Source organism: Pteropus medius, unplaced genomic scaffold, assembly GCF_902729225.1.
Source record: "Pteropus medius unplaced genomic scaffold, Ma_sr-lr_union100, whole genome shotgun sequence".
Taxonomy (NCBI): Eukaryota; Metazoa; Chordata; class Mammalia; order Chiroptera; family Pteropodidae; genus Pteropus; species Pteropus medius.
Window position 1 is genome coordinate 602,541 of NW_024351730.1, and position 72,089 is coordinate 674,629.

General features: G+C 37.6%; 1 protein-coding gene across 2 annotated transcripts; it reads left to right on the forward strand.

The window, feature by feature from the left end:
- Positions 1-376: 376 nt before the first annotated feature.
- RHOH (ras homolog family member H) lies at positions 377-44,347 on the forward strand. Of its 2 annotated transcripts, XM_039845014.1 has the most exons (3): positions 377-2,303; positions 3,688-7,928; positions 41,422-44,347. In XM_039845014.1, the coding sequence occupies exon 3, from the start codon at positions 41,619-41,621 to the stop codon at positions 42,192-42,194; it is 576 nt and encodes a 191-aa protein (XP_039700948.1). In that variant the 5' UTR covers positions 377-2,303; positions 3,688-7,928; positions 41,422-41,618; the 3' UTR covers positions 42,195-44,347. The 2 variants fall into 2 exon arrangements, with proteins under 2 accessions (XP_039700948.1, XP_039700949.1); XM_039845015.1 differs by lacking the exon at positions 3,688-7,928.
- Positions 44,348-72,089: the final 27,742 nt, after the last annotated feature.

The following is a 72,089-nucleotide window of genomic DNA, read 5'->3' on the forward strand; positions in this document are numbered from 1 at the left end:
ATTCCTCTTGCTTATTTATATAGTGGCAATAGCTAATAAAAACAGCAGTTAGAAATTAATATGTCTAAAATTCATGCCTATACATTAAAGCAGGAAATGGGAGGCATCTTAGGAAAAGATAAAAAAAGGTAAAAAACTATTTTTTAAGAGTGTAAAGGAAAATATTTTGTTCTTTTAGGTGAGGATAACGACAGCTTTTGAAGTTTAAAATCAGTCTTTGTTAATGAGCCATTCAGGATCAGGCAAACAGGCTTGGGATGTTGGGGTATCCACCTGATGTGAGAGACCTAATAAATAATATTTAAATGATATAATTGTATCCTATAGTCAAGGGTACCAAAGATATTGGCAAAATTCAACTGGCTACTATTATAAAGAAATGTAAAGATGGACTATGGAATCAAGCGATACCATTTTTTGCCTGCATGATCTTCAGCAAGATACGTAAACTCTCTCTGTGCCTCACTTTCCTCCTCTGCAAACAGAGATAGTGGTACCTATCTCATAATTGTAAGGAAGTAGGTTAAAAAATGCATATAAAGTGCTTAACTGACACATGTTAAATGCTCAACAAATGGTAGGCCAGCATGATTAAGTTATTATTATGACCTGGTAAGGAAGATCAAGGGAGCAGAGAATAAGTTGAAGGATGAGGCAGCATTGTGACACTGTGTCTTAAAAAGTTCCTACTACCCTAGAATTTTCTACTAGATACCTAGCTCTGGTCGTATTTCTCTCTAGATGTCAGCAGTCATCATAAAAATCACTTACAAAGATTCAAAGAAGAGACTCATAAAGGACCGGAAAAGTGGAGACATGAGCAGTTAAGAGGAGGGCCGGAGCTGGGAGGTGAGTCTGCACAAGATCATCTTCTAGTTGGGAGAGTGCTGCACACCTCTCTCTCCCAGGTACGAGCAGAAGAGGAAATAGCCCTTCTATCAGTGTGGAGTAGTCAAATGATCATTAAATCTAGGGATATATGCTGAGGTTAAGGACCATTAAACATTCAAATGGCTATTGGATGTTTTAAAAAAGACCTACCTCCCTCATCTTCTCATTGACGACTTTCCTGACCACCCTTTTTAGTGAGCATCTCACCCAAGCTTCCTATCCCTTTACCTTGCTTTATTTTCCTTTCAGTAATTAGCATACTGCATATTCTATATTACTAAATTATCATGTTCATTAATTTTCCTTTCCAGTAGATGTGAGATCATGAGAGCAGGTTATTTTATTTTTGTGGTTATTTTCACAGCTGTTTCTGTAGAGCCTACCTAGCACAGTGCTCCATAAATTTTATAGCAAGTGTTCAATAAATATTTATTGAAAGAGAAAGGAAAGGATAAACTCATTTATCTAAAGGTGTTTGTAGTGTGGTGAGCAGATGAGTTCAGAAAGCATTTCTGAAGAGTCTGTTCAGATTTTGCATAAGGAATAAAGTAGCATTAACAACCTGATTTAAAAATTTCTAGACTTTTTTAAACTGTGGAAACAATAAACACATAACATTAGAATCATATGCATGATGCGTAAGCTTGTATGACTTCATTAAAGCAGAATTTGGGCCTGGCAAAGTTTCTCAAATTCTGAAATTCAACAGTTGTTATTCAAAGAGGGGGTTGGGATGAAGGGAAAAAAACTCCAGAGACCGAAGTCCAAAACAAGAGTGGCTAATAATAGCTACCATGTAGTGAGTGTCTACTATATTCCAAGGACAAAACAGCTTTTATACAAAACCCTTTCAAGGTAGATATTATTAAGCCCTTTTTCCAGATGGGAAGATCAGGGCCTCGTTCTTACTAATTTCAGATTGCCTTAGGGTATAAGCTTCAACCTGTTCCCTCTGGAACTGTGTGGGAGATCTGTTATTTTGAAAAGATGCAAGTTAACTCTCAATGAGCCTTGTCTTATAACTGAAACGTTTGCAACCCCCGCTCTAAGCAGGTGTGCTGAGTTGCAGTTACCCTGAGATGTTTGTGCCCAAACCGAAGATCTCTATCAAGGTAACGAGTAAAATATGAATATGAGAAGAAGCAGTGATGGCCTTCTCCTTCTTTTTTAAACAAACCAGAATTTCTACATCAGAGCAAATGTTGTATGTCTTGCAGAAGTCCCCTGGGAGTTCGCGCACTTGACTCAAAGACGCTGCTCTCACTCAAATCATGTTTCAAACTCTCTTCTGGATTTGCCCTCAGAGCATGAGGCACATTCTTTTAAAACTTCTTCAGTGCTAGCAAATATTTGCCTTTTGGGTAGATCTGATTTTGAGAAACAGCCCTTGGGAGCTACATCCAGCAAATAAGGTGGGTGACCAAGCCAGATTATATTTTGGGTCCAAAACAAGTTGTGAATAGAATGCAGTGATACTGGTTTTCTTTTGTAGCTTATTAAACTGTGTCTGAAAGATGTTGTAAAATGGTTCTAGAAGTGCTTTGACTAATGTCTGCAATGTTGAAAAAGTGCACCAACTACCAAGGAGGATGGTCATTTGACTACATTAGCTGTGCTTTGACAGATAAAAAAAAAAATCTATCTTAATTTTAGAATCGCAGCTTGAATGATTACTTTGAGTGCTATCTTCTGTAACAAGACCCTACACGGTTATGAATTATGGCTCTGCAATAAAATGAACAAGTATGTAAATGTTTGCTAGATAAATACAGTTACACAGGGCAAACAAACCAGGATAAAAATGGCAGATGAGAATCCTGAGAACCTAACAGTCACTGAAACAAAAAGCAATATGTTATGTTACATTAAAATAGTTAAAGAGAAAATAGATAATGAGAATAACAGCAGGAGAAATTATGTTTTTATGTTTATGGCTATAAGAAGGAATCTAGAAGATGTTTGAACTGATATTCTTATCTGGTTAGGGAAGCTATTGTTTATAATGAATTAAAATACAAAAGGAGGAAATCATTTACGTGATTTCTGGTCGGTGGCATTTCTAAGATGTTTTAATGTTTAGAATTTAAAAGAGTATTTTATATTAATGTATTTTACACGGATGTATTACACATCGGAATTAAGCTTTCTCTTATCAAATGCTAACATTTTATAATCCCCATCACAAAATGTCTCAATCAGAAGGAATGCATGCTTCGGTTTAATATAGTTGTTCATCACCCAGTGAGGAACTGGGTAATAACTACTGTGTAATTAATGTCCTGAGTTTGAAACTCAAAGCTTTCAACAAGGTTTTAGTACATGTTTTCCATCTTCAGAACCCCTTGAAATATTTTATTAGGTGGCATATCACAAATGAGGGCATGTGTAAACATTGAAAGCTACCCACTAAATCTAAATCATTTCAGTTAATAAGCTAATAGTAAGAACGGAGGAATCTTACTAATACAGGGTAAAAATAATTTAGGAAATGATATGGCAGTGTTTTGGAAACATCGATATGGCAATATTTCCAAGATTTACTATTTATTGCAAGTACCATTGTCTTTACGAGTTCTATCTGGTATAAAGGGCAGAGCATCTTTACAATGAGCAAAAATACCGCTTATGCATGAGTTCAGGGTACACAAGGTTGTCCTGTTATTTTAAAATCCTCAATAAGAGAGGTCATTGTTCTTAGGAGACTGTTAAAGAGAAAATAAATTGTTCTTCTGCAGTATCAGAGGACATTTCAAATGAAGGTGTTTTTGAGACCTTTATGGAATTGTTTTTGCCCAGGAATCTCAGAGGAGGGGCATTCAGGAGAGAGAAGTGGACCCTTGGCCTGTTGTCGGGCTGCCCCTCCCTCCCCACAGTGGCCCAGCTCTCCATAGTCAGAAGACAGTGGTATGAAAAGCCAAGAGAGATGGACGGGGTGAATCTTTGTTTTGCTTTTCTTAGGTTTTAGAATTTTGTTTTACCAGCTGAGGTCTCGCTGGCTGTGAAATATACTTAAAAATGTTTACTACATAGGGCTATTGTGAAGATTAGATGAGAGAAGCAATCTGCTGTTCGGCAAATGATTCTTGAGTGACTGTTTAGTGCCTGAGATGCCCCAGTGAGCAAGGCCAGGCCTTGGGCTTTGAGGGCCTCTCAACTGGATATTACGGGGCTGTTTGGTGAGCGCTCTGGTGGTGTTAGCTTAAGGGTCTGTGGGAGTTCAAGGGAAGGCATATAACACCATTTGTGGTGGAGAAAGGTGGTAGTCATGGAAGGCTCCCCAGAGTATGGCTTCTTACAAGGGTCTGGTTCCTGGTAAGGGTCTAGGACCTCCACACCTGAAGTTTCCTTCCTTCCCACATTCTGAATTCCCCAGGATTTTCCCTCACCTCTGTTCCAAGACTGGACTATGTAGTATCAGAACTGACACACCAGGATGTTTGTGTGTGTATGTGTGTGTGTGTGTGTGTGTCTGTAAGCATGTAGTGTGTACACGTATTTTAAGTCATTTACTTCTTCTCCTTACCACTAATCCTGTCTGTTAAAAGAATGAGGATAAGGGGGAAGACAGGGGAGGAAAGGAAAGAGGGAGAGAGAGAGAGATGAAAAGAAGAAAGTTAGATAACTAGCTGTCCTCAAATCCCTCCTACCCCATCCCAAAAAAATCCCCTCTGAGAATAAATTATATGTAAAAATTAGAGGTGTATAAGAAGCAATAAGAAAAATGGTTTCTCACCTTCAAGAGCAGGAAGAAACACAAAGCCTGACTATATGAGAACATCCAAAACTATACATACAGAGAGAGAGCAAGTCCATCAGAAGACTAATGGTGGTCAGATGAGAAGCCAAGAGAGAAAGGGGAGTCTTGCAGCCAGACCTGGTAATGCTCTTTCCAGAACCATCTTGGATGAGGTGGGAATGCCTGTAGACACACTCATCTGTCCTGACTCTGGAGTATGTAGGCCCCTTTGTGGGGAAACTGTTCAAGGCCTGAGGCCCTGAACTTATTATAAACTGTGCTTGTGGTGTCTCTTGCTTTGTTTCCAAAAGGGGTTGCTGTCCATGCAGGCAGCTGTCCTTACCCAACTCCTCTGCTTTTTCAAGGAACACTGGGACACTGAGAGAACCACTGGATCTCTAGCTGGACATACAACCAATTTTGAAGTCTTTGCCACTCCAAATCTTTTAGAAGCTCTTTCATCCTGAATTTTCTGAAGCATATCTGAAGTCGATCTTCATCTCTGCATTAAATCGTCAATCAAAGCAGTGTCCCAGGATAGCACACGGTGTATTAATTGCTCTCTCACATCCTCCCCTACGTGCTCCCTGGAATTGCTTTAAGTTGATCGTTTCGTGAGATAAAATCGGCCTACATTGAGAGAAAATGTAAGGAACTACCTCACAAGACTTGTTGCTGGCTGTGTTTAGTTTAAGGTTGGCGTTTTACTTCTATTGTAATGTCCTCTCTATGAGAATTCAGGTGCCAAGTTCCTCTTTATTCTTAGCACCTTGGGAAGCCAGGAAGACCTCGCCATCCTGAGCAGTACACTCCCTTTCATCCAGCGGGCACTCAGTTTTCTATGTGGTAGTGTTTGCTGGTTCATACTGGTTGCTGATAAGCTTAGAATCATATCAATCTCATCCCTTGGTTTTAGCTTAATTTTTATTTTTACTTCTTTTGGCCTCATCTTTTTATTTATTTTTTAAAATTTTGTTTTATCTTGCTAAGATGTATGCATTTTTATTAGCTGCCCTAAATCTTTTGATGTCCTGCTTATCTAATAATATCATGATGGTGATCTGGCTTTCCATGGAGAATTTTCTAGAAGACAATAATGTGCTTGTCAGAGGATTCAAGGATTTCCCCTTGGCAGATGGAGTTCTTACTGCACATTAACCAACTGACACTTGGGCTCATGTAAGAGTCTCTTATGAGCTTAGTAATTGTGTGTCCATCTCTGAGAATGTTCATCTTGCACCGTTTTTTTCCTGCTACCACTACACACCAGACACATTAATCCTCTTTCACGCCTTTAAACATGGCATGCTCTCTTCCACATCAGGGTCTTTGCATATACTGTTGCCTCTGCTCGGAATGTCCTTCCTCCTACTCTCCCCAGGCACCTCTTTCTCATTATTAGAGTGGTTGTGACCCATTAGAATGATCAGGAGAGTTCATATTGATGCCCAAATTAAACTAGAATCTCTGGGAGGTGAGGCCTAGGTATTGGTACTTTTAAAAGCTTCTTAGATCATTTTAATTTTTAGCTGGGGCTAAGAGTCACAGCTTTAGGTCATAGCTTAAATGTCAGTTGCTCAAAGAGGTCCTCCTTGACCACCTCTAGGATGTAGAGTTTGTCTTGCTCTCTAGCTCAGCTTCTTCTCTGATTTCTTTGTAATAATTACTACAATTTATAATTATTGTATTATATTTGAATGTTTTTGTTTGTCTCCCCCACACTAGGATGTAGGTGCTGTGAGGTCAGGGTCTGTCTTGGTCTTTGCACTTATCTTCAGTGCACAGTCAGGCACAGCATTTAAGAGTCTGCCAGTGATAAGGATGGCCTGTGAATGATGCATACTGGTCTGATCTCTCGGAAATCATCCAAGGCTCCCTGCAATATTGTGAGAGAATCCATGTCAAGGTTCAGTGGCTATTTTAACTGACAAGATGGTTACATACACTTTCCTTTGACCTGACTCCTGTGTCCCAGGATTCTTCATGTGAGAGCTTAACTCACAGTGTCTCCTCTATGTCCGTGTCTTTCTCCTTCACTTGATTTTGATCGTTATGAGTAAGAGATTTCATCTCGTTCATCTTTGCATCCCCATCCCACCCCAACACCCAGCGCTGGATCTTGCACATAGTAGGGGCTCTATAAGTGTTTATTAACTTGGAATTGACTTTATCCTTATGGCACATAGGTATTTTGACCAAGATTTCACCCTGGACAGTAGGATTTATGATTATTCAGGGATTTGAGATGTAGGGTAATGTGACCACATCATGAAAGTTTAATTTGTTGGTTTAGGCAATTTAGCCATAAACTACATGCAGATGGTCTCTCCACCTGAATAGCACTGGAGGAGAAAACAAATAAATTTGTGTTTAGAGGCAAATAATGAAACTTTGAAGAGTTTGAAAACAACTCAGTCACATCCCTCACAACACAGGTGCTGGTCCATAAAAGGGTGAATGCACGGCAGAGCTGCTTGAGCTCTCACGATGGCTGGGTCTGTTTTTTCCAAATTATTATTTGGTAGTTGTTAATAAAACAAAGCAAAACAAACTACTCACCTGCTTGTTTCTCTCTACAGTTAGTATGTTCATTGAGCTGACTTGTAACTTCTAGGGTGCTTTTTTCGAAGTTTAAATTAACCAAATGGATGGACTTTCCTACCTCCCTTTTTCTGCTTTATTTCACTTCCTTAAGGAGTCATTTTGGTTTTTCTCTCTTCCTTTCCTCAGATTTATGTAGGTGATTTGCTGATGGGAAATGAAGGATGGGGAGGAGAAGTTGTCCCAGGAGGGTTGATATATTAAACACAAATCCAGCCATGCAGCAAAGACCTTATCTGCCTCTTATCTGGGGAAGTTTTCAAATTGTCAGAGAAACGCACGTGCACGTGTGTGCGTGTGTGTGTGTGTGCGCGCGCGCACACACACACACACACACAGCCCTAAACGCACACAAATGAAACCCCTACTTCAGAGAAGCCAGCGACAGGAAATTGACTTATGCACAGGAACTTGCTAACCTCTTTTGTCACATTTGAATGGTTCCTGCTGCCTCAGTCACCACGTACACTCACCCCAACCATCTTGGGTTGGAATCTCCACCAGAACAACTCTTATATATTTTTAATCCTTCCTATGTGAATCAGTTATATTCTTGGGGAGGAAGGAAAGGTTGATCTTAGAAGGAAATTATAACAGAGAAAGGGCTTGGCTGCTTTTGTTTGTACTCACCTACATTGAACAGCTCTGACTTCCGGAGTCAGTCATTTTGTCAAGAAATGTCTTCAGCATTCTACAACAGGTAAGACTTTTGCTTCTTTAAAAATATTCCTTCAGTGTCAAAAGAAATCTTTCCAATTTTATTTAGCTTTTACTCTAGGCTAAACATAATAATTACCCTGTTCTACCTGTCATAAAGTATGGAACCAAATTATGAGAGAAAGGGGAGTTGTTCTGATATCCAACTACCCCCCGCCCAAGTCCTAACAAGATGCATATAGTTTTTGAAACATTAAATGTTATAATAGTTGGCTTTTGGTTTTCCAGATATTCTCCTAGAGAATTCATAGACTTGTGATTGACTATCACTGAGCTCAAATATTTGGATAGTTTAGTATGGTGTCAGCTGGGTACTAGACTTATTAAAATGATCACTTTGTAAATTATATATAAATGTCTAATCACTATGTCATACATCTGAAACAAATATAATATCGTATGTCAACTGTAATTGAAAAAAATTGGGTAGTTTAAATATCACCCTACATTTGATTAAATAAATCTAAAGATCCCCTAAGTTGTGCAAATGTGAGTTATCTTTTTTTTAATTCAGAAAAGAAACAACCAAAATCCAAATGATGTAGATTTAGACCTGAAATTCTTAGCTTGTTTTACCTATTGCCAATTAAGTCCTCCTTCTAAAAGTGGTATATGATAAGTATATATTTTTTAATTAAATTTAGTTTTTGAGGTGGTTTGATTTGGAGACATGCTATGAGAATACCAGTCAGTAGCCCGGGTTGTAACTAAATACAGTTTAAGAAATCACTAGTTTTCGGTGCTTTACTAAATCAAAGCTGTCATTGAAATATTGAAGTAAGCAACAAGTAGTTGATAATCAGTTATTAATTCTGAGCTGGTGCTGTGGATGGTAAAAAAGAAATATAAAGAATTCTCTATATTCTTTATATTCGAAGGACCTTATTATCTAGTAGTCGTGGTAAGAAGTAAAATTTAGGAAGCAGTGCAAGACGAGAATTAAGTGATGAATGGGACAGCATAGGCTGTAAGGGTAATAGGAGGTCCAAGCAGGGGATATGAGGGTAAGCTGGAATAGTCTGGAAGACATGGGCCTTGGAAAGATATGACATTCGAGTAGAAGAAGAAGGTTAATTCACACTGGGAGAACTGTGTGGGCAAAGGCACAAAGGTGAGACTGACTAGCAGTTGACCAGCTCACCTGAGGAGACTGTCCCAAGAAAAGAAAGTCTGTTTTACACACTGACAGGAAAATTAGAGTGTAGACAGGTTATAGAGGACCTCGAGGGGCTGCTGAAGAGAATAGACTCCATTCAATAGTTTTCTAGTCTTCTCATGCCATTAGGTTCCTCTTTCTCAGCTTTCGCAGTCTGACAAAATTCAGTGTGAGAGGGAGCCTGGAGATGCTTGTCTCTCATCCTTGGGGTTGCTTTATGCATCTCCACAGCTTTATCCTTCACTTATCTTGTATTGTTTTCCCTTAGTATACCATTTATGTAGAGAAAAGGTCATATGGCTTGAGATACCTGTAAGACTTCTATTTCTGGTTACTACATTTTAAGGAGTCCCTTCAATCATCCAATATTAAAGTGGGAGATGAGCTGGTTGACCAATTACAAGCAAGTCTCTATTCTTCAAATGCCAGTGCAGAAGTTCCATGAAATATGTGTTACTTCCTTTGCATGTCTGAATGAGATGTTATCGATATGCTGCTGCTCTTTTCCTAATGATTGAGAGCACTTTTGTTTCCTGGACTACGAGATATCAATGTCCACATAATAACGAAATTACAGTATGATAGATAAAAACTCAGACTTTGGCACCAGATTGCCTTGTGTTGAAGCCTGGTGTTATTGCTTCTCAGCTCCAAGAATTTGAACACATTACTTGACTTCTTCAATTTTCAGATTAAAAAAAATTGTAAAATAGTTCTAATAATAACTGAAAATACCTATTTCAGAGGGATAAAATGAAATTAAGATATAGTGCCTGGCATAAAATAAACTCTCCTTTTATGATTCTTATTAAGGACTTGGCTAGGGATACTAGAATGATATGGTCCCTGGCCTGCGAATGAGATATCTGTAAAGAAAATGGGGCTGATGGGAAGAGGCTTGGAATTAATATTTTTTGAGCACTAAGTATAGAATAGGTACATGGTTGAATGTTTTATAGCAATAACGCATATGAAAAGAAAAAACAGATTAGAAATTGGTATTTTAAGCCTTTCCATATCAGATTCTCAGACAGGTCTCTGAATGACTGCCAGGTTATTTTGGGCATCTGTGGCTGATATTGCTTTCTGAATGCTTTGGATGGAATTACAGTAGTGCTTGGAAATAGAGTCAGAGAGGGTGACTCTTCTTCCTTGGCCAGCTTAAATCAAATATTTAATTTGATTATATTTGAATTTTAGTATTAGTAAGGCATAGCTAAAATTTATTTCTATTCAGAAGTTGGGACCATTTTGATAATGAGTGCCTAAAGTGCTTATTTGGGTTGGTTCTAGATGTTTGGATCTGGGTGAAAGCCAAGATTAAAAAGCATCCTTCTTTCCTGTTCCATTCTTCAGATTAGAGATTCTTTTGGGTTAGTAACCCCCCCTTAAAAAAATGCAAACATGGCTTATATGTTCATTATACAAGGAGTTCTCAATTATACATGCAGATTACTTTGGTCAAATTGTAATATGGTTTTCCTTCTAGAGCCCTACTGTTAATATAAGAGAGGAAAGTTTGGGGTTTTGTGTATGGAAAAGTGTGGACACAAGTCAGGATGGGTGCCCAAATGGAGCATGTTGGGAGGCACCATGGCAGTACTGGGCCCTAGGGTGGGCAGTGAAAGATGGAAAGGGTGAATAGAGGGAGGTAGAAGGGTGCCAGAAACAAAGGCTCCCCCTAGTTCTTTAGTCATTTGACTCTAGCAGCTGCTTGAATGTCCTGAGGAACTTCTTGACACCTTGCATAAGAAAATGTCATTCTGTTCTTCGGATGTGGAAAGATGTACATAGATGGGTTGATTTGTCTGGTAGTGGCCCAGAATCATTGTTCTTAAAGCTGGCTGGACTTGAGAACTTTTAAAGACTAGCAATATGTATCACAGCTCAACCCTAGAGTAAGGTCCATGTGATAATAAATATAAATATAAATAAAAACCCTTCCCCCCCAGGTGACTTGGAGACAGTTGTTCTCCAGGTGAGCATTTGGGGGTCATTAATCCAGAACTCTCCTACCAGGGCCCCAAGCACTGAGATGGCAAGTTGAGTTAGTGCGTAGACAAGGCAAAATGATTTTCCTTCTTTTGTGATTAATATGGTCACGCAAATGTATTTTCCTATTGTTTTGAATTTATTTCTTTGGAGAATTACTGGGAGTGAGATGACTGAGTCAAAGGTTTGAGCATATTTAGTTTGTGTCAACCATATTTACATTTGAACACGTATGTATGATGAACAGGTTAAAAATTCTATAATGTTATCTATCTATCTATCTATCTATCTATCTACCTAGGCTTTTCATTATTACTCAGGGAGAGCCCAAAGAAAGGAATTTGATTTCAGTGAAGTAAGTGCCAAGTCACTCTCCTATTTCTCTTTTTTAGTAAAATAGAATACTAATGAATTGCTTTGAGAAGAAAATTTCAAAGCATTACGGAATGCTCAATTTCTTCTTAGACCATTAGTGGAAGCCTTCTTATCTCTACATTTAGTTTCTTGTAAAACCGAAGTCAGCAGTGACCTCTTCCCCATTTCGTAGAAAAGAAAACCCAGGAAGAGAGTGGTTAAGTAACATTCAATACATTTCTCATCACATTTGCCATGAGAACTATGTACAGTCATCTATTCAGTCATTGTTTGAGTAAATAAATAATCAAGTTTTTATAGGTGACCCCATGGAAAAAAGCTAGTAAAATGAATGCATGAAGAGAGTATTGCCTAAATTGGGGGAGGGTGGACAGAATTAACTGACCCAGATAAACCTTCTGCTCTTTTATTTGCATTGCTTTATTCATTATATATTTGCAAAATCTGCTAGCATAAAAGCATAGTTTGTGACACAGATGGGAATAAAGTGAATTTTTCAATGGCTTCAATGAAAAAAAAAGATGTGCTCTGCAAAATATCAAGTGAGATATCTGTAGTGGTGTGTAGGAGCCTCCCTGTACTTGCTTGCAAAGCTGATTAAACATTTACAGAAATTTTGCAAGCCGGTTCTTAAACACATCCACCATTAAAATTGAATTATAGAAGTCACAGTTAAATAAGTTATATTGAAAATAAAGGTAATAAGTCACTCAAAACTAATTACTTCCTAATTATTTACTACATTTCACTATTATCTATGCTCTTGAAGTTATTTACTCCAATTTATCCATAGGATAAAAGTATTATGTAATGGTGTGCTACTGAGCATATCTTTCCAACTTTGCATTCAGTGAGTGATGTAATGTTGGTAGCTTGAAACTAGCCATGATGGGTGTGTTTACACCATGGACATTGGCGAACACTATAAATCAGTCTCCTCACATTTTTTTTTTTTGAGAAGAGTGTATTAAACATTACCAGCATACCACCAGGGAATTCTGTAAAATACAACTATGTGTTAACAGCCATTAAAATACTCATACACTGTGATCCATTAATTCATCTCCAGGAATTTATTCTAAATAATAATAATTATTTATTCTAAATAATCCAAAATAGGAGAAAATAACATGCACTGTATTATCATTTATAACAGCAAAATATGAGAATTACCTACATAAGCAATAGTGATTCTGGCAGCATTAATTCCATGGAATATTTTATAGTGATTAAAGATCATATTTATGATAATTATGAAAATATATTTAATATGGTGTTAAGTAAGAAAATCAGGGTTAAAAATTTCACTTACATTCTAGTTTCATTATGAATGAGGACTAAATGTAAAGATAAAAAATGGTGTATTAGAATGGTAAAATTGTAGAATTTTGTTAAATCTATAGAAACAAACTAAAAACAGGAGGCTGTACTTATGATATTCCTTAAAAGAATATCATTTGTTCCACAAAATTCCTTTCTACGGTTAAACAGGCATTTGGACCAAGTGAAGGTAGTTGCGAAAGGGGAACTACAAGTGGGTAGCACAGAGAGAAATGGTCACAGGGAGAGTCTAGGGCCCACCAACATTTTATTTCAAACCACTGGGAGGTAGAAATTAAGAATAAACTTGAGTAGAATATGCTGTGCTTTGTCCAGAAAACATTTAAGGCCTTATTGTATGATAACATTACATTAGAGTAGGAAAGAAGATCTAATTTTTGATGAAATATAGTACTTAAATATAGATCTTCAGCATTCAAAATAATAATAACAATTAGACATATGCCATGACAACAGTATGTCACAAACTAAACTTATTGAAAGTAAATGACATTGCAGTAGTGGAAGCCATGGTACTGACATTATATACTTCACCTGGCTTTGGAAGAATTTTAGTGATAGTAACAAGCTCTCAAATAGACTTTAATATCTTGGATTCTTCCAGTTTTACACTGAAGATGATCTTTTTACTTTAAAAAGGTTTTCACATTCCCTGTCATCAGCATCACTAGTATCTTGACACATGGCCAAGAATAAATCAATAACCTTTTTTAGCATTGGAGTGCAATTGTGAGTCTGTTAGATGTGCAAAGATCTGACACCTGAAGTAAAATCTCCTTCCACAAGCACTTGTGATTATCCTATTCCCCATTTTAACAGGATTTTTCATGGACTGATTAGCTTATACCCAGAGCAGTGTTTCCTAATCACTTTTTTGGTCACAAACTCCTTTGAGAATCTGATGAGAACCTAAAACCTCCTTTTTGAGAAAAAGCACATATACAGGAACATGCACATTTGCCATATAATTTTAGGGGATTTAGGGATCCTCTAAAACCTATCCATAGACTCCCAGTAGTCCAGAACTCTCATAGTAATAACTCCTGCTGCAGAGGCTGAGGAGGCCTTGCAGAGGTTGAGAAAGTTTTGCTGGTATTGAATTTAGCAAGTTATTGCTGGTATTGAATTTAGCTGCTAAAGAGAAATGCTGACTCTTCAATTGATGGCTAAAATGAGGACAAAATGGCAGATGTGTGTGTAGTTTTATAGCATTGGATCCTTAAGTTGAGTAAACATGTGGGGATAAAGTTTGTTTTTTGTTTTTTGTTTTTTTTTTTTTCAGAGAATATGTGACTAATATTTTAAGTTCTTGATTCTGAATTCTCTTATATGATGCCAAGGTCTGTTCCCCTTTGGGAAAGCCATCTCTCGAGATCCTACTTCAGTGTCTTATTTACTATTATGTGGTACCTGGATAGCACAAGAAATGCAGGCTGTAAATACTGATCTGGCCACCTCCAGAGGGTCATGAGTGGTGTAGGGCCAATTGATGCTCCTAATTGAGTACGATACCCAGCCAGGCTGCTTTTAGAGGCAAACGGCTTTAGCCGTTTAGAGGCAAACGGCTTTAGCCGGTGTGTCATATGCTTGCTCCTGATTGTAAAATGTATGTTTTCCTATGTGAAGCTGAACATCGTTTGGGCCTCGAAGACTTCGGAAATGATCGTTTTCTTGTGCAACCTTTAGACCGTGGAAGGCCAGTTAGCCATTTTCCGTTAGTAGATACTTGACTTGCAATTTGGGGAACTGGGTGTTTTCGGTGAAAGCTCATGCCTTGTTAATTTCCTGTCCACTTGGACAATGATAGGGGCTCAGGCGGGCTATGATTTACCCCAAACCCATCTGTTTAAATTAGCCAGCTCTGTTGAAATTGATAAGACCATGTTATGTCATTGTGATAGAGTAGAGAGATACAGGTTGGGGAGGGGAAATGTATCCCATCTTCGACCATCCAGAGAAAAAGTATGTGCAATTGCTTAAATAAATTGTGAAATATAATTCAGGCTTCTCTTGGTCTGGCATAATAAGAATTATAAATCTTTTTTTTGAGGCAGAAAAGCAAAATCTATAACAAATATATGCAATAATTAGTGCACTTCAACTTCCACAACCATTTTAGTTGTTGTATACCCATGACCCAGGTCTCCTGACAATTTCAATTCAATGTATCCAATGCATTTTTCAATGTATTCAATGTGTTTTAATCTAATACATTCAATGCATTTTAATAATAATAATACTGTATCATAGAATCCTCAGTTACAGCCTACAAAACAGAAATGTACACCAAAGGCTGGTAGCAAATTCTCTACCGCTCTTGTCTCCTGGACATGGGTTCTCCTGCTTTGTCGTTACACTGAGTGACCTAGTTGCTGATGCAGAGAACTGACTGGCAGATCTCTTTCTTGATGCTCTTTATTTCTTTCACAGGATCCTTTCTTCTGGGCAGGATCCCTACTTTTACTCTGCTTTCCCCATTGTTGTTTCGGTTGTTAACCTTCCTGAGCACTTCTAAATACACATATCTCATCGTGAACCTTTTTCTCATTTGCTACAAAAAATTCTGCCTGTTTTTGTTCCAATTGTGAGCTAAAAATGATCTCAGCCATGATTTAGAAATGTAAGAATGCCTGTGATTATTCTTTTTTAACAAGGAAAAGGAAAGCCATGCATTTTGATTAAAAGTTAAATGATGTAAAACTACTGCTATCAACTACAAAAGCCCTTAAAGGGTCTAGAAATCCATTTGGTGTTTATGTATATATTTTTTTGTATAAAACCTGATTTTCTTCAAGCCCCAATATGTTTGGGTAGTAACTTGCTGAAATTTGTGTTGATAGTCACTGTCTCTTTCTTCCTGGGGTTGTGATAAGGGAGTAACAAGGGGGGTTTTGGACATATATACAGGAAATAGGAGGAGAAAAGGCAGAGAAACCTTATGAATTGCTAGTACCACAATTTCTTACATCTGCTAAAATAATATTGTCACTACATTTCTACAGACAGAATACCTGGTAATATCTGCAATAATCTTGACTATAAAAATATAATAATAAAACATATACAGTGTAGCAAATGTGTCATATGCCATTTAACTTAAATGTACATGTACATATTTTATTTACAATTAAGTTTGTATGTATTAAAAATGCCAACATCCTAATGATTTCCCTCCAAAATGTGTGAAATCTGTAGAAAGAAACTTAAAGTAGGCATTGCTTCCTAATATAATAGAAATACAGCGGATGCTTAAAAGGATCTCTTCGTTAATGAAGGACAACTATGGTATCTTTTCTGAGCCCTATAGCTGTCTTTTCTTTCTTTTCACCCTCTACATCTCAGGAAAAGCAATTTCAAAATGTAGATTGTGACAATGTTTCTATTAAATTCTAGAGCCATGAAAATACATGGACAATTTTTGCATGGCAGCAGAGAAGTTCTACGTAAAACTTGGATCAAAAGTTCAAAACCCAAACCAATAATTTTGGATTTCCCCAAGGGCTACCCATTTGACATGTCATCCAGGAAAGACCCAAACACATATACAGAAGGAAAAATAATAGGGGCTAGACTCTTGTGATTTTCAGCTTTAAAAACTAGATTGTGCAATTGGATTCATGAAAAAAAAAAAGATCACCAGCATTTTCAGCCCAAGTTCTTGTTTGCTTTTTGTTTTTCAACCTGTGACTAATTAATCTTATAAAGTTACATTATCTTAAAGCGTCTTCTAATTTACCAGCCCTTTCTTTAAGGGCTGAAATGATCAGACTTTTTAAAGTTTCCTACATTCATTCACACTATTTGGAATTTAAATGTTAATGCTTCTTCCTTTATATATTTGGTTATGACTGGTTTTATTTTGCAACAAATACGTAGCTCATTATTTTATCTACCAATTATACTTTTTGTTTCTTTGCCAGTTTTGAGAGTGCTTAACAATTTTTAAATACTGCGTCTTTAACAAAGTAATCACTAGGGTAACGTGAAGGGTAAATAACAAAACAAATTTAGTTACCTTTACAGTCTTTAGTCTTATCAGAATCTTTAAATTTATTATCAAGTTCTTTCTTTTCCTATAGAATACTAGCCAAAATACAATTTATAAACAGTACCACAAGCCAGTCAGAAAAAAAGAGTTGAATGATCCTTTGTTCTCATCATTTAATAGGTTCTGTTCTAAATTATTATTTTGAATTGTTTTAGACAGTTTTAAGAAATCTCTTTTCAGAAAAACAGCAAGTAACTGAGCAGTATGAATAAATAGCCTTATAACGTTCATAGTCTTTGACCCCTTCTAATAATTATCCTTTGTGTGTGTGTTTTCTTACCTTTGTATCTTCAGCGCCAAATACAGTATCTGCATAATGTAACGATTCAATATTTTTTCGATTACCTACATTGGGAAAAGATTTCACTCAATCTAAATATCTAGAATTATGGCATTGAGTAAAAGTAATTATGATATAGTTTTACAATAGAATATTATACATCTTTAAAAAATAACATGTCAATATTTATTGACATGAAATGACATTTATAACAAATTAAGATCAAGTTACAAAATATGATATAATTTTATAAAAATAAATTTTAAAATGTTTCCAGAATATATCCTACACTGTAATATTGAGAGTGATGTATATGAGTTATGAGATTTGACTGTTTTTTTATCCATTTGTATTTTCAAAACTTTCTTCAAAGGCTGTGTACTAAAATCTTAGGACAAAACGGTGAATTTTTATAAAATTATAAAGTAAGGACAGTTTTTCTAAGAATAACAACAAAAACAAAAAACCATTAAGGAAAAGACTAAAGTTAAATAAAAATGGAAATTTTCTCTATTTTATGCCATAAACTGTAATTTTAGTTTTAAGGCTATGTTGAAAAAGGACAGTCTTTGTCTTTCAGAGATACATATTGAATTGTTTACAGAATGTATGAGATTTTCTTTAACATAATCAAGAGTTGGAAAGAAGTAAGATAGAGAATTGAGTGGAGAGAGGAAAAGCAAGATTAGGCATGAGCTGATAATTGTTGAAGCTGGGTGATGAACAAATGGATTATATGTATGTATGTATTATCTCTACTTTTCATGTATGTTTTAAAGTTTACATCATGTAAATTTTTTTAAATTAAATTTATTGGGGTGTAACATCAGTTAATAATATTATATAAATTTCAGGTATACGACTTTAATAATACGACATTCGTATACTCTGTTGTGTGCTCACCACCCAAAGCCTAGTTTGCGTCTGTCACCATATATTTGATCCCCTTTACCCTCTTTGTCTTTCCTTCACCCCCCTCCTCCTCTAGTAACCACCATTCTGTTGTCTGTATCTATGAGTTTGTTTGGTTATTTTTGCTTGTTCATTTGTTGCTTTTTGTTTTATATCTCACATATGAGTGAATAAGAATTATTCTTAAGAAAACAATAAGAGGAGTTTTATTATAAAAATGAAGTTTTTCAACACAATGATTTTCTTTTATAATAGAGAAACCTAAAAACTACCTACAATGTCCAACAGAAAGGTATAATTAAATAAATTATATTTCGTCTTATTGAATATTTATTAAAATGTTTTTAAAGAATGTTTAATGACAAATGAAAAAAGTCAGAATGTAAAATTATATATTTTTCTTTAAAAGGTCTATACATTTTTTATACATGAATTTAGAATATAAAGGTAGATAAACCAATATGTTAAAAGTTATCATTTAAAAAACTAGATTGTGCAATTATACTCATGAAAAAAATCACATATTGTGAAAAGATTACATATGATTTAAAAATGATTTTCATATTTTCTGTAATTAGCATACATTATTTTTATAATAAAAAGTTCAGTTTATAGTGTGAAGTTAATAATCAAACTAGTAAAATGATTTGATATTTTGACCCAATGAAGGAAACCTAATGCTTTGAAAGCCCTACACCTATAATTAAAATTTATCCTTTAAGATTTAGAGGATCTTTTAGATTTAGAGGGACCTCAGGTTTTTTTTTTTATCTTGAAACTTGATAAGGCATAGAAAATCACTTTTAATGAGAGATGTTGGAGTTATTAAATAGGTATGTGAGTGGTTTATGTTTTTAAAATAAAAAGAATTAGCTTTAGCTACTAACAGAATTTCAGTAAAATATAAAATATTTAAGTGATGAATGTAGATGATTATTTTTTAAATTTTAATATGTTAAAAGTGTATTCATTTTGATATAAAGAAGAAAATTTATCTTCTAGCCTTTCATGGCCATTTTTCTACACAGTAATATCAATTACCTAAAAGTTTATTAGTTTCAAATGCCAAATATTCACTGGAGTATTTTTTAATTAGTCAAAATTTGATTAGTGTAATGAAGGAGGCAGTTTTCCTTTTAAACATAAATGAAATCTTGCATTGGATTTCTTTAATATTCTCAATTACATTTTTTGTTTGTTTTTGTGCGTGCTTCTCTCAATAATTCATGATCATGTCAGACAGCTATTGCTCGTGAGAGAGGCATCATATCAGTTAGCAATACCTGACTAACAGTAACTTAAAAAATCCAGATTCATTTTTCCCACATAAGAAGAAATCTGGAGGTCTGCATTTCTGTCACTGTTTCAGTGGCTCAGACTGTGATTCTCATCTTTCATCATGATTGCGAGATGGTTGCTACAGCTTAGAGCTTTGTGCCTTGTAGAGAGGTATAGAGTTGGGTGGAGGTGGAAGGGAGGCTGTCTTAGCAGTAGCTGTAGCTTTTTCTAGGAAAACAAGAGTTTCCTAGACACCTCCAAAACAGTTATCGGCTTTAGTGTCATTGTTAGAACTGGGTTACATGGCCACCCCAACTGTGAGGAAGGTGAGGACGCAGGAAATAGAATTGTTATAATTGCGTTAGATCCAAGGCATGTAGTAGGAGTGGGGTAGAGGTGGGTGATGGGGTGAGGGTAGATCTGGTGGTGCTGATATCATCCCTGAGGGGAAGAATATTATTGGTGGGGAGGCGGGGGGAGGCAGATGAAAAGCTTACTCTTTTTATGTATAAAGCACCAATATACATATAATACATAGATATTTAGTATATCTATCGTATTAAAATTTCATGGGTAGATGTTTAGGAAAAAAGTGTCTAAAAATGTTCTTAAGGGTGTGATACTGAAGAAAAGGTTGAGAAATAGTGGCCTAGACCAAGCATGATCATTTTCCTGAGGCTTTGCACACTATCTTAACAACAAAATTGGATTTTATTACTAATGACAAAAAGAAGCACAAATATTCAGTAGAAAACTAACAATGTTTGCCTCAGATAATGTCATAAATTAAGTTAATGAACAACTTATACTATATTGTAATTGGTGGTTTTCTCTCATTGGGCTGTGAACTACTTAAGAGTAGGAACAATATCCTATTCATTTTTGTATATTAGTACACTAGGCTCTCAATATATATATTTTGTAAATTGAATGGAACAAACATTATACCTAACACATGTTTACAGCTGGGCCAATTACCCTCAAATATCAAGTAGAATATATTACCCTACTCAAAACCCTCCAGTAACTTCCAATTCCTTATAGACACGAGGTCCAGCTTCTCATTCTCATTTCCTACCATTTTCTCAACTATAGTCTGGGATCCAGGCACACTGATCTACTCTGTCCCTAAACACATCTTTGATGTCAGTCATCTGTGCTTTTGCATATGCAGTTCCCTCTAGTGTCCTGTTACCGTGTTATGGTTCAAATTCCTTACCCCTCAAGGCTCTATTCGAGGTCACTTCCTTTGGGAGTTCTTAAGTGGTTACACTTGCCTAGAAGACCTTTTCCTTCCTCTCCAACCTTTTCAAATCCTTCCCTTCACAGCCCAATTTAAGTCCTGCTTTCTCTACAAGTTCTTTATAAGGCCCCCAGCCCATGTGCATCTCTATCCTTTTTAAATTTTATTGTGCTCTGGTCTGTTTCATTCTTTAGTGTATCTAATTAAGTAATTAGATGTACTTAATGTCTTTACTTGTTAATTGTCTGACTCAAGCATTTTTATCTTGTCTCTACAACAGGCTAAATTCCAAGAGAGCAGGGAATCTTTCACAATGTCCAGTGTAAGCTCTGTGCATCTAGGAAGCAATTAATAAAAGCTGGTTTAATAATAGTTAAAATCGATAAATATCAATAGATAAAATAAAAGCCAATAAGTAGTTGGAAGTTCCATTTTCTTTGTAGTTCTAAAACCCAGTGTGTTTTGTTATTGTATATTTTAACAGAGATATATCCTGCATCATAGGGATTCGCTCATAAGAAAAAAATCAATAGGCTTAACTTAAGAGCTGAAAGCTGTCAACTAGCTTTGTTCTCCCTTCCAGTTCCTGATCCTCTCTGCATGAGGGAGTTGAAGGCTAGGAGGTTTAGCGTAAAGCTCAGGGCTTTGAAGTCAACCAAGGACAAGTTATTTAATTTCTTGGGCCTCAGTCATCACTTTTGTAAAATGGGAATTCTATTCTCTATCATGTCGGATTGCTGTGAGAATAAAATGTGGTCATATAAGAAAACTCCTACTTCAAGATCTGGCAACCCATAGGCACTCAATAAATGGTGCTGTGGGCGGCTTGACTTATCAGCCTGATGTTTTGGGAGCAATATGCCTTTGCTTTACTGAATGTCCCTCCCTTGAAGAGAGGAGGTCATTTATGTGTACTTGTTTAAAAGGTATTTCTATCTGAGGAGTTGAAATAAGAGTAGTATCTACATTTCATAGCATTTCAAGAGCTGGAATGAAACCCTCTTGTTTTATGGACAATGAAAGCCATGCCCAGAGAAGGTGACTAGTTTGCTCCTGGTTCCAAGGCCAGTAGCAGAAATGAAATTGAGCCAAGATACCCTGACTCCTGATTAGGGCTTTTTTTGCCCCCTTGTCTAGGGTTGCCAGATCTAGCAAATAAAACCAGAATACCAGTTAAATTTTGAATTTCAGATAAGTAAATAAGTTTCTAGCATAAATATATTCCATGGTCATTAGTTAAAAAAACAAAAAACAAACAGCTGTTTGAAGAACAAATTAGAAAAAGATGTGCAGAGACTATCTGATACACAGTTATGCTTATTGGCAAGCTATTTTTATAAACATTGAGAACTTGCCTATACAAGGGAAAAATGGCACTTTAGGAAAGTGAAGCTATTGATTTTTTAAAAATTGTTTTGTTATTAAAATTTTGAACACATCTAAAAGTCCCCATATGCCTATCACTGAAATTCAGCAATTGTCAAGATATTACCATATTTGCTTTGTCTATTTTTTCCCCTTACTGAAGTGCTTTCAAGTAAATCCCAGACATCATGTTACTTTACCCATATATGCTATGTATCTCTAAAATCGAGAATATCTTCTTACCCTGCGATGCTGCCATTATCCCACCTAATAAAATTAGTAGTAATCCTTTGAAATCTTCTGATACCCAATCCATACTCACATTTCTCTGATTATCTCAAAAATATCTTTTTTACAATTGGTTTATTTAAATCAGTATCTGAAGTCCATTTGTAAATATGGTTTTTATGTCTCAAGTATCTTTAATGTTATTTTTAATGGCAAAAATGAAGTAATGAAGAAAGACATTGGTTGATATCTTAGGATAGTTTTATTAGGTTCATAGCAAGCTGTTTGATTGTTCTTATATAGACGATACAAAAACCAAAAGAGATTTTGAAAACAGTGATGTCATAAATGATTGTTTATGAGACAGTCAATTATAGTAGTTCTATTGTTTTGTTTAAACTAGATGAAAAAGAAAGAAAATGGAGAGAGATGTCATTTTGTTTTTTTGAGTTGTTTTTTTTATGCTGAAGCTGCTTCACATATAAAATAAGGATAATAATATAATAATCATTACTCCCCAGATTGTGAAGTTCAAATGAAAAGCTGTCTGAGAAAGCTGTGCTTAGCTGGATAACAGTGTTTCTCCAATCTGGCTGTGCTTCTGAGTCATCCAGTGCTTTAAAAATAGTTTCTCTGATTCTTACCAGACCTACTGAATAAGAATATCCCTATGGAAAACTCAGGAAAACATTTTAAACAACCTCTCAGTGTAATTCTGATGACGATCAAATTGGGGATCACCAACTTCACCCCCCCCTGGACTAATTATACTTCCCAGGGCTAATGATGCTTCACAGCGCTGTGGGGTGGGTAATAAATGCAGTGAATAAACACCAAATGCTTCCTTAATACCTTAGCCATGATCAGTATTATGAACCCAGGTGATCCTCATCCATCTGTTAGACATTTGGCCTTGGGATGAATTAGAATTCCTTAGCTTACTTCGTCTCATGGACACCATGTGGTGTAGTGTCTGGCACATAGAATGCAGTACACATTGGAAGAATGAACACATGAATGATATTACTGAGAATTCAGATCAATGGCACTTCATATTATCAATCTACAGACAATACAGGATACTGGTAGGCCACCAGTGCTATTTTAACTTAGGAGGGGTTCAGACTTAGATGGGAATGGCCCAGAGAATGGGATTAATGCCCAATAGAATATATCTTCCAATGTCTCATCTCTCTTTGAATACAGTTTTGTTTTATGTGAAACTTCCTTTTCCTCCTCCAGTCAAAACTAGCTTTGAGGAAAGAATAAGACTGGAAACACACTCATATGATTGTGGGAATGGTAAAAAGGGCTTTACCTTCCAAGGATATTTGCATTTAAACAAAGCCCTAAGCCTCTGGAGAAAGGGCTATTCCAATGGTGGGAGAGATGTTTAGTAGGGAGGGGATATCCCATCACCCTTGATGTCACCTCATGTAGGCAGGTACCTTCTTGTAAGACTATTGCCTGCCAGGGACATGCTGGGTGCCTGCTGTGTCAGCTAGCTGGAAACCCTGAGGGTCAGATTTTCTTGCATGGATACTTAACAAGGATGGGAGCTACTGCTAATGGATTGGGGAGCTACTTCCTTTGCCGTCTCTCCACAGAGAGGGTTTCCTTGAATTGGGCCTCTTGATTATCCAGATCAAGAATTGTGCTGTGGGGATCTCATTCGATGCTTCTGAACTATAGTCCTTCCTCAAAAGGAGGAGACCAGAACACTCAGTTCTATGCATGAGTAGCAGTCATGGCTCATACTTGAGAAGACTCTGGAAATTCAGCCAGGAATTCAGCCAATATCATTACAGGGAGAAGACTAGATAACAGAATTTCATGTGATAGAGAAAAGAAGCCCTTTATTGTCATTATGTGCTCAGTGATGCAAAAAGGAGGGGACATAGTTTATCCACTGATAGTTGACTCTGGGACAGTGAGGTTTTCTGAGACCTTATTTTAGAAAAATAGCAAGTGTGGATCTCATTCTTCTAGTTCCTGAACTCGCTGCATTCTCTCTCTCTCTCTCTCTCTCTCTCTCTCTCACCCCATGCTTGCACACACACACACGCACACACACACACACACATGCACACACACTCACACACTCACACACACACATCTTGGGCCAGGCTAGTAAAGCCTCATGGGAAATGGGACTGAAGAGTTCACTGAAAGGTTTTCAAATTTAATCTTACTAGGTAAACACTTTAGGGATGATAAAGCAGAAGGAAACTTTCTGATGGAGGTCTGCATGACATATGTGTGTTACAAGATATGGGCATAATGTACAGTGAAGAAGTGGTTAGAAGAAGATGGAATGAGGTTAAAGGATTATCTTCTGCTGCATTTCAGTTCACTTTGGGATTACAGATTTAAGAAGATAGACTAATGCTGATGTCTAGGGTGGTTCCTATTGGAGTCTTACTATTATATCTTGAAAGTAATTTCAGGTGGGCTTGTACCACTAAGGCAAGACTAGGGTAGCCTTGTACATGAAGATGACTAGAGAGTCATTTCTTAAGAAGTTAGATTTATATGAAGAAGTATTAATCATAAAGAAGAGGGTTGATCATCCATGGAAACAAAATAACAAGTCTGAGAATCATACTTTTGCAGGGTCTATTTATGCACTGTCATTGGAGACAGTATCTTGACTAATGAACTTCTTGTATTTTGATCTCATTCATAAGGCCATAGGGAGGAAGTTAACCTTAGGTTAAAGCATGTTCTTGACAATTCTGGAACTCAATGACAAAAGGAAAAAAGTTCCCATAACTCTAATAGTGGCACCCATTTCTATTACACAAGAAACCTCTTTTCTTGGATCTTAGTTCTCCCAGGAATTTTTCTAGCATGCTAAGCAGGGTGGTCTGAACACAGTCCAAATCACTGGAATATTCTCTCTCTTTTTTTTAATTTTTATTTTTACTTAAGTGGTGTCTGAAAAATCCCTGCTGTGAGGAGTTCTAGGGTTCTAGACTGAGTAAGAGAGGGACTTACAGACCCAGTGAGACCTGCTCATCTGACAGATGAGGTGACTGTGGCAGGAGGGAGGTCCTGGACTTGCTCAGGGTGATTTAATTAGTCAGGGACTGATCTGGCCGAGGATCCAGGCCTCCTGTGACAGGTTCTTCTAAGTGACTATCCAGTGATACTAGCAAATGCTACTTCCACCCAGAAGGAGCTGAGGGACACATTTATATTTTCTTTTACAAAAGATCACGAGTTATTTTAACAACTTTTTTGTTATAAAAGCAGTATATTCTATGAGGGAAATTTGAAAAATGTAATAAGCACAAAAAAAGGAAAAAAGTCTGTAATTGCACCAATAAGAGCATTGTTAACATCTTGGTATAGTTCTTTATTCCTCTCTATATTTTTATTGAAAAAATCAAGATCATATTGCACAAACTGTTTTGAATCTACTTTTTCATGTAATTTTGTTGTCATATTTTTTTTTACATTAGCAAATATTTTTTTCTAAGATAATAAGGAATTCATTGATAAAAGAAGTGTGTGGTTTTTTTCTCCTCTGAAAAGTTATCCTGTGTGGCAAGTTTTGTTTAAAAAGTGGAGACAAATGAAGGTAAAAATGAATAGATAGCAAGTCAATTCCAAAGGCAGTGAAGTTTCTGCTGCTAGAAACAACCTTAGGATTAGGCCTTCTGGTTTCAAACATGTTGATAATAGCTGTTTGCAGGTGTGAAGGTTGGCATAGAGGATGAACATCAAACTCCAGGTAGGAGCTATGAATAATCTAGTGAGAGCTGCAAGTCATTTGCCAAGAGCAGATAATCCTACAGCCCTATCTGTTAGGACCTGTACTAGTTGCTCCTCCATGGATATCTGGTCAGCAATTTTTAGTTGTTTTAAGGTTGTAGGAAATGCTTTTACCAGGCCTGAAAACTTCTGTCCCTGCTGTGGACATTTGGGAGGCCAATGACTGTTTTTTTGTTTTTGTTTTGTTTTGTTTTGTTTTAGCCAGGAAAGCCATGAGGATGCCTTAGAGAACTGAGGGGTTTTGTGGGGTTTACATGACAATCACCTTTGTGCTTCTAGGCTACCTTGGCCACTTAGTTGTTCTCTTGCCCAGGTCTGTAAATATACTGGGTGTTTTCCCCATTCAGTCTCTAAAAACTCTCCATATACTCAATATTTGCAAGTTCTCTCTGTCACAAATTATGCCAGTGAAGTCTAAATTGAACTGGGATATTTCCAGGAAAAGAGATCCAAATTCTGTTTCTATCTTCTGTAAATCTAAGCCGGTTACTACTGAACAGTCTTGAAGTCTGACACCTGCTGGGGTGCTCCTTGTGCTTAGCTTGGCTGATGAGCCTATGCTAAGGTATTTTTAGTATGCAGGCCTCTGGGTCAAGATGGGGGAAGGAAAGACAGGAAGGCAAAGCAAGAGGAAAAGCCGGCGAGTTGGGAAAGGTCATCTGTGTCAGGAACTTTGAGCTGTCTGCCCTTCACCCTTTTTTCTGTTAATATGTACTCTCAAAGTAGCTTTTGATATCACTGCTTTCATAGAAATATGAAATATCAGCACAGGAGGGGCCCTTAGAGCTAGTTGAGTTCAATGTCTAATTTTACAGATGTGGAAATTAAAGTCTGGAGAGGCTAAATGGCATGAGTAAGGTCACATAGTTATTGGTAGAGCCAAGATTTGAACCTGACTCACCACAGTCCAGGGCTCTGTTTAGTACATATAATGTATGTAGCTGCCTCTACATACAATATTGACTTTCCATTCACATTTAGTGTTATATTTATATTTTCTGATTTATCTGTAGTGGAGGAGGAATTACTTAGTCCTCTACTAAAGCAATTTATTATCAGACAACTCAAAATCTGCGGCTAAGGAAGAAGTTTCACAATAAATTATTAAGTGAAAAAAGCATATTATGCATAGTACATACAGTATGCTATAGTTTATATATGAAAAAGAGTGTGTGGTATGTATGTACATATGATAATTACACATATGCATTCATATAAATATGCGTATGAATATATGTCATAATGAATAACTTTGGAAAAATTTGTAAGAAACTTAACACAATAGTTCCCTCTGGGAAAATGGCCTGGGGCCCTGGTGGGCAGCAGGCATAGGAAGGAGACATATTTTTCACAATTTTACTGTAGGCATGTATTAACTAGTCAATAAAGTAAACATAAAAACATTTAAAGATGACATGTGAGCTGAAATAAGGAAGAATAATAATGCTTATGGGGAGGCCTCCTGGAAGAGGTGGCATTTGAGCTGGGCTCTGGGACACATAGAAACTTGCCAGGAAGAGTTAGATCAGGGAAGATCATATTTCAGGAGATGAGAACAGCATGCTTAAGGTTACTGAGTCAAAAAATGCAGTGAGTGTTTTGGGGATGTTACATAGTCTGGAGAGACTGCAGTAATGGTTAGGCAAAGTCAAGACAGGAGGGGAGAAAGGAAATGAGAAAAACAGCTCGATGGAGGTTATTTTATACTTAATGTGCAGTAAAGGGGCCCTTTACAAACTAGCCCCTTTCCAAGGTCATCTCCCACCTCTCCCTTTCCAAGGTCATCTCCCACCTGTGCTTCAGCCACAAAAGCCAACTCTCCACCCTCCAAATACTCAGACCTTTCCCACACACACAGCTGGGCACCAGCCACTTCCTCTGAATTCGGTCCACCAATCCCACTTTTTTCCCCTCCTCTAAGACGCATTTCAAATGTCACTCCCCTCCTCCCAGACTGCCCTCAAAGATATAAGCACTCTGTCTGCAGTGTTCTCTTGGCATTTTGCCTTTGCCTTTAATTATAGCACTTGTCTGTTTAAATTTTAATTTTTTGTGGAGTAAAACTGAGTGTGAGGTCATTTGTATGCAGGATGTTGCTTCTTTACTCCCTAATTTAGGATTTTATTTTCTAAATTCCCAGCTATATGGGATCTTATTATGATGAATGAAGTACAGCCATGCCATTCTGCCTTTGCAGGGCCATCGCATTATCTCTTCCCATGAAGCCATTTCTTCTAATAGAGAAAAAAGAGTGAGGATCAGAGATATTATTAACTAAGAAAAAAAATCTTTTAAAAAAACTCTAGGCTTCATCTAAACTATATAACATTTTCTTTATTATCTTCTGTCCCTATTAGGCTCTTTAAAAGTAGATCTAGTCTAAAGCCACTTAAAGACAGATACACTGACATTTTTTTCAGACTTCTATGGAATTTGGAACTTAATAAAATATTATGTATGAGTAAGCAATGAATTAAAAGTTAAAAAAGAACTTCGTTCTGGAGTGTCCTTGTAGTTTCAGTTATTATGAACTTGTTTCTCCCAGTTTCTGTAAGTCTTCAATCAGAAGTTGAGCATCTAGGGAGATGTTTAATCTCACTACTGTGTACTATATCTGAAATACAATTAATATAGAAAGTACATGCATCTGCATTCCAAAAGAGGATTAAAAACCTAAGAAAGGCTGTATGAACTTGTGTTCTTAGGTTATTCCTTTTTGTTTCTCTTCTCCCTTAGGCAATTTAGGGAGTAACTGCTATTCCCTAGTACAGTCCTATCTATAGAGGGACATATATAAGATGAGCTGAGAATTCACAGTGAGCCTGAATTTGCACACCATTGCACAGACTCTTTTCCTCTGCCTGGACCATTGTCTTTCTGGCCATTCCGAGCATTCTGGGCATTCAAGGTCACCAGACGAGGCTTGTACATTTATTATTCTACATAAATGGTATCCTTCACCAAATGGTTCAATTGCTTACTTTTTTCCGTTGCTAATATATCATGGGTACCCTTTCTGCGCAATATATATAGGCTGATCTAATTTTTTTAATGCTGTGTCTGACTCCACTATATGGATATGACATAATTAATTTAACCACAACTTTGATGGACCTTTAAATTATTCCCAGTTCTTTCTATTTATTCACTCATTTATTTATTTATTTTTTTATTTATTTAGCTGTTATGAATAATGCAGCAATGAAAATTCTTGCACATACTTCTCGACTAGGTATGACAGGACAATGTGTTTAAAGAATTGGAATTGCTGGGTTAAAAGGTATAAGTATTTAAAATTTCGATATCTGTTGGTAAGGACATACCAAGGGCAGGGTGGTAGAAGGGGTCCACCATGGTAAAGGCAATAAGGAGTGCATTATTTGTCACAAATTTAAAAACAATAATAAGACCAATGTGAAACTGCTTTTTATTATCGCTATGCACTGGCATTGATAAAGTCAGAGTAAGTTCTTAGTGGCGTGTATGGATTCCATTAGAGCTGACTTCGGAGGTAGATTGCAGTTCCCACACTTATGGCACTACTACATGTTTCTGAGTTTAAACAGTAGATTACAAATAAAGAATAGTAACACAATGATTATACAGACTATGAAACAGAACTTGATTTACTTCAATTCTGTTATTCTATGTGACCTCTTGGAGTTTTTTGTTTAAATTTAAAACAGTGAAGCAGAGCACCAACTACAAAGCGTAATATTTTTGATTAATAATGCAAGTTTTAGTTCATACATGAAATATTTTACTGCATTGGAATAATACTTTTAAAATTAAAATTTAGTATATTTGGTGTCAAATATACTAAGTATGCAGCTAGATTTTGTCAATTGCCTTCTACAAAGATGGCATGTCTCTAGTAAGAAAGAAATCACTCACCAGCTGAAAAATATCTTTCCAACTTTCCCTCCTTACCTCCTGCCTTTATTTTAAGATTGCATCTTATTTTAAGATTGTATCTTAGTCTGTTCGGGCTGCTGTAACAAAATGTCACAGCCAAGGTGGCTTATAAACAACAGAAATTTATTTCTCACAGTTCTGGAGGCCATAATCCAAGATTATGGCTTGTGCAGATTCGATGTCTAGGGAGGGCTCATTTCCTAAATCATAGATGGCACTTTCTCACTGTGTGCTCTTGTCTTTGGAGGGGCAGGGGAGTTCTCTGGAGGCTCTTTTATGAGGATATTAACCTCATTCATGAGGAATCTACTCTTATGACCTAATTAACTCCCTTGGGGTTAAGTATCAACATATGCATTTTAGGGGCATGCAAACATTCAGATCATAGCAGATTGCTTAGTTTCATCAAGGTTTCCCAACTGAGAGACAGTGGGAGAGGAGGTAGAGATGGCATTATAAATGAGCTTAGAGGCCAGATGGCTGGGGTTCAAACTCCAGCAGTTCTCTTCACTAGCTGTCATCTTGGGCAAGTTACTTTAATTCTCTGTGCCTTAGTTTTCCCAGCTGTAAAATGAGGAAACAGTGTTATTGACCACATAGTATTGTTGTAATGATTAATGAACTAGTTTTCATAAAGCACTTCAGTGTCTGGCCAATGGTAAGTACCATGTGAGTGTTTATTGTTATCCGTACCTACTAAGGGTCAGGCACTCTGCTAGGCATGGAAGATAGATTCTTTTTAACTGCCTTACAAAAAATCCTACAAACTATGCATCATTATCCACATTTTGCAGTTCTGGTTATGTGACTTGTCCAAGATTAGACTGCTAATCAGTGATGGCGATGAGACTCTAACTGAGATCCCAAATCCACAACCGAGGCCCTTTCCAAGGAGTGGAATATCCTGGCAATTTTATACATTGAATCCAGAACTAAATCACCCCACTCTATTTAGTGATCTGGGCTAAATATCCAGAACAAAATACCTTGACTTCTTTGACAGTTTGAGCGATTTGTAAATTAAGGGTTTATCCTAATTCTAGAGAATATCGAAAGGCTTAATGATTTCCCCTAAAGAGAGATGATCTATCAAAGGAAGTTAATGAGAAAGGGAACATCTTTTTGAAAGTATTTTTATATTAAAACTGGGAGCTATCTTTTGAGTAAAAAGTCACCAATGTGGAATATCTAAGCTATCTATATGGGTTTGTATTTTTAAAAATTGAGGAAATTAAGTATGGGCTATAAAATGTAGACATTGTATATAGTATTTGAAAAAATGCTGTGTAGATGGAAAGAGTGCTGACTCAGTTGATCCAGTTTCTGGGCCTCAAGTCAGCCTCCAGTAGCAAAACCACTTCTTCATGGGGGAAGTGAGTGGGTTGAACTGGATGACCTTTAAGGCATCTAATCATGCTAAGTTTCTTTCCATATCAAGAGATGTGCTATTTTACGTTCTGTTGCTCAATGATGGGGGAGGGGGGATGGTGTACCAGGAATTTGAGGAAATTCAAGAATATAAAATACATATCTAAAAAGTTATAACATTTATTTAACCAAAGAAGGATTAATATCCTTAATCTCTAAAAAGATTATTAAAAATCATAAGAAATGATGACCACCTTGCTAGAAAAGTAGGTAAAACAAATGACTTACAAAAGAAAAAATGTATATTGTCAATAAACAAATGAATTTTAATTTTCAGTGAAATGCAAATGAAACAGGTAAAATTGGCAAACATTATACTCAGTAGTAGTTGGTAGTGTGATGAAATGAATACTCTTTTACGTTGCTTATAGAATATAAATAGGTCCAATTTTTTCATCTCTTTTGTTCCAGCAATTGCACTCATATCTATTTGTACTAAAGAAATGATCATGTATTTTCACAAATTTATTTTTAAAATGTTCACTCAGTGTTATTATGATAAAAATTAGAAACAATTTAAATGTCTAACAATAGGCTATTTGTTAAATAAATAATGCTACATTCATATAATGAAATATTGTATAGTCATTAAAGTTACATTTGAAGATTCTTAATGAAATAGGAAATATTTATAATATAAATGTTAAATAAAAAGCAAGATGCCAAACTATATATAAAGTATGATATTAGCTTTGGAAAAAAAAAATGATTCACTGAAAAAAAGAAACAAGAAAAGGTACACTACTATCTTATAGCTTTTGGTTCTAGGTGGTAGTTGTTTTACTTCTTTAGGTCCTTTCAATAGTTCAGTGCTTTTGAAATGTTTTATAATGTGTATGTATTACTTTTATAATCGGAAAAAAAGGGTGTATAGAAATCATTGAGAGAAAATGAGGAGAGAAGTTGGCCAGAGTGAGGATGACATCTTCAGTCTAATTAGATCAGCAAATAAGAGAAGGAATGCTGTTCACCAGTGGCTTGAATCTGCCTGTCGAATGGTGGTGGTGGTGGTGGTGTGGTGGTGGTGGTTCTGGCATGCGGGAGTTGTGGGGGAACCCTGAGATGTTATGGTTTTCTTCATTATAGATGGTGCTTTAGAGCTGGGAGGTATCTTGAATTTGGCAGAGGTCTACCCAGATATCAGGCAGATTTACGATTTTCACAATAAGTTAAGGTCAGACAGGGAGCTAATTTAAATTTAAAGAGAAAACATAAAATCCAAAAGCAAAAACTACCCACTGCTTTTCACTTTGTTAGATAAAAAAGACCCCTAAGGTAGAGGGTCTTCCTCACTCTCAGAGTTACTCTGATTTGCAATCTGCTTTTGTGTGTGTTATACATTTTCACTCTTGAGTTTTTTCTCTTCTAAATTATTTTTGTTATGACTTTTTGCTCTTTTGCAAAGAACTCATTCTGTGGAACTGGGGCAAGGAAGGCCAAGAGAAATTATTGAAGTTAATTACTAGTAAGGGAGTTAAGAGTTCGGGTAATCACAAAGTAACTTCAAAAGTATCCTTTGCACCTTTTAAATTTAGGGTTCCCTAATCATCACTCCTTTCTCCCACTTCCAGAGAATTAATTGCTCCCTCTTCTGGGTTTTATAACAATATCATCATAGCAGTTACTATTTGTGAGTGCCTATTTTGTTCCAGGAACTGTTTTGATATACACTAGCTGTCATAATCTTATGAAAACCTTTCAAGATAAATAAAATAACAATAAATACTTCTTTAGTACTCAGTCTGTTCCAGGCACCATTCTATGTGCTTAACATGCACTAACCCATTTAATCCCATACAACCACCTTGTATGATAAGTACAATCATTATTCCATTTCTACAGTTGAAGAAGTAAAGCTTAATAACTTTGGTTACGAAGGTTAAGTAACTTTCGTGGTATCACACAGACAATAACTAGTGGACCTGGGAGGCAGTATGGTTCCAGAGTCCATGCTTTTAATCACTATACTATACTGCCTCTATAGATAAAGGACTGAAGCTCAGAGAAGTCACACAATTTACCCAAGGTCACACAGTAAGTGGCAGACATTGGAGACAAACCCAGACTTCCTGACCTTAGAGTCTGTGCTCTCCTTCTTACTCTGAATTACCTCTTTTGTATAGTAGAGGTTGTCAAACGTTTTCTGTAAAGGGCCAAATAGTAAATATTTTAGGCTTTGTGGGCCATAAAGTTTCTGTTATAACTTTGAGTTGTAGCAAGAAAACAGCCATAGACAATATGTAAATGAGAGAGCGTGGCCGTGTTCCCATAAAATGTTATTTATAGACACTGAAATTTGAATTTCATATAATATTTGTCACAAAATATTGTCCTTTTGATTTTTTCAACCATTAAAAACGTAAAAGTCATTCTTAATTTGTGGGCCATACAAAAACAGATGGTGGGGTTGGCCTACGGGTGAAAGCTATAGTTTGAAAATTTTGCTTTATAACATCATTACATTATAGAATGATTAGATATGGGTATATCTGCCCCTTTGCAATCTCTTTCCTCAAACAGTTCTGCCTGGGCCCCAAACATGCATAACCAACTGAGAAAATAAGAAGCTCTTGGTAAATAAAATTCACATTTCTTAGAAAGAAATTCAGAGATTATGTGACCTTTTTTGAACATGCCCTGTGGGGGTCGCACTCTTGACTATAAGCAGGTTTTCAGAATATCCCTTCCATTACTTTGAGAGAAGTTGTGGTAACTACATTTTCCCATCACCTCAGTTTTGAGACGAGGTCCTGGTGTCTCTTAATGGTACCTGGCAATTGCCTGGCTAGTCAGTCTTATTTTTGACTTTATACTTGGACCAATCTGAGAACTCGTGGTAACCAACCCATGGTAACAATCGATTATTGTAGTCTAGGAGGAAGAGACCAGTTAGGGCAGAGTGTCTACAACAGAAGAGGGGAATGGTGCCACAGTCCCCGCTTGGCCTGGGTATAAGAGGGGCTGGACTCATGGCTCAGAGAGGCTTTGAGGATTAGGGCACTGAGATAAGATGAGGTCTCAGGGCGTGGCGATGTTTTGTTCTAATTCAACTATGATATGGCTAAATAGGCTTTAGGCTTAGGAATGTAAATATTGTTTAGATCTTTGACTCTGGAGAACATGTATTAAAATTTGTAAACCAGCATCTTGCAAGCGAACTTTTAGAACAAAATCCATTTGGAATAGAGGTGCTTTATATAAAAGTACATTGACTGAAAAGTGATTTCCTTTTGTGATTTTGAGAGGAATTTAATCATTATTTGTAGCAGTTAGAAACATGATACAGGGAATTAAATTAGGGTTGAGAATTAGTGAAATGAACTCTTACAAAAGGAAACAAGATAAAATACTAATTGAGAAGATATTCACTGCAAAGGCAGTAACCTCATTTTTAAAAATACTTTTTACTGAAGTTTAATCTACATACAGAAAAATGAACCCATCATAGTTCTATAGCTTGATGAATTTTCATACTGAACACACTTGTGAAACCAGGTTCCAGATCAAGAAACAGCATGCTTCTTGTAGCAGATCAAGAACTGGTTTATTTGTAGGAGGAGAATGGAAATAGGGACCTGGTTGGAAGGGATGGTTAAAAAAAAGTGTCTTGAAACTGGGTTTGCACAGGAAGCATAGTTTTATTTGAGATGCACTGGATAGGGCTGAGGGGAATTACAGGGTGGGGTGACAAGGGGGAGCTGCTGCAGCTTTGGAGTTAGACTCCATTTAGGTCTAACTTTGCCTCTGCTGTTTCCTCGCCATGTGAATGCAGGCAAGATTCTCAGCCTCCCTAAGTCTTTGTAGCTACGAAACAGTAATTTCCATGAATTACTCATTCACTGTTAAGCCTCAGGGCTTGTTATAGTGCCTGCCACACAGGAAGCCCTAAACAAAAATTTTTAAGTGAATAAAACAACCGATGAATAATACATACGAAGTACTTGGCACAGTCCTTGGAAGATGCTCAATAATGTAAATAAAAGTCACAAAATAACCCATTGACTCAGTAATGCCACATTTGTGAATATGTTCCCCAAGAAAATTGTTCCCATAAAAGTAACATATGTATGTATATCACATATATATGCATGTATATCACACAAATTATGTATATAACATATATATATCACACACATAAACCCCATATATAATACACATATATGCTTGTGTATATATAAAATGGCACAATGGTTAGTTACAGTGAAATACTGAAACTAACTCAAAGACTCTGCTAGCAGTAGGGAAAGGCTGTGCAATTATGAATTGTTGAAACAATGGAAAGCTATTTATCTAAAACCTGGCAAATTGGATAGACTATGTTTAAAAAATTTAAAAGATCTGAAAAAATGTTTAGAAGATATATACAAGTGTATATTTGAGAATGAAAACTGAGTAAGAGTTTGGAGTGATAAAATATAGAGATGGTCAAGCTTTTTTTTCTATTAAGTTGCTTGAGAGTTTTTGAATTGATTCTCTTCCTCCTCAAGAAAAAGAAACGAGATGAAGCTTCCAGTTCTCCTTACCAGACAGGAGCTCCATGGCTTCATCCATCCTGAGCAAGCCCTGCTCTTGCTGTGGTGTTTCCGTTAGGCTGTGGAGGGGTCTCTGATGGAGGATGCTGGAAGGAGATGAGTTGCTGAGGAGCATGGCAATTTCCTAATCAACTAAGAGTGTGAGATATATGGCAGAATCAATTAACTTAATGAATGAATTGGCTGCCACCAGTGCAGGTCCTTTGCCTGAAGCTCTTTTGAAGAGGCTGCATTTACATGTTTTCTCCGTAACTGACAGACAATCTCTTGCCAATGGCTGCCATGGGTTCATATTTTTGGAAAAACATGAATTAAGAATTCCATCACCACTTTGAAATAAGCCATCTCATAAAGTCTAGATGACCTAAAACCTGCAATAATAATAATTAGTTAATATTGGTCATAATTTCACCTTAGTTTTATATCGTGCTCTATTGTTCTGAGGGAACTTTCACAAAACAAATGAGAACATTTCCAAATGTACAAAGTCTTGTAAAATTACAAGCACAAATTATTGCCGTTTTGTTATCATTTCTACCTGACCCTTATAAGCTCCCCATGAAGAAGGTGGGGCAGATCTTATTCCAGTTTCACAGACGGGGGATAAATACAGGAGGACTGACCATAATAGCAGAATGTGAAGATGACTATGTTGAGGTATGGGAGTGGGGTGTTATGGCAACACAGAGGGGCACCTGATCTACCCATGGGTCAGGTGATCAAAGAAGATTTTCAAGAAGATGTGAGAGTTAGGGGGTGAGTGAATGGCAACTCTGTCCAGGCAAATAGAGAAGCACAGGGCGTGTCTGAAGAAAGAGTGATAGTGAAGAATGGGTACCTGTTAGTTAGAATGAAAATAGAGGCTTAAGTGAGACCAGGATTTCCTATTGGACAGCCCTCAGCTCTCCGGAAGATGAATGGACTAGGATGCTCATCCCTAAGCTCTCCCTTTTGTCTGCCTTTGTCCTTTCGCTATAGTAGACAGAAGCACCCGATACCTTTGCTTCCTTTCCCTTCTCCTCTCCCTGTGTGTGAACCATGGGGGCCTGTTGAAGGCATCCTTTCTGTGAAAATGGTGAAAAGGGGAGAAAGGGAAGAGAAATCAGTTACTGAGAACTGAGAAGTTCTGGGATCGAAAGTTCCTTAATTCTACTCTGACTTAAGCCCTAAAAGGGTCACTCAGTGGCATCACTCATGACTCTATCTGAAGCACTCGTGGTAACTTCTGTATTGAGAGACATAATGGGGGCACCTCTGCCAGTCAGCCACTTGTGAAATACCACTGAAAACCAGAGTCTATTTTTCACCTGGTAGCTCCTTTAGGAGGATCTCTCCCTTTAGGAGAAATCCAACTACAATCAAGCTTATCAACCTTCCGCACTAACGATGTGACCCATAGCGGCTCTGTCTTGGTCACATGTGGCACATTGTCTGAAGATGATCTGTCATGTCTATGTAGGGTAGTGCTCTACCCTGGACTGGAGCTCCTCCCCTTCCCTTGTCTCCCAGCTCCATATTTAGCCATCTGCTGAAGGCTACACATGTCATCAAAGTTTATTATCTGTCTTTACTGCTACGGAATAATGCAGAGGTTTATGTTCGTGTAATAAGCTTTCTCCTTTGGCTTTAGTTTTAATAGAATCACAGAGAAAGCTAAACTTGTCCAACCAATTTACTATATGGGAAACCGAGGCCCTGAGAACTAACTAACCAAGAGCCAGAACTGGCTGGGGAATGAAAATTATTTGATTGAACAAAGCCTTTTTCTCTAGTCTGACTCTTTGGATCTCTTTAGGTGGCAAAGCACAGACAAAATTTCTTTACTTTGTTCACATTATATATTTATTTTTATGGTACAACCCCTCCCCCCACTTTTTTTTTGTGGTCGCGGCTGGGTATAAGATACACAGAACACTCTTTCCTGGAGAAACCTCTTCAGTGCTAATTCAAACTCCCCACTTATAATTAATAATTGTTTATCATTATACTCAGTAATTATTATTTAACAACGATACCACTAATAAAGACTACTTATTGCGTGTTTGCTATGTGTTGACTGTGTACATATTAGTATCTTTACATTATACTGTGCTCAGGATTTTATTGTCTATGCATTGTGAAGCAAGTATTATTACATCAATTTTACAGAAGAGGAAACAGGCTTAGGGAGATTAAGAAACTCTTCTAAGGTCATCACACAGGTAGTCATTTAGGCAGCCTGGATTCAGTTGCAGATCTACCCAAATTTAGAGCATATGTTCTTAACAATTTTGCCTCATTGACTTCTTTTTTCAAAAATTTTATTTTATTATTAGTTTCAAGTATACAATACATTGGTTAGACATTTATATAGTTTATAAAATGATCCCCCTAATTGCTTCTTCTCTCCTCTGGTTTTCCACTAGCCATTACATTAATGCTAACTGCGTTCCCTATGCCGTGCTCCCCATCCCCATGACCATCTATCAACTGCTAATTTGTATGTCTTTAACCTTTTACCCCATTTTCCCAGCCCCCCCAACCCCTATCCTCTCTGGCCGTCACCAGATTGTCCTCTATATTTGTGAGTCTGTTTTTGATTAATTTGTTCTTTTTGTTCCTTAGATTCCACATATAAGTGAAATCATATGGTATTTATCTTTCTCTGTCTGACTTATTTCACACAGCATTATAACCGCTAGGTCCATCCATATCATTGCAAATGGTAGGATTTCATTTTTTTTTTAATGACTGATTAATATTCCATTGTATATATGAACCATAATTTCTTTATCCATTCATCTGTTGATGAGCATTTAGGTTGCTTCCATATCTTGGCTATTGTAAATTGTGCTGCCATGAACGTAAGGGTGCATAGTGCATAGATCTTTATGAATTATTGTTTTGGTTTTCTTTGGATAAATACCCAGAAGTGCAATTGCTGGGTCAAAAGGTAATTTTTTGAGAAACCTCCAGACTGTTTTCCATAGCAGCTGTACCAATTTGCAATCCCACCAACAGTGCATGCGGGTTCCCTTTTCTCTACATCCTGGCCAACGCTTGTTCTTTGATTTATTGCTAATAGCCATTCTGACAGGTGTCAGATGATATCTCATTGTGGTTTTAATTTGCATTTCTCTGGTGATTAGTGACCTTGAGCATCTTTTCATATGTCCATTGGCCATCTGTATTTCCTCCTCTTTGGAGAAGTATCTATTCAGTTCTTCTGCCCATTTTTTAATTAGATTGTTTGTTTTTTTGTTCTTTATATGTTTTGGATATTAACCTCTTATCAGATGTGTTATACGCAAATATCTTCTCCCATTTAGTTGGTTGTTGATGGTTTCCTTTGCTGTACACAAACTTTTTAGTTTGATGTTGTCCCATTTGTTTATTTTCTCTTTTGATTTCCTTGCCCAAGGCAAAATATTCAAAAAGAAATTACTGTTAGCAATATCAGAGAGTTTACTGCCTATGTTTTCTTCCAGAAGTTTTATGGTTTTTTAAAGTCTTTAATCCATTTTGAGTGCAGTTTCTTTTTTTCGCATTTATCTGTCCAATTTTTCCAGCACCATTTATTGAAGAGACTGTCTTCACCCCATTGTATATTCTTGCCTCCTTTGTCATGTTAAGTGAGTGTATTGGTGTGGATTTATTTCTGGGCTCTCTATTCTGTTCCATTGATCATGTATCTCTTTTTATGTCAGTACCATGTTGTTTTGATTACTATTGCAGATATTTACTCAAGAAATTTGGCTCTTAATCTATTAAGAAACATTTTATCTAATGTCCAAAAGTCCAACACACGTACATTTTTCCTAGTTCTGGCCTGCTACACTGGGGTCAAAATAAAGCTTCGAAATGCCTTAAGAGGTCTTGGTTTTGGACTAAATAACAAGGGGATCACAAACGCATATATTTAAGTCATTGGTAGGTCTAAGGATCTAAAGTCTGAGACCTGATGAAGTCCCCAGGGAGACCTTATTCAAAGATCTGTTGACAAAGAGACATCTAAGACCATGATGTGTGAGAGTGACCCGGTGTAAGTCAGCAGACAGAATCCAGCTGAACATTTGACACTCTAACCCCCATGCTATGGACATTCAATATTTGGCATTTTAAATAAACGGTAGTGGAAATAAGTAACAGGATGGTTCTTCATAGATCCCATGTGCCAAGTTCTGTGCTAAGCCAGACTCTTCATGTGCTGAATCCTTATAATGATTGCATGATCTTCTTATTCTCATTTTTATAAAGAAATCAAAACTCAGAGAGGTTAAGTAACTTTGCTAAGGTCGCCCAGCTCTCATGTATTAAAAAAATGCATACGTGAAAATTATATAAATTATTTATTTGATTAGCTCATTTGCAAAGGCTATTATGTCTAATTAAACAAACAGAAACTGCAGGTTGACAAGGATAAAAATGTCTTGGAAAGGAATATTGGGATTTAGAGGAGAGATTTACAAAAATTATGTTTTGAAACAGATCTATAGGTCTGTTTTACATAGCTTTACATGTGACATGTGAGGAAGATCACCAGTGGGGAATCTTATAAGCTCAGCATGTATTAATAACCTTTACTCAGGATTTTGATCTGAAAGACTTTTTTTTGTCTGAAGCTGGGCTGGCCTTGTGATGATGTTCCTTGACAGATGGGACACTGTCTCCAAGGCTGATCTCCTCGTTTGGAGCATTATCAGCTGCAGTGAATGAGAATTTATTTGACCCTTTCATGAAATTCGAATTCTGTCATTTATGCAGCTATGCTTAAGTGACAGGGACTGAATATGTTTAACTAGAGGCCTAGCAGACTTCCTGATACATAGGTAGCTATCCAAAAACGTTGACAGAAAGAAATAATTTAATCCTCACAACATCTCTGAGAAGCGGTTCTTAAATTTATCACAATCTTGCAGATATGAAAAATGAAGCTTAGAGATCAAGTAACGTGTGCTCGAAGCCATGTTGAATAGGTAATGGAGTCTGATTTTAGAGGCAGAAAATGCCAAGGACAGTGTGCCCTTTCCGTTATATGGGTAGCCAGTTTTTTGAAACCTAAAGGGAAAAAACAGTAAATTTTTAGAGTTCCAGTAATTTCTTTTCTCTGACCTCAACACAAATTCCCACATAAACCAAGGACTGGCTGATGAATCAATCAAAGAAAGGATGTGCTTATAATATCTGTTGCTCACCACATTTCTCTTGCAATTCCCAAAGTGGCTGGGATCCATTAGAAACTGAAGACAGCGCTGTCAGCTGCCTTCTCTACTTTATGAAGCGGAAGCCAGTATAGAGTTGCTTGAAAACTTCTCATTCACTCACCAGGTTGCTATTGAGGTCTTTTTCATGTTATGATCAGAGCAATTGCTTGTGTTTTTATCACTAGGCTGGTTTTTGAGATAAAATCAGCTTCTGCTTCTTGACTGGGTGGAGTTGTGGGTACATGTGCTAGAGGATGCCAGATCCAAGCTTTCTTTGCTGAGGAAGAATGGGTTAGATGAATGGGGTAGTATGGCCACACTGAGATGGGCCCCATGTTTAATCAATTTGCCAGTGAGGAGGTGCCCTTCATCAAAAAGGGAAAAAAGAAAGACTCAATTTTCCCTCTTCTCTTTTTGTTCCAGTTGAAGACCAGGCTTTGGAGGTTTTCAAAGTAGATCAAAATCTCCCTCAGGTGGATGGAGAGAAGAAATATTCTGCAAATTGCTGTCAGAGGTCCTGAGGACACAAACCCATCTGGTTTTCATTCCCTGTGTTGAACGACATTTGCTTCAGCCATTCAGGGATTCTGAACTTTTAACTAGAAATCCAGGCAGAGAACATGCTGAGTTCCATTAAATGTGTGTTGGTGGGAGACTCTGCTGTGGGGAAAACCTCCCTGTTGGTGCGCTTCACCTCGGAGACCTTCCCCGAAGCCTACAAGCCTACAGTGTATGAGAACACAGGTGTGGACGTCTTCATGGATGGCATCCAGATCAGCCTGGGTCTCTGGGACACAGCTGGCAATGACGCCTTCAAAAGCATCCGTCCACTGTCCTACCAGCAGGCTGATGTGGTACTAATGTGCTACTCTGTGGCCAACCATAACTCTTTCCTGAACCTGAAGAACAAGTGGATTGGTGAAATCAGGAGCAACTTGCCCTGTACCCCTGTGCTAGTGGTGGCCACCCAGACTGACCAGAGGGAGATGGGGCCCCACAGGGCCTCCTGCATCAGTGCCATAGAAGGGAAGAGACTGGCCCAGGATGTGAGAGCAAAGGGCTATCTGGAGTGCTCAGCCCTTAGCAACCGGGGGGTACAGCAGGTTTTTGAGTGCGCCGTCCGAACTGCCGTCAATCAAGCTAGGAGACGCAACAGAAGGAAGCTCTTCTCCATTAATGAGTGCAAGATCTTCTAACCTCCAAGAGATTTCACTCAATTCTCATTTACTCACCCCAAAGACTAATGGGGACAGGGAGAGCAGGCAAACTAGCAACAGTTGATGCTCTTTCCGGGTATATCCTGAGCCATGTTTCCTTTTGGATACAGTTTGTTGATGGGACTTGGTCACTGGATGTTTTATTAAGTACACTTTGCAAATGAACTCTTCGCCCAGTCCAACTGGAAGATCCCTTGGGAAGCCGTAATGAATATTCCATCTCCAATTAAAAAATTTAAATGGTCTTCATAATTTTGGACAATGAAGTGAGTTTTCCAAAAATTTCCATATTTAAAGACACATTTTATTTAAATGATAACAAAATACAGAGTTCTTGTATATAATTAGTTTTCACACTTGGGAAGTCTTTTCCTGCATACTCACAAACACAAACTCTATATGTTTAAAACAACCTTATAGGGCTCTGCCATGTCTGTAGTATTATTTTCACCTGAAGAAGTAATTTTGTTGAAGCCACTTGCCTGTTAGATTTTACAAGGTAATTGAATTTTAAAAAACTATCAACTGATCCTTGCAATTAATTTTCCACCCAGCTGTTATTCAGTGTGTATATAAAATACAGTTCAATAGCATCTGATACTTTAATACTGCCTAATGATTTTTAAACAGTTAACACTCTATTTCTCTGTAATTGAAAAAGAAAGCATTTTTTACTTATGATGCTAACTTTTACCCAAAGAACCCAAATTATTCACTAAAGCATTCCTCTTTCATTCACTTTTCATTTACTTCAAGAAAAATTGAAGTAAAACCTTATGGGTAGAGAATCAGATTGCTCCAAGTAATAGCAGCAGAGCTTGAAATAGAAGTGAAAAAATCTCATTTTCATTTTAGGAACAGCTGCACATTGCCTGCATCTTCCAGTACTGGCTTCTATCTGGTTGTAGGTCTTGGTAAAGAACAGGCTCAATGTTCTGTATGGTGGTAATTTGGAGTATTTGTTATTTGAGCTCTAAACTAAGCTGGCATGGCAACATAATATGTTAATTTTAGGATATAATCAGAATACTAGGAAGGTGTCCACATATACATATGTGTGTGTATAAGAGAAAAAAGGTAGAATGTATACCTTTTACTATTTCATGAATATGAAGCACCTGAGTAAAAAATATTCACAAATTCTAAGCACAAGGAACAGAAAAACTATATAGCAATTATTCAGATAATAAATAGTTATCAAGGGAAATATTGAATAAATAGAGACCCTCTCCCAAACTTCATTCTAATAGCTTAAAAACAATGGTTTTGGTGATCTGTTAAAATTGAGAACAGAAGACTATGTAACTTGAAGAAGAAATTGAGAAGGATGGCATCCAGGTATATCATTTACTCAGCTAATCCAATAAAACTTAGAACCACTCTGAACCACATTTATTAAAGTACATCATTGTTATGGTGTAACATGGCCATTACACACAAATAGTAAGGCAGTTGGCATAAATGAGTATGATTAGACTTATATTGACATAACCAAACCAATTTTCTGGTTTTTCTTATGTAGTCAAGTCTTCGTAGCTATAATCAAATTTACGCTCATCTCCACACTGCTTTCTCTTTCTCCTTCTCTCATCTACATCCAGTAAAAGGCCCGGGATCTGGATCTTAGTCTCTGGGGCAAAGTTTCCCACTAAAATTAGTGGTTCCCAAGGTTTTTTTTCTTGTTGAAGGAAGATGAGGGGCAAAGTGTGATTGAAAATGGGAAGGCCAGGTCCCCGATTCTAAGTGAGGGAAGAGAAGGTGATCCCATGCGTCTTGGTGTCCCCAAGGCCCACCACAGGAAAAGAGCAGTAACTACACGAACTTGTGCTGAATTGAATTGGAGAGAGAAAGAAAGGAATTGAACTGCTGTGCCATGAAATAGGTAGAGGAAGGAAGCAGATCCTCACCAGCCTTGCAGGGAAAAGACGTGAAAATAGGTCATTTTGCTGGAATCCATATAATGTATGTTTTACATGAGTGTATATTTATTTTTGCCTGCCTAGACTCAGGCACATGTTTCTTACACTTCAAAACTTGCAGTACCTTTTTGTAGACTATTGTATGTTGATTCTTAACTATTTCAAGGAGCAACATTAAATATGTTCTTGTTTACATTAAAGAGTTGATTTGAATGGTTGAGTTATTCATACTCTTCTGTTTTAATACCAACTATCTAAATGGGGCAGCAGATTCTAGTGTGATGCAATTAGGTTGAGTGACAAGAAAGCTAAAAGCATCCTAATGGTTACTGTTTGAGTGCTCGAATGTGTCAGGGACAATGCTAAGCACTTGTGCATTATCTCACCACATGGTGTGTAGGTGGCCACGCTATAATGAGTACCATGTTATATGAGGAAACCAAGGCTTGGCATATTGATGTGACCAGTCCAGGACCATACAGAAGGTGAGTGGAAGCACCAGGGCTCTCAAGCAGTTCTGTCTGACTGCGAAACTCTGCTCAAAACCATGGTGCCCCACTTCCTCCCAGAGCAGCCCAACTGATTGTCTTTACCACATCCGATCTAATGTAGCTTTGTAGGCCCCATACCCGCCAGTCAAGTGGCTTGTGTTTTAAAAATTATTTTTAATGAAATGTGCCAACAATGATTTCAGTTCTCACTTTTTATTCTTCTTTTTGGCAATGAGGCTGAGACCCACCTAAGTTACAGAGCACCAGCATTTGCAAAAGTTGCTGCTCCAACCCTTGACTTTTAAGTATAACTTCTTAGGTTGATTGCATGTGAAATGCATCATGATTTCATACTTTAAAAAACTTGGAAAATATTCTCTTTTTCTTATATTGCTTTTTTATTCTGCAGGTTTCAGGAATTTCCTTTGAACGAGAGAGTGATAGGGGAGAGCAGAGCCAGCTTCTTTTGTTTTAAGGATTTGTTATCATCGAAGGGCACTTCACCCAGCATGAGATGGAATGGAAGGATGCCAATCTGGCATATCTGTAGAGTTATGATACAACAGAGGGGATAGGGATTCTGTGAGTGTTTGTCCCTAATGCTGAGAAGGCAATTTTATGGGTCGTCAGACTAGAATAACTCAAGGATAGGGACTTATTTTTCCTCAAGCTGTAGCTTTGGTGAAAAAGCAAAGAAAAGTAATTATTGGCTAAGATCTCAAGCAGTTTTTCACCAGAAAAGATAAAACATACAAATTACTTGTGATGTAAATTCATTAAAATACTTGATTAAACCAAAAGTTTACATTAATTCTTTTAGTTGATTCTAAAATATATCCTGAATTTAGTACTTAATTGTAATTAGAGAGCTATAATGAGAGAGTAAGAGGTCAGATAGCTGTGGCATATTTGAGATTCAGAAAGTCTGGGTCATGTGTCTTTCAGTCTGTTTCCCTGTCTTAAAACAGAGATACTAATTCCTGTGTTACTCTAAGAATTAGTACAATAATGATTGTGAAAGTGCTTTATATCTGTAAACTATTGTTCAAATAATGGTGTTATTATGTTTTTGGTGCATCCCTATGCAAATACATAAATAAGCTGAATATTCTAGATCAGATTAGGATATTCTAGAAGTTATTGATAGTGGGTCACATGATGAGAAAGCCACGTAGAAGCAAACTCCAGTTTTAATAATGTTAGAGTAAATGAATAAAACGACACATATGATAATAGCATCTAACTGCATTTTAATGCTTACTAGTTCCAGGCCCTGTGCTTGGCACTTTACATACATCATCTCACTGAATCCTTGTATTATGTTCATAAAATAGCTATTTTCTTTCTATTGATAAGAACCTGATAGATAGATGGAGATATTTCCTTTGTACAATTACTTTCGAAATGTCCCAGTTTTACCATGTAATTCTGGTGTAATTAAACTTTACCATCTAAAAATTACTGTCCATTACACTTGCTAATTGAGCTAAGATGTTAAGAATGATTCCTGTTACACACTGTAAGGGCACACTGATGGTTAGGGCTTGGCAGCCTTCTTGTGTGAGGTTTCTTTTGTCATTTTTCCTGTGAAAGTCTCAGGTGGTTCATATTTCATGGTCCTAGCTGGTCTCTGCTTCCCCCATTTCCATTTTCCACCCTTCTCTGCCCTCCCCTTTGCCTGGGAAGCTAACCCTATGAACTACATCATCTGGGATCTCTTCTTGGTTGCCTTACACTTGGGTGCAGCTGATGGGAGACTCTGGCTGGAAGGCAGAGGGTAAGAGGAGAGGATAATTGGGTTTTTATTCTTATACCTTTCCAGCTTTTGTGATGCTTATCTGTCACTAGCTGTGATTTGCTGCATGTGGAGAGATGCAGCTCCTACTGGGCCACTGCTTGTCTACAGCTCCAGTTTTCATGGGGCTCCAGGACAGTATCTCCTCACCTTGCCCATTAACCCTAAAGGAGGTAACGATTTCCTGCTGTGGCTAGTGTTGGGATGCAACAACATCCCTCATGGGTTTCCTTAACTCAGACTTCTGTAAGTAGTGCCTTCATTCAAGTCTCTTCATCTGAACAATTTAGAATAAATTTGGTTTCCTATGGGATTCTGACTGATGCATTCACTAAATATTACAAATAATCTATATTTTCTGACATTAAGTGACTACTCAAACCTCTACTGAGGTATAGGTTTGGCAATCTGGATAACAGCCCTGTCCAAGTCTCAAAACCTAGAAAATACAACTCTTGACATCTATTTGCTTGGAAGAGAAAGGTGGAGTATGTTGGTAAATTCCGATCTGAATAAGCAAAAGAATTGTTTCAGGATAGGAATATTCAACAATTGTGGGTCTCCTAATGACATGTTTATATTTAAGAAGCTCTGCTATTATCCATAATATGTGAATAACTACTAAGAATCAACAAGAAAAATAACCCAATTTTAAAATGGATATTTCTCAGAAAAAATATGCATGACCAATAAACAATAAACAAAGGTGCTCAAGGGGGAATTGGGATCACTAGCTGTTAACAGTCCTTGGTAGCTCTGCCACAGCTTCTGTCATGCTGTGATTTGCACTGGTCGTGAGAGCAGTAAGAATTCAGGAAGACCCAGGAAACCTAGAGATGGATCACATTAAAATTACAACTAAATTTCAGCTCAATCAATTTGAGAAATCATATGAACACTAGCTGAACAGAAGTCCTATAACTAAGAATGTAAAGAAGGAGTCACATGGAAGCTGGTAGGAGCAGAGACAAAAACAGGCTGACCCCACACCCATGTGTGGTGGTTGAGAATTGGGAGGAATATCTCAGCTGTAGAGGTCCCCCCTAAGAGGGAGGAATTCTAGTCCCACTTGGTTCTCAAGCCCAGAGCGCCAGTGTCAGGAAGAGGAACCCCCCCCACAACATCTGGCTGTAAAAATCAGCAGGGATTTTGTCTGTCAGGGTAAGATGAAAGGCTGCTGGAAACCCAAACGTCCTCTTAAAGGACTGCGCACAGACTCTCTCACTCCAAGGCACTCAACCTGAGCTCTGGCAGAAGGTTGGCAGCTCAGGAAGCTCCAGAGACATACAGGGTTGTGTGGCTTCAGGATGAGGGCTAGAAGGACAGCCTTCACTGTTCCTGTGTTGAGCCCTCCTCTCATGCAGCCGGCAGGCCAGCATCATCTTTCCTGTGTTGAGCTCTCACTCACCGCACATGGCCAAATCTGAACCTGCATTAGTCTGGTAAACTTTGCTCACTCCACCCTGGTGACTCCCTAAAGCCTCCACCCACCTAATTTGCACACTGCTGGAGGCTCTTTTGGCTGAAGGCAGCCAGCCCTGGCCTGAGCTGCAGTCTTTTTTGGACAACTCTTGGGGATTTGCAGGTCCCAGGTAGGCAGCAGTTGACCTTATGGCTCAGTGTGCTCTGTGCCTTTTGCTGAGTGGCCCAGGCTCAGGACTGATGCCAAATCTGAATTTGCATAAACCTGGTGAACACCACTCACCCCACCCTGATGTCTCCCTGAGACCCCGCCTCACCCGACTCACGTATTGCCTGAGGATCTTTCAGCTGCTGAGACTTAAGAGCATCTGGCAGGCCACAGCAGACCTTGGGGTGCCCTGGGCCTTTTCTGAGCTGCCTCAGGCCCAGTATAGTGGAAGCTAGCCTAAGTTCACAGTGTGGTCTCTTCTATGTGCCTCCAGGTCCAGAACAGGCAGCGACCAACTGCAGGTTGCTTTGTAGCTCTTACTAGGTAGCCCTTGGGCTGATCACAGGCAGCAACTGACCTTGACCTGCACAAGAGCCCCTCCCAGGAGGCCTCAGAGTCAACACACATGGTGGCATCCTTCAGACCAAAACAGAACAGCATTCAGTTAGTCCAAGAAGTGGCACACCAAGAATGATCTCGACAGACACCAGAGCCTGCTGTGGTAAATTCTGCTCTGTGGGGTCAGCCCACACACAGCAGTTTGTATGTCATGGTCATGGCCAGTTCTCACGACCAGTCCGCCTGAGGGTAAATCCCACCCACTGGTTATAAAAATGCTCAGGGAACTTAGTGTGAACTTTAACAAAGAAATAGTAAGCATTAAAAAGGACATAGGAATCACAACCAGTCAGAAATGAAGAATATAATAACTGATATGAAGAATACACCAGGAAGAATAAATATCAGATTAGATGAAGCAGAAGACCAAAGCAGCAATCTGGAAGACAAGGTAGCAGAAAACACCCAATTGGAATGGCAAAAAAAAAAAAGGAATTCAAAAAAATTGAGAATAGTTTAAAGGACTTCTGGGACAACATCAGGTGTAACAACATTCATATCATAGGGGTACAAGAAGGAGAAGAGAGAGAACAGGAATTGAGAAACTATTTGAAAAACTAATGATGGAAAACTTCCCTAAACTGCCAGAGGAAATAAATAAACAAGTCCTGGAAGCACAGAGAATCCCAAACAAGAGGAACCCCAAAAGACCCACACCACACATTTAATTATGATGTCATAATTAAAAGGACAAAAGTCAGGAGAAAAAAATGGCGTAGATGATAGAGGCTCTGTTCATCCCTTTGGCGACCAAATCAAAGTTGTGATGGAAACAAGGAGCAGCAGCAAAGAAAAATTGCCTGGGATCTAGATGAACAAGTCATACAACTAGGGAGAAATCCAAGAAAGCACCCTGCAAAAGCAGAAGGTAGGATGGGATGAGGACTCAGTGCTGCCTGGCCCAAGCGTTTGAGAGAGACGGAGGCTGCGGCAGTGGCAGTGGCAGAAGCCTCTTAAAGGGGTTGCATCCATGAGTGGATTTTCAAGATGATGGACCTGCTCACTCTGAGCACCAGTTCCTGTTCAGCTGGGCACAGCGGGTATGAGGAACTTACAGGAGATACTGTTAGCGTGAGGGTGTAGGTAAGACTCGCAAGGTACAGAAGTGCTGGCGGTATCCATCTTTCCCTGTTGAGCCCTCCCCTCTCCCAGTGCATGGACACAGCACCGCCATAGCTGTGACTTCATCAAACGATAACAGAGGTCACTCCGCCCAGAGGATTCCCTGAAACCCCACCTCCCCCAACCCGGGCTCCACCCAAAGCACATCCAGATATATCCTCAGCGATTCAAATGCGCCTTGCTGAGCAGTGCCTAGACTCACACTGGAGGCAGCTGGCCTTGGTTTTTGGTGTGGCCTTTTGAGGCAACTATAGGCACAGAATCTGTGGATTGCTTGCTGAGTCTTGACAGGTGGCCCCAGAGGGGTAGAGGCTTGGGCTAAATTTGGCCTGCAGTTGAACCCCTCTCAGGATTGTGCCACTTGACACACTAATAAGACTGGGAGACTTAGGAGCTTTGCTTAGTACATAGAAACATATGGAAAGGCAGCCAAAATGGGAAGACAAAGAAGCAGAAACCATATGAGAGAAGAGAACAGAGATCCAGATATAATGGAGTCAAGTAATCTAACAGATGCAGAGTTCAAACCACTGGTTATAAAGGTGCTCAATGAACTTTTGGGAAATGTAGAGAACTCTAACAAAGAGATAAAAATGGAGATGGAGATTATAAGAGAGAACCAGTCTGAAATGGAGAACACATTATCTGAGATGAGAAGTATATTAAATGGAATAAACAAAGGAATAAACAAAGTGAATAAAGAAGAGGATCATGTGCCCTATCTAGAAGACAAGAAAGCCAATCAGGACACTCACAGAATGGCAAGAAAAAAGAGCCCAAGACTATAAAGATGATTTAAGGAGGACATGGAACACTATTAAGGCTCCAAATACTCGTCTGATCAGTGTAAGTGAAGAAAATCAAGATGTTGAACAGCTGTTTGAAGAAATAATGATGAAAAACTTCCCTAACCTGGTGAAGGAAATGGACATAAAACCCCAGGAAGCTCAGCGGATTCCAAAAATCAGGGATCCAAAGAGGCCCACACCAAGACACATCATAATTAAAATGCCAAAGTTTAAATACAAAGAAAGAATCTTAAAAGCTGCAAGAGAAAAACAAATAATTACATATAAGGTAACATCCATATGACTGGTAGCTGATTTCTCAAGAGATTATGCAGGACAGAAGGGCTTGGCAAAAAGTATTCAACAGGATGAAGACCCAGGATATACAATCAACAATAATTTATCCAGCAAAGCTATCATTTAGAGTTGAAGGACAATTAAAGAGCTTCCCAGACAAAAATAAGCTAAAGGAATTTATCACCACCAAGCAAAATTACAGGAAATGTTAGTGGGACTTCTTTAAGAAAAAAATACATGTAACAAAAACAGGAATAAAGAATTGTAACAACTACGTTCCTATCAATATGTACCTCAAATGGAAAAGAATTAAGTGCTCCAACCAAGGGATGGAGTGGCTGAAAGGATAAGAAAACGAGATCCCTACCTATGAAAAGGAAGAGAATGGAAAAAGATATTACTGTGATGAACTGAGAAGGTATTTAAGTCAGACAGAGAAAGATAAACACTATATGATTTCGCTTACATGTGGGATTTGAGGAATAAAATGAACAAACTAATCAAAAACAGACTCATAAATATAGTGTACAATTTGGTGACAGACAGAGGGGAGGGGGTTTGTGGGGCTGGAAGAATGGGGTGAAGGGTTAAAGAAGTACAAATTAATAGCTGACATATGGTCACGGGGATGGGAAGCATGGCATAACGAATGCAGTTAGCATTAATACATTGGCTGGGTGGAGGGTCAGGGGAGGGAGGGAACAATTGGAGGGATCATTTTACTAACTATATAGATGTCTAACCAATGTACTGTATATTTGAAACTAATTACAATTTTTAAAAAAGACAAAAGTTTAAAGACAAAGAGAGAATCTTAAAAACAGCAAGAGAAAAGCAGTTAGTTACACATAAGTTGATCCCAAAAGACCGTCAGCTGATTTATCAACAGAAACTTTGCAGGCTAGGAGGGATTGGCATGAAATATTCAAAGTGATGAAAAGCAAGGACATGCAACCAAGACTACTTAAACCATCAAGCCTATCATTTAAAATTGAAAGAGAGATCAAGAGCTTCCTAGAAAAAAAAAAGCTAATAGAGTTCATTACCACCAAACCAGTGTTCCAAGAAATGTTAAAGGGCCTTCTTTAAGAAGAAGGAAAGAAAAGAACTTAAATATGAATAATAAAATGGCATACCTATCAATAATTGCCTCAAATATAAATGGATTAAAAGCTCCAATCTAAAGACATAGGGTAGCTGAATGGATAAGAAAACAACACCTATATATATGCTGTCTACAAGAGACCCACTTCAAATTGAAAGACACACAAAGACTGAAAATGAGGAGATGGAAAATGATATTTCATGCAAATGGAAATGAAAGAAAGCTGAGCTAGCAATATTTACATCAGAGAAAATAGTCTTTAAAACAAAGTCTATAATAAGAGAAAAAGGACATTTCATAATAATAAAGAGATCAATCCAACAAGAGTTGATATAACCCTTGTAAACATTTATGTACCTGAAGTAGGAGTACCCAAATATTTAAAGCAAATGTTAATGGACATAAAGGGAGAGACTAACAGAGACTAACAGTACTACAGTCATAGTAGGAGACTTTAACACCCCATTGACATCAATGGATAAATCTTTCAGACAGGAAATCAACAAGAAAACAGTGGCCATAAGTGACACATTAGACCAGATGGATCTACTTGATATTTTTAGAGCATTCCACCCCACAGCAGCAGAATATACATTCTTTTTAAGTGCACATGGTACATTTTCCAAGGTAGACCACTTGTTAGGCCACAAAACAAATCTCAATAAATTTAAAAAGAATTGAAATCATATCAAGCGTCTTTTCTGACCACAATGATATGAAACTAGGAATCTATTACAAGAAAAAAACTGAAAAATACACAAACAAGTGGAGGCTAAATAAAATACTACTAAACAATGAGTGGGTTAACGATGAGATCAAGGAAGAAATCAAAAGATATTGAGACAAATGAAAATGAAAACAGAACTCAAAATCTATGGGACACAGCAAAAGCAGTCTACGAGGGATATCGTAGCAATACAGGCCTACCTCAAGAAACAAGAAAAATCTCAAATAAACAATCTAATCTTACATCTAAAGGAACTAGAAAAAGAACAATAAACAAAGCCCAAAGTGAGTAGAAGAAAGGAAATAATAAAGATGAGAGAGGAAATAAATAAAATAGAGTAAAAAAAAAAACTGTACAAAAGATCAATAAAACCAAGAGCTGATTCTTTGAAAAAAATAATCAACATTGATAAACCTTTAACTAGAATCACTAAGAAAAAAAAGAGGCCCTGAATAAATAAAATCAGAAATGACAGACAACTGACATCATAGAAATAAATACAAAGGATTATAAGAAAACATAACGAACAACTGAATGTCAACAAATTGAACAATCTGGAGAAAATAAATTCTCAAAAACATGTAATCTTCCAAGACTGAGTCAAAAAGAAACAGAAAATCTGAACAGACTGATAAATACTAACAAAATTGAACCAGTAATCAAAAAGCTCCCAACAAACAAAGGTCCTGAACTAGCTGGCTTCAAAGGTGAATTTTAGCAAACATTCAAAGATGATTAACACCTATCCTTCTCAAACTATTCCAAAATATTCAAGAGGAGGGAAGTCTCCAAAGCATATTTTATGAGGCCAGCATTACTCTGATTCCAAAACCAGACAAAGATATTACAAAAAAAGAAAATTATAGGCCAATATCTCTGATGAACATGGATACAAAAGTATTCATGATTGTAATAGCTAACTCAATTCAGCAATACATTAAAAAGATCATATAGCATGATCAAGTAGGATTTATTCCTGGGATGCAAATTAAGTTCAATATCTCAAATCAATTAACATGATATACTGCATAAACAAAATGAATGATAAAAAAGTCATATGATTATATCAATAATTGTAGAAAAAGCATTTGACAAAATCCAGCATCTATTAATGATAAAATGTTTCAGCAAAGTGGGAATAGGAAAAAGACAAGATGTCCACTTTCACCACTTTTATTCAACATAGTATTGGATGTCCTAGCCACAGCAATCAGGCAAGAAAAAGAAATATAAGACACCCAAATTGGAAAGAAAGAAGTAAAACTGTCGTTATTTTCAGATGACATTATATACACATATAGAACCTTAAATATTCCACCAAAAACTATCATAAAGAGAAATTAAGAAAACAATCCCATTTACAATTGTATTTAAAAAAAATCATAAGAATAAATTTAATCAAGTAGGTAAAAGACCTTTACTCAGAAAATTATAAGACATTGAAGAAAGAAATTGAAGAAGATTCAAATAAATGGAAGCATATATTATATTCATGGATAGAAAGAATTAGCATTGTTAAAATGTTTATACTTCCCAAAGCAATCTGCAGATTTAATGCAATCCCTATAAAAATATCAATGGCATTTTTCACAGAACTAGAACAAATCATCTAAAAATTTATATGGAACCACAAAAGACTCTGAATAATTACAGCAATCAAGAAAAAAGAACAAAGTTGGAGGTATCATGCTACCTCTTATCAAGCTATATTACAAGGCTATAGTAATTGAGATAGCAAAGTAGTGGCATAAAAACAGACACATAGATCAATGGAACAGAATAAAGAGCTCAGAAATAATCCCACACCTATATGGTCAATTAATCTACAAAGGAGGCAAGAATATGCAATGGGGTAAAGATACTCTATTCAATAAATGGTATTGGGAAAACTAGATAGGTACATGCAAAAAAATGAAACTGACCAGCTTCTCACACCATATTCAAGAATATGCTCAAAATGGACTAAAGACTTAAATGTAAGACCGAGACCATAAAACTTCTAGAAGAAAATGTAAGCAATAAACTCTCTGACACTGTTCTTTTAACATTTTTTTTTCTGATATGTCTCCTTGGGCAAGGGAAACAAAAGAAAAACTAAACAAATGGGACTATATCCATTTAAAAAGTTTTTGTACAGCAAAGGAAACCATCACCAAAACAAAAGGACAACCTACTGAATGGGAGAAGATATTTGCCAATAATACTGAACACGAAAAAAATCCAATTAAAAATTGGGCAGAGGTCTTGAATAGACATTTCTCCCAAGAGGGCATACAGATAGCTAATAGATATATGTAAGGATGCTCAGCGTCACTAATCATCAGAGAAATGCAAATCAAAACCACAATGAGATATCACCTGTCAGAATGGTTATCATCAATAAATCAAAGAATGAGTATTGGCAAAGATGTGGAGAAAAGGGACTCCTCGTATACTGTCGGTGAGATTGCAAATTGGTGTAGCCGCTATGGACAACAGCATGGAGGTTCCTCAAAAAATTAAAAATATAACTATTTCATGATCCAGCAATTCTACTACTGGGAATTTATCTGAAGAAATTCAAAACACTAATTCGAAAAGATCTATGCATCCCTATGTTTATTGCAGAGTTATTTATAATAACCAATATATAGAAGAAATCTAAGTGCCCATCAATAGATAATTAGATAAAGAAGTGGTACATATACAATGGAATATTACTTGGCCATAAAATAGAATGAAATCTTACCATCTGCAACAACATAGATGGACCAAGAGGGTATTATGCTGCATGAAATAAGTCAGACAGAGGAAGATAAATACCATATTATCTCACTTATATGTGGAATCTAAAGAACAGAGTGAACCAGCAGATAAAACAGAAACAGACTCAAAGAGATAGAGAACAAACTGATGGTTGCCAGAAGGCAGTGGGGTTGGGGGCTGGGTGAAAAAGGTGAAGGGATTAAGAAGTACAAATTGGTAATTACAAAATAATTATGGAGGTATAAACTAAACATAGGGAATGTAGTCAATAATATTGTAATAACTATAAGTAGTGCCAGGTTGGGCTAGAGTAATCAGGGAATAATTTCGTAAATTATATAAATGTTTAACCACTATGCTGAATACTTGAAACTAATATAAAATAATATTGAATGTCAACTGTAATAAAAAATGAAGTTGATTAAAATTATGATTAACTGATACATAGTAAATATTTGTATGGTATATATAAACTTCTGTTTTTATTTTTAATAAATAATGCATGGGAAGATTAAAAAAAGAAAAGGTGCTCTATCTTACCAGTAGTCAGGGAAATGCAAATAAAATCCACAATGAGATACCATTTTCATGTCTCCATATTGGCAAAGAACTAAAAAGTATGTCTATCAAGTATTGGCAAAGATATGAAACAATAGAAAATATTATATGCTACTCATGGGTATAAATTGCTGTAACATTTTGACATTATTTAGTAGTGCTGATTATCTTACACACTAGACCCAGAAATTTCATGCACTAGAGATACACTTGCATAGATTTCCTGAGAGACATGCATAAGAATGTTCTCATTAGATAGAGGTGTAGGTAACAGCAAAAACTAGAAACAGCCCAATGTCATTAACAGATAATGGCTAAGTAAATTTTTGTATATTCACACAGGGAATAATATGGAACAATGAAAATGAATTAATTGTAGCTATACATATCAACATAGATGAATGTAAAGAATGTTGAGGAAAAAACAAGTGGCTAAATAATACATATAGTGTGATTTCATTTATATGAAGTTCAAACTTAACAATATAATATTGAGGGGCAAAAAAATTTTAAAGCATGGGAATGATTAATACAGCATTTAAATAAGTGATTACCTCTTCTGGGGAGGAAGGGAATACGATTTAGCAGGGTCACCCAGTATATCAGAAGTATTGATAATGTTCTATTTCTTGTTTGGGGAGTGTACATGAGTGATCATTTAATTTTTCCTGATATTCATTTTTCAAAAATATTCTTATGTGTTTTATACACTCTTCTGTGTGTCCGATATAATTCATTATATAAAATGTTTTTTAAAGTTCAGTTTCTGTAGTCAAATTGCCTGGACTTGAATTCTTGCTCTGCCATTCACTGGCTTTGCAGCCTTGTGCAAGTTAACTGACCTTTCTGTGAATCTGTTTCCTCATCTGTAAAATGGAGAAAATAAAACCACTAGGTATTGAGGACTAAAGAAATTAATCAGGGAAAGCCTGTACTATGTCTGATACATAGTAAATATTCAATAAATGGCAAGAGCTATATTATTCAATTGTCATATTACCTACCTCAGAGCTGGAAGGACTCTGCTATTTTGTGGATAAAAATACTAAGATTTTGAGACTGTAAAATGACTTGCCCAAAGCTCCACAAGTTGGTGGCAGACCCCAGCCACCCCATTCTTCCTATCACCCTTTTGACTGCTCTTTTCTCTAAGCTTCGGAGGGTTTTTTTTTACTTATTCACTTTTCATAAGTTTGCTTTTTCATTTCAGGTTTCATGTACTTTATAATTTGTTGTAGAGTTTCTTAGCACAAAGCAGGTGCCTTTCAATATCTTGCAGAAAGGATCAACAGAGGCTTGGTTCCTTAAGTGGAAACAGATCTCTACCCATTTATTTTTTTATTGATCATTTACAAAGCTCCTTAGATTCTCTATGGGGGTGAGTCAAAGAAAGTAAAGGACCTGTCACTAAAGAGATAATGATTACCTGGGCATGTCTTCATCACTGGATTTAACATGTAGTTTCATAATTATGTGTTTGTTTCCATTCTCCCTTTGGACATGACATTAGCTCCAAGACTGCAAATAGCCGAAGTTCCTGCTTTTGTGGAGTTTAGAATCTAGTTAGGTAGGGATTGGTGTGTATGTGCAGATAATAATTATGTAAACGAATCTGATAAATGTGGATGGGTGATGAGTGCTATGTAAAAGAAATAAATTAGGAGAAGAGAGAGATAATATTTGGTAGTTTATTCTCTTAATTGAGGAGAGGCCTGGATGATGTAGACAGAGCTCATCATTTGAAAATAAGCCACCTCTCTGAAAAAGATAGCAGGCTTAACTTTTTCTTTGTTGGCCCCGAGAGAAGGATACACATGCTTTTTACAATAATCAATGTTCAATACCCAGTTTCCTTCAGAAGTGACCGACTTCACTGCAGATTCCAACCCACCTGCCTGCTGAGTTAGGGCTGTTCCAAGGAATGGACTAGTAAGTAGACCAGAACAGAGAAGTGACATGATTAACAGAAGCAGAGTGGTGCTGGAGGCTTACACAGACAAGTGGTTTCCAGTGGATTCTGAAAACAAGGAAGGAAATGACTAGAACTCAGGTTCTAGATAGGACTCAAAGTAAAGCCAAGAGCTTGCCTGCTGGGCCCTGTGGAGTGATTCTAAGAATCTGTGGATATATGTGGCAGCACAGGCTTGAGAAATAGCAAGGTTATGGCATCTAGAGACCATTTGCTGATGTAGTTAGATGTACTTGCCCTTGATAGCAGTGTTGTTTAACTAGAACATAGTAAAGTGCCCCAATCTGTCTATGGAACTTTCACACTGATGGAAACAGGAAGGGGTGCAATTTTCAAGTGAGTCACCGGAATGAACCCATGGGCAGTTGTTGGATGGTAAAGCTGTCATCTCAGGGAACGGAAGATTTACTGAGGATTTTGACTGAAGATTTTTTTTTAAATCTTCAGAAAGCCCCAAATAAATCACTATATGCATGTATTTCTCAAATACACCTCTTGCCCCTTCTTTTTCTCCTCTCCTCTTTATGATTTCTCTCTGCAGCATGGTACCCCTCTCACCCATCTTTGTTTGCTCCAGTATCTGAAATGGTACCATAGTAGATGCTGAAATCTATTTCTTGAGTGAATCAATCCTCATTATCATCATCTCATACAGTCATTCATACAGCACTTTAAGTGTCCAAAATGCTTTTCCATGTCTTATGGTAACAATTGCCAGTATTTGCTTAGCATCTAGGCTATCAAGTACTTCATGTACATTGTTGCACATGACCTCACAACAATGCTGTGAGTTATTATTATCTGGCTCATGTTATAGGCAAGGAAGCTAAGGCTCTGGAAGGCTGAATGACTTATCTATGTGCACCTAACTATGCTTGGCAGAACTAGGATCATACTTTGATCTCTTGGCTCAAAACTCCCCTTTTTCTACTTTACCATGCTTTCATCTGAGGCTCAAGATGACCCTGTGAGGTAGAAGTGAGAAGGATAAGGCCCACAAAGGTGATGTGATGTGTCCCGGCTACGCACACACAGTTACAGACCAGAAGTGAGGTGTCCATTCCAAGCTATTATCATCTTTATTATCAGAACACATTTTAGGTCCCTCTCAATGTCTTCTTCTGGGTCCCTCTTAGTGCCTTTACTCTCAGTGTCTTTACTCTGTCTCTCTCACTGTCCTTATCTCTATTGTCTCTGTCCCCCTGAGTCTCTCTTAGGCTTTCTCATTCTCTGCCTCTGAGAGGAGACCATGCTCTCTCTATGGAGTGTTACTGTTTCTCCAGTAAACTTTCCTTTGACTCTAAAAAAAAAAGAATACGTTTAAAAAAAATTGGACCCACCACTGTGTGGTTGTCCAGTAAGCACTCATCAGCTAAATCAAACAGACATATAGATTATATCTGTTTAATAAATAAAAATGTCTGAAAGAAGGAAATTATCTGCTAATCCAGGACCCAAACCATATTTACATTAATTCTCTAGATACTGCATGCAAACTCACAGTATTCTTTTTCTCCTCTCTGTTAGTGAATGTATATACTTCCATTGAGGGTCTAATTTCTAAATCAACATGGCCAGAACATTTGCTTCTGCTTCTTTATTATTTTAATTATATTATTTCTATTATTATACTATCTGGTATTACTACCTATGTTCTGTAATTAATATTATTATATTATATTATATTATATTATATTATATTATATTATATTATATATTATATTTATTATATATTTTTACTACACTCACACTTTTGAAGCTAGAAGAAACTTCAGGGAGGATTTAGCCTAACCTCATCACATCACAGTTTAGGAAATTGACACTCCAAGTTGCCCAAGGACACAAAGCTGGCTACGGGCAAAGCTGGGACTTGAGAGCCAGGTCTTGGCTCCCAAGTGCTCTCTCCTCTTTCTTCAAGTCTTAGACCTTCCTGCCTCCACCTTTGAGCTATGGACTCTGTGTCTATTTGTTTCAGATATCAGAGGCAAAGGCCAGCATGTGAAATCAGCAACAGTACTGGAGCAGGAAGCCACAGGACACAGCAACCAACCAGCAGCACTGCCTTGTCTGTTATTGATAAGCTCAAAAATCAGAGCTATGAGCCCTGAATAATAATGGGCTGGGGCTTCATGGGTTTAGGGGGAACATGAAGGATGGTCTCCCACCCTCCACCCAAATGCTCAGAAGGGAAATCTGCAAGCCAGCCTGACTGAAGCAGGTAAAAGTAATCATAAAAGAAAGAGATTCTTTATATAGATATATATTTATATATCTGCCCCCCAATTTTACAAATATTGCATGCTTATTATTGAAAAAATTAGAAAAAAAACAGCAATGCAAAAAGACAATAATAAAAATTACTCTGATGATCAGTTACATTATTTTTTTTTATTTATCCTTCCAGAAGTTTTCTTATACACTATGTGTGTATTTTTACAAAAATAGAATTATATGGTACAATCTGATTTCTAATCTGCTTTTTTTCACTTACTGTATTGTGAACAGCTTTCAATATCAGCACATTAAAGAATATATGTACACCTACACTGTTGTGTGTGAAGGCAGCATGGTTACTACTCTCAAATTTCCTAAGGAACCTGTAAACACATGTTTGTTAATTGCATCTATAGGCATCTATTGAATTTTATACTGGAAATGTATGTGTGTGTTCATGCTTGTGTGTGTGTGTGTGTGTGTGTTAGTGTATAGCCTTGTTTAGAGCCATAGTAAAAAATGCAGATACATCTAGCACTATGTGCTTTACATATATTAATTTATTTACTTATAAGCACTCAAGATAAAGTTACTATTATTATCCCCATTTTACAGATAGGAAACTTGCCCAAGGTCAGACACCTAGCATGTGTCAGATTCAAGATTAAATACAAGCAATCTGGCTCAAGCCTCTGTTCCTGACAACCACACTTCCAATAATGGTTCTACCTATTTGGTTCCGCAGGCTGGCTCCTTGGGTACATAACTGGGAGAGCCTGTAGGAACATTCAGTCCTAGAAAGAAAAATCTTAGTATAACAGATGTGAAGTCCAGAGATTTCTTAACTTTCCTATCAAGTCACCTGTAAGTTCATTATATAGTTCGATGACCATCCATCTAGCTCTTTTACTCTGGTCTCCTCTACCTTTTCCCCACTGTCTCCCCATCTTTTTCTACATTTTTTGCCCTTCCCACAGTGTTGGACTCCATGTAGAGTGTCCCTGGAGGAGGCTTAAGCCCTTCAGAGTGAAACAGCTATGAAAAAACACACCTTTCTTTCGTTACTATTGACACCTGCCAGACAGAACAGTCACTGTCCTCCATTTTACCAGACTTCCTCCCAGGAAGGGCTGGCGGGGGGCCTGGGGAGGTAGGAAAGGAGGGGGTGAGGGGGGAAGAAAACCCCCATCCTGCCACAACACAGAGCTCTGGATTTTGCTGTGCTTTGATGCTAACGACTCTGATTCTCCCTGGTTTGTTCTGAAGTTTGGGGGTGGAGTAGGGAGCAGAGCGTGAGAGATGCTGGGCCTCCGACTATGGCATGGCTCTAATAACCTGTGGGTGAAGAGCCTTGAATGGCCACCTCTTTTTCCCTCCCCTTCAAAAAAATGACTTGTCATCTTAGGTGAGGCTCTCATTAGAACTGACTGGCTGAAAGTTTGTGTACAGCAGACTCAGGATCTCTTTCTCTGCTAGGATATCTCTTCTAAATGTAATCTCATGTGATAAAGTTATCTGGCCCTTCCAGTGGGTCTACAATCATCTGATTAAACTACTGAGGTAGAAGATCCAATCATTGCAGACTAATATTGTTTAAAAGCATAACAAATTCATAGAAAGAGAGGAGAAGAAGAGAATAAGAAAAAAAGACAAAGGATTAACAGGGAAAAAAATCAAATTAGAAAAAAATCATATATGATGCCAGTCCCTTTTTTAAAAAAAAAAAATTATTTTATTATTAGTTTCAGGTATACAGTACATTGGTAAGACATTTATATAGTTTATAAAACGACCCTCCTAATTGCTCTTTCTCTCCTCTGGCTCTTTACCTAGCCATTGCATTAATCCATTTTTGATTACTAGATTCAATAGACATTATCCAATTGCTAAAAAACTTTCTGCATATGTATTTTCGATTTCTGTGCTTGTCTTGCTGTGGTCCAGTAATAGTTTGCACACCTACCCTGCCTGGTATTTGGACTGCACTTTGAGCAGCATTGATCTCGTTCACACATTTCTTCTCTGTTTGGGAAAGTTTATTCATTCTCTGAATAAACACTTATTAAGCACCTGCTATAGGCCAGGCATATAGGTAACACTGGCATTTCCCATACTTTCAAAGCTCCTTTTAAGGTAGAGAGAAGGGAATTAAACTAGAATGATTTGGGGCTGATTCTGGCTTATAGACTTATACTGAGCCTGGGCCACAGCAGGTTTGTGATCTGGAACCCAGCCAAACCTGTGTTCAGCCCACAGCTGTGGGAGAAGGCAGAGCTCTCCTGTGGTTTCAATTCTGTGGCTGTTACTCAGGTACTGTTTATGGGCTGTATTTTTTCACAACTTTTCTCTTAGCTTGAGGCTTGGGCTGAGGGGCAAAGGGAGGCTGCTGTATTCTGTCTGGTTCTGTTTTCTTCTTTCTGCTCTTGGTAGAAGAAGCACATTTGTCATATAGTGAGTAATTTTTCTCTTTCACCCTTAATCTACTTTTTCTGAGAAAGTGAAGTCTGGGAGAGGAGTGAGGGAGAGATGGGGATGAGTGAAGGGAGAGAGCAGAGGGGAAATGGGAGTCTGACCAGTGTTCCCAGTCCACATTATATTGTGGAGACTTACAAACTAAAAATCCTCTGCCATGGTCTCCTACAGTAAGGGAAGAGGAAGAGGCAGGAGAAGAGAAAGAGCAGATTGTTAGGCAGGTGGTACCTTCATGAGAATTAGAAAATGGCTCCTGTGCTGGGTACACATGGCCCCATGTCAGTCCACAGAGCTTGGCAGGAGCAGCACAAACTGGGTTTCAGTCTCCACTGTCCCCTCTGCCTAGAGCTTTGTTCAGTGAACAGCCTGCACGACTGTGACCAGCAGCCCCGAATGAGAGAAGACAAGTCCCAAATACCGTGGAAGATGAGGGCTCACAAGGTACTGAGATAAGCAAAGAGGTAAAACCAATGTCTGATGAGTGTAAAGGTACAGTCTATTTCCAGAAAGAAAGCCTTATTACTGGGCAATCACTCTTACTCAGCGAGTACAACTCTGTATTTTCTCCATTGCGGCACCGGTCAAACTCTGCATAATTTAGTTCACCCCGTCCTCTGTCCCTGTTCTCTGTACTCTGTCCCTGTTTCTTCCTCTGCACTGCTTTTGTTGGGCTCCCCAGGAAGCGGCTTTCTAAACTTCAGAGTGAAATTTCTACCGCTAACCTTTCTGCTGCCAATATCCACTACTTATAGAAAAACTCTGATGTCTTATTCTGCTTAAAGTATCTCTTCTTCTTTTTTCTCCTCTTATCAAATGATACCTCTTTTAGAAAAAGAGGAAAAAGAAGATGTGAGGGTAAGAGAATATGAGAGTAGAGAAAATCCTGCCTAGTCACACATAACTTTTTGCTTTAATTCACTTTTTACCTCCTTTGGGGAGAATGTCTAAAACTTTCATGAGATTCTCAAAAGAGTCCATGACCCTAAAATTTCAAGAGCTGCTGCTATAAAATGATTCAGAAAATTCAAACAAAAAGGGAATAGAAAGTTCAGGGAGAGTTTATTAAATTTATTTTATCCCACTGTCTGATTTTCAGTGGATTATCTAATCTCTTTTAGATCCTAGGCATGAACGTTGCTGCTATCGTGGCTTAGATGGCTCCCAGAATCACATTATTGCCAACTAGCAAGTGTTCCATTCTTCAGCTACCCCACCCCGCCTCTCTCCATTACGTCACCAGAGTTGTAATCCTAAAGCATGTCTTTCATCATATCTCCACCAAACTGCAAGCAGTTCACTCATTGGGGTTAAATTCCTCCATTATCTGACCCACCCAGTCTGTTTGACCTTATCTTGCTCTGTTCTCTAGCCAGCCCTCCATGTTAGCCAGGCTGGTCAACATACTGCCCTCCACGTTGGCAATATGACCATCTGCCTGAAGGTCATCCTCATAATGTCCTGTCACCTCTTTCTAAAGATCATTGCCTTTGTTTAAGGCCAGCTCTTCTGAAGCAGGGTGCCTGCTTCTGTGTTCTTGCAACACTCCATTTTCCCCATGACGGACCCTATGCCTGTGTGTTGTAACTCTTGCCTGCTCTTTCCATCTTACTCAGTGGTCTGTGAATTTCTTCAGAACAAGGCCCGTGTCTGGCCAATGTTCTCAATGTTGCTTTGAAATTAGCGTGTGATTGGTAAATGTTGGTTAGATGAAGCTTCCTCTGACAATGGTAGTGCATTTTGATCCCGTATTTCCCCAAGCTTTTATTATATTTATACTTTCTACCAGTGACTGATGATCAGAACTATTGGGAGAGTTCTTATAAAATGCAAATTCTCAGAGCTCTATTACAGCTCTACCAAATCAGAATCTATTTTTACTAAGTTCCCCAGGTGATTCTGGTAATCTAGTATGCTTTATAGCTGCAGTTTTCAAATTTTTGGTTCTAGGATCACTTTATACTCTTAAAAATCATTGAAAAACCTAAAGTTTTTGTTGATGTCAGTTGTAGCTATTAATACTAACCAAATTAAAATTATAATGGATAGTTACATGACAAAATATTTAGATACTAATTTATTTAAATTAACAATGATAAGTTTATTAAATAGTAATGAAAATAACACATTCTTAGATGAAAAATAACTATTTTCCTAAACAAAAATTTTTAGTGAGCAAAGTGGTTTTTTTTTATATTTTTGCAAATTGTTTTTATATCTAACAATAAATGATAGCTGGATCTCAATCTGCTTCTTCATTCAGTCTGGTGTGATTTGCAATGTGTAGTTTTAGATGCGATATATTTAAAAAATTTGGCTTCATGCATATATGTAGTTAGAACAAAAAGAAGCATTTTAATAGACTTTTCAGATAATTGTGGATATTTTCTTTGATAGTACTCCAAAACTTTATGTTATAGTTTCTTGCAGGGTAGTTGCAATGTGGAATCTGAAACTCCATCAATGAGCTTTCTGAACTCTGTATATCTGTAGAGAATGAATGAAATAGAGAAGTAAGGCTTTAGTATTATTGTGAACATAGTTTTGACCTCATCCCCTGAAAGAGTCTTGGAGAACCCCAGGGGTTCCTGGATCACACTAAGAAACACTGCTATATTCCACAACATTCAGCACTTATATCTTGTTCTCAGATTGTTTCTATTCATTCATTCAACAAATATTTGTTGACTGCTATGTACAGACAGTACTCTGGGCGCTGAAGTTCTAAATGTAACTGATCCCACGACCAAATTGTATTGAAGACTGTGGTCCCAATTTCAGGGTTGCTGCTAGGCCACGTGGCACTTCTGTGTAAGTTAGAAAGTCACTTCCTCTGAAGAGACACATCTCATGGGCATACATCTCTGCAAGCAGAGCCGCGCCCCGCCCCCCCACCCCTCGCCCCTCAGGTGAACATAACCCAGCATTGGATACAGAGCTTGATGAGAGGAGTGTGGGCAAAATTGTGGCCACCACTCATTGATTGGCTAAGCACTTTTATGCCATAAATGATTTATTCAACTACTCATGGTAGACTTACATGTTTTATATTTTTCTTGTTCTCTAAGCTAGTATGCTTTGGAGCCAGAATTTGAACCCTGGCAGAGAGGCTTCAGAAGGCCCCAGTAAGTCCGTGACCTTAACCACTGAACTATGCAATTCCTGACACAGTAGACTCTCACCAAGTGGCAGAGCTGTGGGTGGTAGTTGATAATGTTACATCCTCTTACGCTTAACAGATTTACATAGACTTGATAAACTTGGTGTTTTCTAAAGGCAACAAAAAAGCTAAGTTGAAAAGAACTGAACTTATTTCACAGAGGGACCTATACACAGTTAACTTAAGCACAAATACATATTTAACAACTACAAAGAATGCTGGTCCACTTTGGTGTTAACTACCAAATCTCTGTCACTGGGGCATTAGTGGACCTCTTGGTGAAGTGACATCATTATCTGAACACTTACCCTGTCTTCAACTGTGTCAAATGCTACTGATATATAAGTAGATGAGAACTAAGAATTGTCCACTGGATTTATTGATGTAGTAGTGACCTTATCATGAGCAGTTTTAACCCAAGAGTGTTGGCAAAAACTTGATTAGAGTGTGTTTCATAGAGAATTTTCAGTTTGGGTGTAATTGGATGTTAAAGAATGGGGCTGTCATCAACTGTATGTCTATAGATTTCTTTATTTCATTTAGTTATATTTTATTCTTTTGCTACTGCATGAATCTGTGCAAAGGTTTGAGATGCAGTTATACAGATATCTCAGCTGCAGTTGCCTTCAAATAGGGGACAGGGCTCACTCCCTGCGATAGAGTGAGAGTACTACCCCGAGTGTGGTGAGTTGAGAATAGCTGGGATCTGGGAGGGAGTTTCTCATTATTTAATCAAAGTTCACACTTGTAGCCCTTCTTGCACCCGTGTGCAGAACTCTTGAAAGCAGGCAACCCAGCAAGTACAGACAGCTTGACCATGACCCTAGGGCCCAAGGATGTGGTTAGTGGGAGGTGGGGGAGGGAGGGAGACAAGAAAGGAAAGGTGGGTGAATTTTTCAATACTTCCAAGAACCATCTGAACAGAGATTAAAGCTCTGAGGAAGAGATCAGGAGGGAACTAAATGAAGCCTGGGAGAATCAGGCTGGGACTGGAGCTCCATGTGGCCTTGTCATGACCCTCTGCTCTCCCTGGCACAGTATCTTCAATTATAAAAGGAGGCGACTGGTCTTTGTGACCATGAAGGTCTCTTCTGATGCCCTGAGCTGATGTTACAGCACAGCAAGCTCCTTGGATTGAGAGCAATTAAAAAACAACAATAACTTATTTTTTGTTTTTCTTCTCAACAAGTAGGGAAGAGTATTTCAAAAATGATGTTTATTTTGGAATCCAATACTTCAAAGAATAATATGATAAAACTGTCTTTTTAATTACTTTTCTAGTATGTATCGTCTAGCTTTTTTGTATATTTAACATGCTTTCTTATGATGTTTTATAAATTTTCATCAAAGGCACATAGTATAAAGGTTAAAAGCCCAGTTTTAGCATCATCAGTTGGATCTGAGTTTAAGTTCCTTCATGGCTATTTGTTAGTTGTATGACCGAAGACAAATTATGTAGCTTCTTCAAAACACTCTTTTCTTAAATATAAAGTGGTGATAATGCGAATACCTTTCTCATGGGTTTTTGTGGGGACTGAGTGAGATAAATGAATGTTAAGAGTTTAGCATTAACACTGGCACATAGTTGGCATTCTATAGCTACTCTCAACACCATCACCCTCACCTCCATCACTTATGAAGTAGGAAAGGGTAAAAAGAATTAGCCCATTTTACAGACAGGGAAACCAGAATCCATATTCAACTGGCAAAATACAGAAGGAAACTGAGCCCCACCTAGCTTATCAATTAAGCTGACTTCATTCAGTAGCCCCCTCCCTCCATTGTAAATATAAACCATAAAAGTATCTAAAAACTCTTTTAGAAGAATGTCAGAGTGGATGAAGGGGCTTCTACTAAATGCTAGCATCCAAGAGGAGAGAGATGCTCTTTTTCTACATGCAACCAGAGGCAGACATGCTGAAAGCTGAGTGTGACTGTAACACACTGGGTACAAATGTTCCATCAGACAACATGGAGCTGGGGCGAACCAAGATTATGCTGTTCTACCTGGTTGGCTGAACACAATATCCTGCCCTCAGTGAAGAGTAATTGGTGAAGATGAAACCTTTGTTTATTCTCCCTGATGTAGACTGATATGGGGCTAGAAGCATTGGAATTATGTTTTGTTCTGTTTGGTTTTTAACAAGAAAGGATGAATGTGGGTTTAGGAGTGGCAGTGAGGGAAAGACTCAGTGTAAGCACTCAGATTGCAGGTTTTAAGAGAAGAAATTTTTTGCTTATGTGATAGTTTGTTCTTATGTCTACCAATAAAACAAACTAATGCTCAATTAAACTTATTAATAGCTATGAATACATACTCTTTTTATGATAGTGTGGTATAATGATCTACATTTTTCAAATTTTAAAATTATAATATACAATATACTTATTAATAATGCTATTAAAATCTTATAAACTTGAAATGGCAACTATTCATATTATCTAACATTTTCTCCCAATCATTTTCGATGTGTACTTATAGTTTTGTAGAACCGCAATTAATGTATATATATATTTTTTCACTTGATATTATTTTCTGAACAAATTTCCATGTTTCCCATGGTGATATTGATTTTATTGCTAAATATTCCATTGCATGAATGGATGCCATAAATATCTATGTGATTTTTGCCTTTATATTATTTCTCTGGCTATCTTCAGAAGGTGTTCCTATCTTGATTGGAAAGTATAAATATTTTATAATTCTATTAAAAGTTATTGAATACTGAGCAAATTGACATCGTTTTGGTCCTGCTCAGTTCTTAGAATATTTCTAGAACAATAGTCTACTTTAAAATTAGCTTTGATAATTTACTAGAACAATGTAAAGATTAGAAATAATTCTTACAGAGGAAAAAGACTAAAGTAGCCTTATTGAACATCTGTCAAGGAGAAATTTGCATTTATCTAGGCCCTATGCATGGTTTTAGTTAGTAAATGAGAAATATGGGATTTAAACTTTGGCAATCTAGCTCCAGAGTTTATGCATTAATCCACAATGCTGTTCTGCTAAACCTAACTCAATTCCTAAATAATCCTCTGAGGCATGTGGACATAACCCCATTTTACAGAGAAAACAGGCTGAGAGGGGTTAAAGCAAGAATTCAAACTGAGGTACACACAGTCAGTGTAAGAAATTTTTTTCCTCCACTCTCTCATTTTGCTTAAAATATATAGCTCTCTCAATCTCTACTGATAATCATGGTTATAAGACCTATTTTAGTTTACTCTTAACCCAATGATGAGAAAAACAACAGCTCAAGAATGATAGTTAGTGTCAACTGTCACTGATCTACTGTGTCAGAGAGACAATGGAGAACAGTGGCAGGAACAGTGGGGAACTGTGAAATTCGTGCCTCATCTCAAGGGGTTGCTCACCCCAGCTAAGTATTGCCATGAGGGACAGCAGGCCCAGCATGGCCAGGTGTATAAGTTAGCTATTGCTATGTATCAAACTATCCCAAAACTCATGAGCATTTATTATTGCCCATAATCTGTGGATCAGGTAGGTGGTTCTCCTAGTCTTGACCGGATTCACTCTTGCATGTATGATCAGCTGGTGGGATAGTTGTGGGTTAGCTTTGATAGTGACTAGGCTCTTTCACATGTCATAGGCCTTGGCTAGGACAACTGAAACAACTTGTCTTTTTTGATATGGTCTTTCATCCTCCAGCAATCTAGTCCAAGCTTATTCACATGGGGTCCTGCAATGTTTTCAAGAAAGAAAGAGAAGTGTACAAGGTCTTTTAGGTAAGACCCATCCAGAGATTGGTCTTATGAGATCCTTTATGAGAAGAACTGTAGTGTAACATTGCACAGTGTGTGGACAAAGGGAGGGTGAAGAATTGAGGCCATTTTTGTAATCAATCTACCACATCATCCTCCAAGTTTTTAGGAGAAGCCAGAAATCCAGATCTTCATGTGAAATCTCCTGAGTTTTAAGTACTGTCAACTAATTTACAAACTTTAAGACAGTGATGGGCCAGCACTCTGTGGGCCAAACATATCACGTCTTAGCTGGCTGTGGTTTGTGGGCCATCCATTTGCAACCTGTGGGTAAGTAATTTGTTCATGTCTCCACAATGATTGGTCAAAGAGATTTGAACTTAGGGCTATCTGGAGTCTGGATCCATATTCATTCAGCAAATGTTTGCATGCCTTCCAAGTACATGGCTTTGACAAACAAAGATAAAGTACAATTCCTACCCTCAAGGAGTTTCAAGTCATAAGTGGAAAATAATATGTAAACATTTAATTCATGTGCTTTAATGCTACAGATGTTCCCAGGAGGGGAAACATTTCTTTCTCACTCCTGATGTTTCCTTCCTGTGAAGAGAATTTGATTAATATAACTGTGTCTTTCTCTCTGCCCTTTTATACATTCCACACCTTGAAGTGGAGTGACTGATCCATTGGTAAATTGGGGAAAAACAACTGAGTATGTTCAGCTCAGTTCTTTTCTGCATTCTCTTGGGCCAGGCCTGGCCAGGGAGAACACGTGTTTGCTGATCTTTCATGCTTAAGTCCTCCCAGAGCCAGTTCCTCCATGCTGGCCTCTCCCTACCCCTTGCTCCTGGTGAGCACTGCTAACAATGGGTGGGAAATCCACCTGATTCTGGGTTCGGGAAGCAAGTTCATTTAGCAGTCACACAAAGCTATGTCTTCCTGCTAGCTTTTTCAGTAACAGGGATAATATCTTGGCCTCCAGCTTTACTTCTACTTTATTTCTTAACTTGTTCAGGACCTGGACAATAAAGAGAAATGTTAATTATTGGAGGACAGCTTCAGAGGCTTCAATGGCATTCTGATTAGAGTATACACACACGTAAATTCTATAGGCTTATCTGGATATATGTAGGCTTATATACTTATATACGCACATACATATATGGTACTGTGAGGGCTCTGATCGCTTGTATCCTTCAACAGGCTGCCTCCCAGAACTCAGTCTTGAGTTCGAGAGTACCTACGTGGGAATGTAAGCAAAAGAAACAGAAATGTTCTTAACCCAAATAAACACTGGCATTGAAAACATGGAGCAGCACTTTCTACCACATTACAAAATTTCCTCTTATATTTTGACACATATTTTTCCTTTTAGGAGTCTTTCTAGCTATCATCTGCTCTGGTCCCACTCTAGCTTCTGTTTCCAAGTTGTAGCATCTGTACTTTCATAAGCTAAGGGCCTGTTTCCCCGGAGAAAATAGGTTTGATTTCAAAGGACTTTTTAGGCTGCCTTCTGGGTCTCAAAATTTCGTGAGTTTATTCACTGAAAAGGTGCTGGCACTACCTGGTGGGCTCTGTGCTCGGTGCTGGGGAAATAGTGGAACATGAAGCTCCATTCTTGCCCTCAGGAGCTACCACCTCTGAAGGAAATATGAAGCCAAGAGAGGAAAGTGAGTGCCCTAATTATGCTAGGGCCCAGGGGCATGGAAGGTCTTAGGTCCTAGGGTTCAAAGTAAGAGGCTGAGAAAAAAAACTCAATGAGTGACCCCCTCACTTCTGCTGACAAGGTTCTTATTTTAAAACGTTTGTTTTTTTTTCCTGGTAGTGCTCAGGGTTTGTTGTGCTGTGAAGACAGCTTGAGAGGAACCATCTAACACTTCGCATATTTTCCACCTGTCAAACATGAGTGGCGGGTTGTCAGGTTTAATAGGTTGGGGAACCAATCTTCTTTAAGAGCTGCAGCCAGAAGGTCACCCACTTGCTCTCTTTATTTCTCTTTGCTTTTCCTCCCCCCTATGTGCTGCAGCCAAGAAGATTAGGAATTTAGTCCAATGGAAGGAATTTTATTTCTCTCTAGTAGCTTGGCAAGATAAGCTTGAGAGGGAAGCCACATCAAAAAAGGAGGCTGCTGCCACCATTAGGTATCTGCAGTACATATGAGTCAGTCAGAGCCCTTGTTTCCATGAGGCACCTGTAGCAAGTTTAGGGACAGTTAATATTTTCCATTCATGAAGGCATCTGTGTAAGAGTCCCCATGACATAACATTACCCATGTCATCTCATGTTGACAAATCAATTCTGGGCCCAATGTAAACTTTGGTCTAGTCACCACTGTAAGGATCTAGATGGGGGGACAACATCTGGGGAAATAAAAGCCATGGAGTCAGATGGCCTGAGTTTAAAAACTTGAATGACCTTCAGAAAGTTATTATACTTTGTAAATATTAGTTTCCTGCTCTGTAAAATAATAATTTTTTATTCAATGAGATAGTAATAGTACCCACCTCATAATATAATTAAGTTTAAATGTGGTAATGCACTAGCACATAGGCGGGCCATATGGAGACTCAGTAAAAAAGTTTACCTCTGTCATTTCTGAGGTATCCTCGGTCTTGCAGGCGATGGTGAAATAAAAGGTGTGGGAAGACGCACCACTGGTCCGGGGCCCACAGTGCACGGAAAGCATTTTGCCTACAGGGCATTGGAACATTTTCCAATCCATTAAGGTCTTCGTGAATTAGAAGGACGCCTAAAACAAAC

Excerpts from the sequence above, each read along its gene's own strand:
- RHOH (XM_039845014.1), top strand. The coding sequence starts at position 41,619 with ATGCTGAGTTCCATTAAATGTGTGTTGGTGGGAGACTCTGCTGTGGGG.